The 56,010-nt window shown below is 37.1% G+C and overlaps 8 protein-coding genes across 10 annotated transcripts; 6 read left to right on the plus strand and 2 right to left on the minus strand.

Annotated features, from left to right (window-relative positions):
- The first annotated feature begins 3,057 nt into the window (after positions 1 to 3,057).
- On the plus strand, positions 3,058 to 6,507 carry LOC131667496 (uncharacterized). The gene is made up of 2 exons (XM_058940941.1): positions 3,058 to 3,125; positions 6,137 to 6,507. The coding sequence occupies exons 1-2, from the start codon at positions 3,096 to 3,098 to the stop codon at positions 6,494 to 6,496; spliced, it is 390 nt and encodes a 129-aa protein (XP_058796924.1). The 5' UTR covers positions 3,058 to 3,095; the 3' UTR covers positions 6,497 to 6,507.
- An 11,878-nt stretch (positions 6,508 to 18,385) lies between these two features.
- On the plus strand, positions 18,386 to 19,423 carry LOC131667456 (protein lethal(2)essential for life-like). The gene has a single exon (XM_058940880.1). It carries the CDS (start codon positions 18,557 to 18,559, stop codon positions 19,118 to 19,120), a length of 564 nt encoding a protein of 187 aa, XP_058796863.1. The 5' UTR covers positions 18,386 to 18,556; the 3' UTR covers positions 19,121 to 19,423.
- A 958-nt stretch (positions 19,424 to 20,381) lies between these two features.
- On the minus strand, positions 20,382 to 21,641 carry LOC131667511 (alpha-crystallin A chain-like). Its single transcript, XM_058940961.1, has 2 exons — positions 21,204 to 21,641; positions 20,382 to 20,895 (listed from the first exon to the last, which is right to left on the minus strand). The coding sequence occupies exons 1-2, from the start codon at positions 21,541 to 21,543 to the stop codon at positions 20,618 to 20,620; spliced, it is 618 nt and encodes a 205-aa protein (XP_058796944.1). The 5' UTR covers positions 21,544 to 21,641; the 3' UTR covers positions 20,382 to 20,617.
- Positions 21,642 to 23,662: 2,021 nt separating this feature from the next.
- LOC131667502 (protein lethal(2)essential for life-like) lies at positions 23,663 to 24,841 on the plus strand. The gene has a single exon (XM_058940950.1). The coding sequence runs from the start codon at positions 23,865 to 23,867 to the stop codon at positions 24,495 to 24,497; it is 633 nt and encodes a 210-aa protein (XP_058796933.1). The 5' UTR covers positions 23,663 to 23,864; the 3' UTR covers positions 24,498 to 24,841.
- A 1,152-nt stretch (positions 24,842 to 25,993) lies between these two features.
- On the plus strand, positions 25,994 to 27,482 carry LOC131667503 (protein lethal(2)essential for life-like). The gene is made up of 2 exons (XM_058940951.1): positions 25,994 to 26,532; positions 26,958 to 27,482. Exons 1-2 carry the CDS (start codon positions 26,233 to 26,235, stop codon positions 27,237 to 27,239), a joined length of 582 nt encoding a protein of 193 aa, XP_058796934.1. The 5' UTR covers positions 25,994 to 26,232; the 3' UTR covers positions 27,240 to 27,482.
- A 650-nt stretch (positions 27,483 to 28,132) lies between these two features.
- On the plus strand, positions 28,133 to 29,698 carry LOC131667498 (protein lethal(2)essential for life-like). The gene is made up of 2 exons (XM_058940945.1): positions 28,133 to 28,411; positions 28,720 to 29,698. Exon 2 carries the CDS (start codon positions 28,731 to 28,733, stop codon positions 29,343 to 29,345), a length of 615 nt encoding a protein of 204 aa, XP_058796928.1. The 5' UTR covers positions 28,133 to 28,411; positions 28,720 to 28,730; the 3' UTR covers positions 29,346 to 29,698.
- A 1,903-nt stretch (positions 29,699 to 31,601) lies between these two features.
- On the plus strand, positions 31,602 to 33,265 carry LOC131667499 (protein lethal(2)essential for life-like). Its single transcript, XM_058940946.1, has 3 exons — positions 31,602 to 31,732; positions 32,180 to 32,536; positions 32,809 to 33,265. Exons 2-3 carry the CDS (start codon positions 32,200 to 32,202, stop codon positions 33,063 to 33,065), a joined length of 594 nt encoding a protein of 197 aa, XP_058796929.1. The 5' UTR covers positions 31,602 to 31,732; positions 32,180 to 32,199; the 3' UTR covers positions 33,066 to 33,265.
- Positions 33,266 to 33,464: 199 nt separating this feature from the next.
- Positions 33,465 to 55,588, minus strand: LOC131667497 (thyroid receptor-interacting protein 11-like). Of its 3 annotated transcripts, XM_058940942.1 has the most exons (13): positions 55,295 to 55,588; positions 54,865 to 54,944; positions 52,767 to 52,841; positions 41,518 to 41,697; positions 41,153 to 41,272; positions 40,602 to 40,932; positions 37,410 to 40,538; positions 37,232 to 37,335; positions 37,056 to 37,155; positions 34,490 to 34,571; positions 34,065 to 34,254; positions 33,889 to 33,984; positions 33,465 to 33,817 (listed from the first exon to the last, which is right to left on the minus strand). In XM_058940942.1, exons 1-13 carry the CDS (start codon positions 55,395 to 55,397, stop codon positions 33,665 to 33,667), a joined length of 4,743 nt encoding a protein of 1,580 aa, XP_058796925.1. In that variant the 5' UTR covers positions 55,398 to 55,588; the 3' UTR covers positions 33,465 to 33,664. The 3 variants fall into 3 exon arrangements, with proteins under 3 accessions (XP_058796925.1, XP_058796927.1, XP_058796926.1); XM_058940944.1 differs by lacking the exons at positions 52,767 to 52,841; positions 54,865 to 54,944; positions 55,295 to 55,588 and adding an exon at positions 49,844 to 49,995; XM_058940943.1 differs by lacking the exons at positions 52,767 to 52,841; positions 54,865 to 54,944; positions 55,295 to 55,588 and adding an exon at positions 44,354 to 44,500.
- Positions 55,589 to 56,010: the final 422 nt, after the last annotated feature.

Below are 56,010 nucleotides of genomic sequence, written 5' to 3' on the forward strand. Positions count from 1 at the left end.
ATAACGAATAAGTACGAGAGCTACAAGCTACGAGTATAACTATACCACTAAATGCAAACGTTGCAATCCAGCAGGAAAACGAAGAAAATAAAGGAAGAAAGAGAGAAGGAGAGAGAGGATGGAGGATTGTCTGCCATCGAGAGAAGTGGTAGCTGATCCTCGATAGACTTAAGCAATAAACGGAGGAGCCTCGCGAGTGAGCTCGTAAATATTGCCTAGTGCTGATTGGGAAGTGAATCTTGGGAGCGACAGTCAGGCAAGAAAAAGGGTGTACAGCCGATACACTAATAACGCGATGGCGCTCAACTGATTCCCTCAACAATTTGGAAAACTTTCGACGAAGGTGCGCTCTACTTTTTCAATGTATCCACGCTCTTTTCTCTCTTTGCAATAAAGTATCGCCGCGAGTACCCATTGCGGCTCAATATCTGCGTGCCTCTATTTCTATACGTATATCTAGCTCGGCTGAAATTCCATTATGCCTGCTCCTATTTGCCACTTCGCATTTCAGCGACCCTCTTTGATTCTTCAATTTTTCTACTGAACTTTATCGAATGGCCCCGAGCTACATTGTTTCTTAAAAAACTTTCAGCTTCGATGTAGAATGCTCGTTAATCATTTTCCTCCGTTAACTCTTCTGCTATATTTCTTGTTTCGAAAAAGATGGATATCGAATTGTATAAAACTTCCAACTTTTTATTCATTCGAGGAAAAAATTAGCCTTTTGTACAATAAAAAAATTTAATCTAAGCAAACTATTTTCGGTACAAAATTACTGCTATGTAACAAGAATAATGATCTCTTACTACAAAAGGATAGCGTGCGGACAAATGTGCATGGTTTTATTATACACACAAATTATTGTGCACAGTACTGTAGCTTAAGAATTGACACACACTGATCCGTATTATGCTATTTTGCACAATAATTTATGTGTACAATAAAACCGTGCACAGTTGTCCACACGCCAAAAGGATTGCCCTCGCAACACAAGTTTTTCCTCTTATTACAAAAAAAAACATCGTTCTGCAGCTATATTAAGTGGAATATCAAATCTTCTTGTTACGATACAAAAGGATTGATTTTTCATTGCTTGAAACAGTTTTTTAATAGACCATTGAAAAAATCCTTATTACAACAAGATATCTTTTACTTTAAGAGTATTGAAACTGAAAATAGCCCCCAAACGCAAATTCCCTTGTAACAAGGACAATCTCTTTGCTATCTCCTTATTAGAAGATAATTTTTTCAAAATTATTGTCCCTTTATCAGGGTAAGTGTATCAGTTACAGTAATCGTAAGAGTTTTTTTGACTTTAGCTGATTATAAAAATTATAATAGCCATATTATAAGCAAACGAGTACATAGATCAACTCAAACAATACATATAAGACCTGCCGTAAATGAGCCGTATAAAGTAAATCCTTATTTCATCGGAGTGAATTATTTGTAATACTATAAAAATACTGTCAAAATTCAGCCTGTTGGAACCAATAACCATCATTTGTCTACTAAAAATGTATAAAACATTTTACTGAATCACATTTGCTGGATACCGGTGACTTCAGCGTTTTAAAACAGGACTGCAAGTACGGTGATATTGTGAACTGTTCATGTCTGGACAGGCGTTAAGTACGAATTTAGGCCACGCAGCGTCATGAAAAACTTGGCTAAGCCTTGCTTTTTTATATTTTCGAGAGAACTTTAAACAATTTATGATCGAGAATTTAAATGACATAGTGTCAATTTTTAACACTTGATTGACTTTGAGACCAGATAAAATATAACTTGAACAATAAAAAAAAAAAAAAAAAAAAAAACATGTAAAAACCAACTGATCGATGAAAAGCTGAGGTGATCGATGAAAAATGCAAGTAATATTCGTTCGTCATACGACGTGATTGAGCACAACGTTACGAGAGGACGCGCGTACAATTTTCCATTTTCATTAGCGAATCCTGGAATAAGAGAATGAAAAAAAGCTTATACATGCGATGCAAACGCGAGAGCGCTGCGGGCCTTAACAGGCCAATCGATCGGCAAGCTATGTGCACGCGGCCGCGCGAACGAGAAAATCGCAATAAAAATTTGCCTTCGGCCGTTCCTCACTGGCGGGCTAGCCACGTCATTGTCGATTAATCGACTTTGAAGCATCCTCCTAAAATCACAACGAGCACTCGGAAAAAAGCGGATTCGTCAAACCAAGGCTGAAGGGGAGCGGGGTGACGGCGCATACCCATTCCGTCCCTATCCGCAATGAAAACAGTCCGAAAACTGCGTGTACGCTCGTAAGCCCCGTCGATCTCGTTGTTTTTTTTTTTTTTTTTTTTTTTTTTTGCCCTCGCACTCCCGCGCGCCGCGCCACGGCAAACACGCGCTACGCCTACGCTGCCGCATGGCCCTGCGATCGCTTTGGCTATGAGAATATAGCTGCGATGCGATGGATGTGTGGATCGTGGCAGTGATTTTTCAAACGGGACAACGATCGCTTTCCCTAGCCGGCGACCTTAATGCCGACCTCGTTTTTCCAACTTTGCGGCTGCTTGCTTTTGAAAGCTAGACATTTCTCCCGAACTCGCCAGTTTCACGCCACTATAAATGAGAAATTATGGCGTGGCGCGAATATCGATGATTCAATCAGATCCTGAGTTTAACGCCTGCGAGCAACTTATTGAGAAGCCAAGTCTAAATATGTGTCGGCCTGCGTGCTCCAGCGGTTTTATATTTTTATGCGATTTCTCGGCATTCATAATGCATGACGCCACGAGGCCGCAACTCATCTCGCTCGTTGGGCTTCATATGCTCCGAGATACATCGACGATTATCTATTCCAAACGAACATCTGCTTAGCATAAATCAGCTATTGGATACCAGTTACGCAAATTTTTCTCTCGCCGACCAAAAGTCTCCTTGACAAATGGCCTTTGTTGCTTATCTATTCCGCGTGGCTGCTGTTCCATCTCACGTGCTCGACAAAATAAGCCTTTGATGATCTTTAAAGACTCGCCTCGTTGCACCTGCACGGCTGAGACACACACTTGCTACAAGTTTCTCAATCCGATTGTTTCTGCAACTTCGCTATAAGGCAATTTTTCATGAAAACCTGCCTGTCGTCTGTTTTGAAGGTAAGTTTCAAAGTAAATGTATATAAGCACAGGTGAGCGTGAATCCGAAAGCTTGTTATAAGCAATATCAGGCCACAAAGGTAAAAGTTGATGCGCCGTGAATTCCAATCTTGCGAAGTAAATCAAGACGAGAGAGAGAGAGAGAGAGGGAGTGCGAGGTCGCGAGTCGCAAGTTGTGTGAGTTACAACGCATGTTGGGAAGATTGCGCAGAAGGAAAGAATGGGCGAATGCGAGAGAGAGGGACAAAGTTAAGGGCCGGGACAGGATAGAGAGGGATGGAACGAGAGGAAGCGCGCGCTTATACAAGCTGTTCTAATGAGATAAGTTAGCTCTCGGCGTACTTTACTTTTAATATCCCTCCCATCTTGCTGGCCCTAAACGAGCCAACTTACGCGGTTCGACGTCTCTTCCTGATATTTTATCTTCCCAGAGCATTACCTATCTCAGCCCCCCCCCACACACACACCAATACCCCATCCGCCCATCGATCGCACGCGTTCGCAACACAATCTTTGTCTCCCCCAGTCCGCCTCCCGATTGCTCTCTCGCTTTCTTTAGCTTCTTGCACTTGTACGTAATTCATATTTGTAGCGTCCTCATCGCCATTCCAAACGCGCCGGCTTTCGTATATCACGATGCTTATTCGAAGCAGATTTGATCGATCGACGATACTGATCAAACGTCATCATTGACTCCCTTGCTTCGTAGCTCTCCGCTCTCCAGCAAATCACTGCATCCAATTGATTCTCGCTACTTTTTTACGCTAATCCACTGATTTTTACCCTGCTCGCGGTATACCACGATAGTCACGCGGGGCTAGCCCTTGGAGCAGTCGGCGGAAACAGAGCGGTACTCTGATAATCACCGATGAGCATCGTTTCCCGTGGCGCACGAGCAATTTCAACGTGATTTCAAAGGGTTCGTTCTGGTCATTAAAATTGTTGGATAATAAGTAGGATGGGATTGCGGAAGGCAGGACGGTACACAACGGAGAGTCGCCAAAAGTTGATCTTTCAGCCTTGGGGCCGCCGCCGAGACAGAAGAGGAGCGGCGGCAGCGGCGCAGCTCGGCTAATGCGAATAAATGCGTTAACTGCGAGGATACTGGAGGAAGCGGCAGGCAGCGTCAGATCCGCATCGACTGCTTAGTGCGCAGCTTAATGGCTATGCAGCCTGTATGGGCGAGCCATTAGGCCTCGCTAATAAGCCACATTGTTGTTGGTGGCAATGCGCTGACGTGGCTAACTGACGAAGGATAATCTAACGCGCCGGCGCCTCGCACTGAGTTTGTAAAATGCCTCCCGAAAGCTGCTCCGGACGGCACGCGGCTATTATGTAGTACAAGGCGCCACGCATTTTATCCGTCCGAGCCGCGGGCTTGTCGCTTATTAAATGCTCCCTCGGATCGCTCTGCCCCTTCTCCTGCTTCTTCGGCGCGGGGATACTCTTACTGCGCTTCATTGTTATTGATAACGGACCCAATTATTTGCCGTCATTTCATTCATCTTACACCGTATGATAAAGCCAGCAGTCGTCTCATGTCAGTAACAGTGTGCGACAGCATAACTTCGTTATTAAACGCTCATCTTTGCAAGACATTTTATAAGTAATGGCGTTGTCGTTTCAACGAGGTTGCCCTAATCATCGAGTCTTCTCGAGCTTCATGAGCTTTCGGTCGTTCAATTCCGTTTTCTCGCCTTTGTTTCACTGTTTCTAATAATTTTTCGCCTGTCCGACCAAACTTTCCAACTTCCAAATGCTGATTCAGAAGTTCTAGAACACCCGATAAAGTTTAACTCTTCTCAGCGAATCGCGACATTATTAAAGTAATTGAGAGACGAGAGCTGCCGATAATTACAAATGTTCATTAGCTTAGTAGAATCTACTTTTACAAGAGTTTTGGAAACACCAACACAAGCATTATTGTTTTATTCTTTTTATTTGGTTTTTATATTCTATCGGTTTATGATACAAATAAAAGTTGTGTCAACGGTAATATAATTTTTTCCTTTGAACATTTTTTCGTAAGTGATGCCTTACTTTTTGTTATAACGTCATTACAATAATGAGATAGCAATGTGACGTCGTCACAAGCATTTGCGTCATCACCACCGTATTTACGACTTCCAAAGCACACTGTGTCTATTTCCAAATCGTATTTATTACTAAATTTTGCTTTATTCTGCTACTACTAATATTAAATCAATATCTCTTTGTTTAAAGATATAAATGTTTATTCAATTCAATCGACAAATATATTCCTCTTTTCTTCCTCCTACTTTATTGTCATAAACAGGCATAAACTATTCAAGTTCACAATTGCAGAAGATTTTTGGGTATATTAAATCATTTACGTCTAATAAAAGTATAATTCTTGACGTACATAAGAACATTAAGAATTCTAAAATTTGATGATTTGATGATTGGCTTCTTGTATTATCAGTAGTGTATTATCGTGCTTCGTCAGCCAGTCAGTTGAAATTTTCGTGAGTATAGGTTGTGCAAACAACTACTACTTTAGCACAAGTATCGTATCTACCGAAATCTTCTAAGTGTTACCATCGCCAACGGAATAAAACCAATCAACTCTTATCTCGCTTAGCAGTTTGTATTTTTACGCTAATAACGACAAGTCCAAAGTGAGCAATTCTCTTTTGTAAACGTAAGTTACGTAATTTTATATTTAATCTTATACATACAGTACAACTTTATACATTAACTCTTAATTTGTCTTTGATATAAGCTATAACTTTCATATAAAACTACGGAAATGTAAACGGGACTCGTTGCTAGTAGTAGTTACTATATACTTATTGCGTTCTCCTAAAAGTAGCATATGCATGTTAGAAACTGCCGAATAGCTATAATATGAAAAATTGATAAATAGGCACTTCAACAAATTGCTTTTCTAAATTTCGTATGAAGTATTAATTAGGATGTGGCGATAGTATGCGCAAATAGTATAGATGATCAATTAAATGAAATTTAACAAATTTAACATACATTTACAGCGGGACATGAGATACACTATGATATTGTTGGCCCTGATGCACATGATTTTAATAAGTGTATGCGACGCAGGAAAACAGCGTATCGTTATCATCGGTGGCCCCGTCCCGGGAGATCACCTGTTGCAACGAGAAGTCATCAAACGGGACTGGTGCTGGTTTTGCAGAGCCAGAAGGGTGACTCTCTTAGGTGATGGCTTCTCTAAAATCACCATGATCAAAGTGTCCAACCAAGCGCAACGCAACAACAGAGCTGACGCTTTACTGAAAGGTGGTGGACTTGGTCGGACTTGGGTCACCTTCGCATTCAAGAGTCACATAAATAATCCCATCCACTTTATTGTCGAGACTTACGGAAAGTAATAAATTCATTACACAAGCAACCGTTCAACTTTGACTTAAAAACACTCATTTAAACACTCATTTCAATCATTGTACAAATACAAATTTATTCAATCGAATATAATATAAAATCAAAGTATACATACCTAATTATTTTGTTTAGTTTTTAGTTTTCATAAAAGTCTTAATAATTTTGTCGCTAACTGTTCTTTCGTCGTTATTTTTTCAAACTCTACTGCAATACTTTTACCTTGTTCAAGGCTCAGGGACTTTCTACATAAGGGGATTATTAGACGCGCACCATGGTGAAAAAATATTGTCAAAAGATATTTTTTTGTACTAATAATTCATTCTATTACGGCATCGTTTTTAAATAATCAGGCAATCAATGAAAACGAATGTAATGTCTCAACTTTGCAGTTGAGACGTTATTTGTATTATAAATATTCCCTTGGTACATACAGTATATGTTTAGTGACAGAGCTTACCTGGTAGAATTATTTATATATCCTTCTTGCTGTGCTACTTAGCTCTGTTTGGTTCTTGCGTATTTATTAAACTTAACAAATAATGTTGACACTATCAAAATTTTATACTTTTAATATAGATATTTATTGAAATTAATAAGCTACCATTATCTTATAAGTTTGAAAGTTTGGTAAATACACTTTCTATCTAATTGATTTAACTCCAATTAGCTGTATAGTTATCACGCGTCGCAAATCAACTGCCAAAAAATTTTCCGTCGACATCCTACTGAGATCAACGATCTAGCTACGAAGGTGTTATCATCTGTGATGTAATTTTTAAATAAACAATCGATCGGAACGAGGCCGCAAATGTATTCACAATTTGTGAACGACGAACTCAACAAAAATTTATGGAGGCCAAATATCGAAGAGCTCAGCGAGAAATACATTTTCAGCAGTTAATTCAGGCTTATAAAGTACGATGCTTACTTAATTAATTTGAACAAATATCGTAACTGTATATATAAAATTTAAAGAATGTGAATATTATTTCACAACTTGACTAAATATGCAAAAACCAAAGAGAGCCAAAAGGAAACATAAATACAACTATATAAAGGGAAAATTTACAATACGAATAACGCGTCGGCTACGAAGTTTAGACATTGTAATATATTTTTTATTTTGCTGGTATCCTGCGCAATGACGGATACACCCAAACGGATGAAGGAACTCGAAAAAATTATTGAAAAATTGCGAATGATTGGCATAAATAGCAAAAGTATTTGCATAATTTAGTTTTTGTTTATAAAAAATTCAAAAAGTTAAACACTCTCAAAAAATCACATACAATTTTTCTTTCCAATCAAAATATTATCATAATCATCCGTTAAAGAGGAAAAACATTATTTCTCATTACAGCGATACATACACTGAAAGATTAATCAGTATGACACAGATCTATACTTTTATAGGACAATAGCTTCTCAAGAGGTATTACGTCTTTATAATAAGAACTTCGTTACTAAGACTGAGTTATTTTCTGAAATGACGGTCAATATTAGCTATTTGTTAGAAGTGAATTTTTTAACCCAGATTTACTCAAAATTATTAGTCATTGGTATAATAATCCATCCCTATTAGAACATCTTTTACACTGGTATTCGTGGACATTGCTAGATATTTGAAAAGTAATCCATGCTTATGGGTATAGTCCTTTTCAGAGTGCAATACTTCTTGTGTTTACGTTACCTACTGAGATTCAAGTCTGTGTATCGCCGTAATGAGAAATAATATTTATTTCATTATAACGGATGGTTATAATGATATTTTAATCGGATAGAAAAATTGCGCATGACTTTTGCTAACGATTCACTGCTTCGTCACATTCGTTGCTATAAAAACCATATTAAAACGGTACGCAGATTAACTTTCCATTGATCTAAAAGTGTTCAACTTTTGAACTTTTTTTCAAAGAAAATCTTCATTGCGTCAAATTATTAATGAGTTTTGATATCTTTGCCAACCACGCGCAATTTTTCTACAATAAGTCCAACTTATTTTTCGTCAATTTTCCGCCACATTCTTTCATCCACCTAAATCTAAAACAATTAGTTTTTCACCTTTATTATCTCGGTACACGTCCAATGTCTTCATGTGTATGTAGAAAACATTTTGACACTTTCTTTAACCTAATTCATCACGATAAATTGAGCAGAAGTTAATTCAAGGTTTACTTATATCGGTACTCTATGAAACCCCCACTCCCTCGTTCTTTTCTCTTTCATTGCAAGCATATTTTATCGTTTTATTTGTATTTCACGAATTTGACTATTTTTATAGAAACATAAGCACTTTTTAAAAATTCTTGAAATCTACCAATCATCGACTTGAAAATCATCCGAATTTAAAAATGATCAAAACATGAGGCAGTTTTATTAAGAATTATGAAAGTTGCAATTTGGCAAACCTTGCAAAAATAGGTAGAATGTATATAGAAGATATTAAAAATCTTTTGGATGATGTTAAAGTTAATTACAAATATAAAAAAAATCATATAACTATAATTTGTGTAGAAATTATTAATACATAGAAAAAGTTAGCAGGTAATTTGAGAGAGTGATTATTTAACAGATATCTGGAGGCTATTATTTTTGAATTTAATTTTAGTAACCGATGATTAAAATTCAAAAACTACTTACATGCAAGAACTCGTGCCAATGCTTTATAGCATTATAAAAAAGTATGACTACAAAAGAAGTTCTTAAATATACAATCTCTTCTTAAAATGTGTGTGCAGCAAATTGAAATAATCATTGTTCTTGAACTGAAGAACTGCAAAAATGTTGTTAAAATAAAAAGGCTGCTTTAAGAATAGAGCGTGACAACTTTGAAAACACTGTTGCTATTTAAATTAAAAATATCTTGAATATTTAGCGTAGCATAGGTTGAAAGTTGCTAAATATAAATGAAGCGAAAGATTAAATCGTGGAATGTAATGCTCTGCCAATAGAAGATTAACGCGCTCTTGCAAACTGACAGCAAAAAAAGCACTTTCAGCGCCGGGCATTGTAGTATTTTGTCCGTGTGCGTCGAATATTTGTGGAGCGAGTACGAAAGCGCGAATGTTCAGGCGGGGCTTGCGAATGCTGGCGGTGTTGCGTGTTAAAACGATTACTCGATGTTGAAACCATGCGCACTTGTTTCGCAGGTATATGTATATGTGAGAAAAGAGAATTTTGCCGAGTGCTACAGACACGTATAGATGTATTTATAGAGTGCGAGTGTCTCGCTGCTGCTGTACAGACTCGCTTCGATAAATCGCCTCAACGAGCCTGCATTGCAATGTATTGTCTGGCTCGCGTTCGCGCGTGTTCGCCTAAGCCCATAAAGCTTTTAGACTTTCATAAAAAGCTACTCGATGACTGTTTGACTCGCGCTCTATGTACCAAAATTCCTCGAGTTTTAGCCGACTACCGCAGCAAAGTCGGCTAATGTTTGCTCGAGACTCCAAGGGAATCGTCATCGCATCTATGCGCGCACAGCATTTCGAAGGAGCCGCGCGATCTCTCGGACACTCGTGCTCGCTGATGGATAGTCAAATTTAGACGAGCGCAAGAGCGGATTTGTGGGAGTTCTGACGCGTTAATTACATCGGACCGTCGGAGTAAACAGTGAACGACAAAAGCGAGCCGGCCAGCATCGCGACATCTGTTCGCAATTGTTAACACTGACGCTGCATCCTTTCCCAAGAGGCTGCTTCTCCTCGTCGCCCTCGTGGCTGTTCCTATGTACGCGCGCGCCTGCGTATCTGTGTTTGAACAACTGCGGTCGTAAATTAAGCACTCGGCTCCTGCTAATTTCGTTCTCATTGTGACAACTTGCCGCTTTTTCAGTTTCGCGCCTGGCTTCACGGCTAAGAGTCAAAGTGCGATCAGCTGACGGAATGCCAATGCCAACGAGTCGAGCCAACGTGAACTTTGAAGAGTGCACGCGGACTCCGGACTTGACAGCCAATGAGACGTGGTCGAAACGGAGGCCGTCGAGAGAGCTTTCGCTATAGGTATGAGCGCGTGCGGCGATAATGTTAGGCGGGCAAGCCGCTGAAAAGCTGCACTCGAGCTCAGAGTGACGTGAAATGACGCTGGCGCATTAGCCGAAGAGAGAATTGGCATATTGCACCCCCCCCCCCCTCCCCAACCACCCGCCTCGTTTGATGGCGCGCCGGCGCATCGCACAGCCAGCTGCGCGCCCCCAAATTCACGAATATACTTATATAAAATGAAATTAACGAGCGAACGAGTTGGTGCGCCCGGCTTATGCCATTTAAATGTAGATCCGATCGAGCACTCATTTACACGCGGCTTCGCTCGCGACTTCTTTTTTTTTCCCCGTTTTACCCTCGTGTCTTTCGCCAAACGCGTAAACTCTTGTTATTTCTATTTCTTGCGATTCTTTATCAGCGAGTTGGCCTCCATGCGAGATCGTAGCTGCGCAGCTGTTCTATTGCTATTTTCGCAATTGTCGGCTGCGACGGCGACGACAGTGACGACGGCGGCCACGGTGCCGAGCGAGAAGATGAAGAATCGCCGCGCGCGAGCGTAAGCATTGCAACACGCAGCGCCGGAAATCCGGGGGAGCGCGCGAACAGCCAGCGCCACGTTTCCCAAGCTGCGGCCAATATTTGCCTCCGCGCACGACGTTTTTTGCGCTATTTCCCGTGTACGTGTATGCTGGCCGGCGCTGTGTACTGCTCCCAGTTGACGCTCAAGCGCCAAAGCTCCTATACCCCTTTTCATGCGGCGCGCTTTTTTTCCGGCGCTCGCTCACAGCGATTCGCACACTACACGCTCGTCGATTCCAAAGATAGATTTGCCGAATGAGTCTCGCTGAATTTCGAAAATACGCCTCGCTAACTCGCGTTCTCGATAGGCCTCCCCCCCCCCCTCTCTGTGTATCCAATACTCAACGCTCACTGATCAAATACAAACAGCTCCAACTTTTTGTCGAACGTTCTTTGTTCTAGGTATTTGTTCGCCTGTGCATCTTTGCAACGAGTGCTGTCTGCAAGATCGTAAAATTCACCGATTTAATAAGTGGCGATTAAAAGCTCGAAACGCTTTGTACTTGGCAGCAAAGGAACAGCGAGCGCGTAAAGAATCATGGGTCGAAGAACAATCTACCGGGCTAATTGAATAAACATAAACTAATACGGTTTTACATGCGGCTTCAATGCGAATATAAAGTAACGCATTGGTCGGGGATTCCGGACAACAATCGAAGCTCCCCCGCGCACACAGTCCTCCTACAAAGAGTGGGAGAACGCGCGTGGAGCCGATAATTTGTTTTCTTTCTCATTTAGCGCGTGAAATGAAAAACTTTGCAGCGCCAGCGCCAGCAATTACGCGTGTAACGGTGCTGCAGGAGTGGGTGTGCTTTCAAAAAAGCTCTGCGTAAACAGGTCGATGCTTTCTGGTTTGCGCGCACATCTACGCGCAGAGAGAGAGAGAAAGAGCCCTTTGCTGCCTCGCGTCTGCCACCGCGCGTACGTGCGCGCGCGTCTGTCTGTCTTTCTCTGGTCGGCTGTTGCACCCCATTCTCCCCCCCCCCCCCCCCCACCCCTCGCAGCAAAATAAACGAGTGGCAAAGCGCGCGTGCAGCGGACGAGCATGAGCGCAAAGCGCGAGAGTGCAATCGAATTTTGTAAACTCGCGCGCCAACCGAGGCAGGCCGATTATAGCGAAAAGGATTAGCCATGGACAGCGAATTCGAATTAATTAAGCTGGTTTACCGGGCCGGCCGAGCTGTAGCTCTCTCCCCACGCCAGCGGGCCAAGCCCCGCAATTGCATCCGTTCTCAAATCGAAAGGACGACGACTCGCCCCGGAAATTGTGTTTGCTTTGTTTTGACACGTTTGAGCGACTGAAATCAATGACCATTCGACATCGCAATCGCGCGCACAATCTTGCACCTCGTTAAATACATGCGTCCACGCTGCGCTCCACTATGCCTATATGTACCGGCCCCAATAAATCGCTCAACTGGTCGCTCTCTTACGCGTGCAACATTTGATGCACGTCCGACCGACAGGCCTCTGCGCTCGTTTAATCAGCTTGTTTTTTTCGGCCCCGTCTTCGCTTGATCCTACGAAACACGACGAGCAAACAGTCGCTTTAATTTCAGCCGCTGCACCACTTGATCAATCAATGGAGGCTTGCATCGGCGATCACAGTAGCTCTGCGATCGGCCGCCAATCAATGACTCAATGCAGCCTTTGTCAGCGGCGAAAACAAAACGGAAAGCATGCATTTTCACCCGCAGCGAAAAATCCGCTCGCAGGAGGAAAACAGAAAGAGCCGCGTGCGGAAGCGCGACGCGCAATAAACTCCGGTAGGCTGCACGCGTACGTACAGCGGGGACGCGCAAAATAAACGACTGCGTTATATACCAAGCGGTCTCCCGCAGCCATTGACATGACACCCTAGCTACTTCACCCCTGCGCGCGTGGCCGCGTCTGCACTAACAAGCCATCCGATAATTATTATTATTTCGTTTTTCTCCGACGACGGACCGTATCGTTACGATCGCTACACCTCTGTACGACAACAATCTATTGACGTCGACGTCGATGCACGGCAGCGTTTCAACAACTGCTGCATTACCTTGCCGTTCCGGCGGCCGTGGAATTGTTGATCCTCCGATATTGCAACTCCAAATAAACCATTGAAATAAACGCGGAGTGCAACCGACATTAATGTTATTAAAAAAGTCCATCTCGCCGGCCGACTGTGGCTAAGAAACTTGCGGAATATTCATGCAAATATCGAAATTTGAGACAAGTTGAAGTTGCCAGCTAATTACGAGCTCTGCGGAGCGCAAGCAGCTCGCTTCAAGACGCGGCTGGCAACAAAATGTACAAGGCTTGCGAAAGCAAAGAGAAAAGAGGAGAGTAAGGCCAAGGGCGAGAGGGAGAGAGAGAGAGAGAGAGCGGCATCGCCTCCCCCCAGGGAACGTTCACATGGGTGCGGTTCGTCCGCTCTCTCTCTCTCGACCAATTAGCCGCAACTCTCCCGCGGCACTTTTCCGCGTGCACGAGCTTGCGGCGCCGATGAACGGAAAAAAGCTCTCGCTGCGCGCAGTGCTAGGTATATAGAGCTTTGGACTCGGTGCGCGCTACGTAGAGAGAGGGCAAGGGTGCCGCAGACCGGCGCAAACACTTCTTCGCCGCCGCAACAAATCGGCCAAGACGAGCGCGATGGCCAAACTTCAAGCAACTTTCTTACTTCGTTATTCACTTAATTATCCCTTCTTCTACTGGCAACACGCTAACCAGACCCGATGGAGCTAGCCAGTTTTTATGCTGCCCGCATGATTTCGCTCTGATGCGCTGAGAATACGAGCAACGCTTTTCCAAAGTTATTTTCAATCGGTGCCGATGTTTGCGCGTGGCTCCGAAAAACAAGCGGAAAGATCGTTGAATAGGCCGCTGAGCGGTGAGCCTTTTCGGAGATCTTCAAATTTGCGCGAGTCCCGAACTCTGGTAATTGGTAATTTTTCGGGCGCGCGTGCTGTACATGTGCGATTCGGCGTACAGCGCGCGGCCGAACGCAACAAATTGAAAAACGCAATTCTCGCGGTGCAGTTGGCTCCGTCGAGCGGAAGGCATAAATATGAAAATGCGTCCAAACGCGCGGCGCGCCGCTCGAGCCCGTGTTAAATTATCATTGCACTCCAACCACAAAGGCTCCGTTAAATAAATTCACTTTTTTCCGCTTCCATTGCACGGCCAACATTCGTGCGCGTGAAACAGTAGGCGCGCTCCACGCGAAAATGCGGAAAATGTAAGGGATGGATAGGGAGCAAGAGAAACTCTCCCAGCCCGCGGGAAACAGCTAACGTACCACCCCATGGAAAGTGAGGGATCAACCTACGGAATAATGTGCGCTTTTAAAGGGCCTCGGGCAAATCACGATGTAGTCATCCTCGTAAACATTAGGATGTGACAATGACAAAAATCTTCGTTGCAATATATTACTACTATTTTTCGAATCCCTCAGTGAGCAAGTTTGGTTTTCAAACGCTACAAGCTAATGACACGTTTTATTTTTGTATAAACCTCGTCCAAGTAACCAATGCAATGCCATTCTACAAGTTATTGCATGTTGATTGCCCTGTAGAGTCGCTATAAAAGCGATATAAATGTTTTCCCCCGTCGCCCGACTCTTCTTTTAATACGCCAACGATCGCTTTTATGGTTTCAGTTCATGTCCTACAATGTCTAATTGTAATCTCCAAATTACCATCCAAACGCTATAGTAGCCATTTTTATACTGATACTTTTACGAAGTAACAAGACAAATTTATTTGCTAAGAATATTTATTTTCTTCTCATAAACTGCAGTCAATATTTTTGTTTAAATTGGATTTTCTTGAGCTTTTGCTGCAAATGAGCGAATGCAAATCCAAAGACTTGTGGATATTACGCTTGATAAACGGCTTAAGAGCGGCTAAAATCGGGTAAGCACCCAAAACAACTACTTATACATTTTTTCGTAATTTTACAAGTTCATGTTAAATAATCAACTTTTTTTCCGCTTTCGCATTTGCTTAATGTCCATGTGCGACGTCCGACGGTCCCTTACGTAGAAAGTCTCTGATATATTGGTGTCATTTATGTTTTTAACTTTTATTGTAAGTAATTTGTTTCTTCCTCAATTGTTTACTGTCTTAAAATATTCTAAAATATAACAAACTTTATAGTAGATTAAAAATTTATACATATATATTTCTTCAAATGTATCAATTTAATTAATGTAATTATACATATATTCAATATTAAGTCGTACGTAACAAATATTCTTATCTCGAAATGATTCCTGTTGTCGTTTTCTTATTTAATATTTTTTAACAACTAAACGTTTTTTTTTAATATTTACTACTTTAATTTTGAAAATGTTTGTTTCATCACTTCATCACAATACTATGGGCGCTCTCTGTCGTATATATCGAAAACTGCACAGCTTTCTCAGTCGATAAAAATGTCTCCTTGTTTTACTTCCTCATGCTGCCATCTATCTACTTACTATTATACAACAATATTAGGTATGAATTATAATTATTAAAAGTAATATCGCATCAAAACTTTATTATATTTATAGCAAACTGTTAGAATTATAAACTTCTTTTATACGTATATTATATCATACAAAAATTTAGAATTTAAAAATGTAATAAAATTATAATTATCTTTTATTTCAAGATGTATAATTAATAAAGAAACTAAAAATCTATGTATAATATTTTATGTAATGATAATTAGTAACAATATGTACTCGTTAACTCATGTATTATGAATATACATTGATGAATCTTCATGTATGAAGGAAACTAGAAGCAAAACATTCGATGTTTTTTACATATATTTTAATTATTTATTTTTGATTTGCTTTATTTATATCAAAATGCGAAATGAAAGAACATCTTCAATGAAAGCTTGTCAAAGAAAACGTTGAACACTAATAATATAATCTGTCTTAATTATTATTGTTCTTATTCTATAGAACCACGAAACACCCAAACAAACAATTAATTTTTCCATCTCGAAAGATAATTTGTTGCTCGGTATACGTCCGTTATGTCCGCTGTATGCAACACCCGCTGCTTCAAATTCTTGACTGTATATTAGAAACTTTCTACATATAAGAAACATCGGACATCGGACATTGGACACCAGACGCGGACAAATGCGTGAAAATGAATTAATTATCTAACATTAATTCGCAAAATAAAAACAGATCACGCATAAATTTTTGGTAAAATAATGACAAACAATTTATTTTTCAGTGTTCGTCTAACGTCCGATGTCTGATGGCTCTTACGTGGAAAGTTCTTTAATGTTTCGCTATTTATAGCTTTTAGCTACAGTGCAGTAGAACTCTATCTGATTGTGCTTTCCTGTCACTAGAACATCCAACATTATTATAGGACGAGTATCCCTATTATCGGCAGCATAATTAAGATGTCAATAATTAATTATCGTCAATTTATAAGCTGCACATAGTTTAGAAGCTTTCTACATAAGGAGCCATCGGACATTGGACAACGAATATCGAACTTGCACCGAAATTATCAATAGTTAAAAAACAAACAATTTGTTTGTTTTTTAACATATTGTGATTAATTGACAAACATGTTAATCAAAAGAGAACTTTTATTGTCATGTATAGTGTGATAGATTCTTATATCATCTCAATATATCTGAAATAATCGAATGTATGGAGTGTTTTAAAATTACTATACGAGCAATGATAACAAACATAGATTACTATATTAACATTATTAGCATAATAATATATCATTTGATTATCTTTTTTCATCATAGTATAATGTCTGACGGTCAATGTCCGACGTCCGATATCTCCCTTATGTATAGAAATTCAAAAAGACAATAAATAAAAGTAATGTCAAATAGTGTATTTAATGTGACAAACAGTGATAAAAAATATTTGATTAACTTTTTTCATCATGATATAAACGTCTGATGGCCGATATCCGATGTGTCCTTATGTAGAAATTCCCTCAATGGTCTTACGAAAAATCATATTCAATGTACCAATGCTCAGCACATTTTTATAATATTATCATAAAAATAGATTTGATATTTGTTATGCAACGAAACTAGATGCGCTCGGTAACCTCATTAAATCAGATTAAATTTATTACTTTGCTTATATATTACCGAGATTTATATTCAATCCAATTTAAAAGAATGTGCCGGATTCCAAGTTGGTATCGGCAATAGAAGCACACTATATATTAATTTATTACAAAAATAAAATGTAATATGTTATCATAAGTAATCAAGATCTCGACCATTACAATTTATAAGTCATTATTAATGAAGTGAATCGACGTTTCATATATGAATGGGAATTCTCTAATTTCGCATGTATATTGACATCGCACGAATAATTAACGCAATTAACGCTATGACTAGTAAATATGAAAGGATTTCCTTTCCTTCCAAAACGCGAGCGCTGTGTCTGCAAACGCGCCGCGCCCTCTGCGTCTTTTTCTAGAAGCTTCTGGATATTGAATTTTCGAACCGTACACACGACGACGCACCACATACACACATATATGTATTCAATAAATTTATTTAACGGTAGCGGTACAAAGTTTTTTATGTACTTAAATTATTTTATTAACAATATTTACGTTATAAATTTGTATAGAACGCTATACATACATATAAATGTTCCGCAGAAGATTCTGGATTAATACACCGGCGGCGCGCGCGTATCTTTCTGGAAACTGCTGAACAGATTTAGATATATTAATTGTTGACTAAATCAAATTTTAAATATAAAATATTATTTACACACATTTGTACAACATATTAATACATTATTCATTTAAAATTAATGAACTAAAAAATATTTTTTTAGTTCAACAACTAAACAAAAACAACAACTAAATGTTTTTTGTGTATTGCAATAATCCATCAATTATATCATAAATATCTAAATATATGTCGTTTTATTATGTATTAATAATATTGATACACATTTATAAAATCCACTATAATAACTTCTTTTGTTCAAGCCTTATAATAACAAAATTATAAATTATTAATTTTTATAATAAAATAATACATATGTTATTATAACTATATAGATCTTTTAATTCCATTTGTAAATTATTATTTATGAATTATAATAATGTGAATTAATAAATTTTTGTATTTTCTTACACTTCTAATATGTTTGAAACATATTTCTAGCATAAAAATATCGAAAGTAATAATTAGATTCACTATAGTTTCAAAAAGATTTGATAATACACATTTATTATATATGAACAAAAACAGATTGTTCTGGATACTTCTCTTGATTTTCTCGAAAGTTCAGCGCTCCGCGCATGCTCTTATATATACGGCAGCGCAACGGGTGAGATCCCACAGATATAAACAAACGTTCGAGGTAAAAGCATCTAACAATAAGCTATCTTAACTTCAAAGATATTTCGAAAAACTTCGTAAAGTGTACTGCAAAGAGTGTCTATACATAATCTATAAAATAATTTACAAGGAAATCAGTTAACAAGGTCAAACATGTCATTAATACCATTAATCTTTTCTGACTGGTGGGAAGATCTGGATAGACCACATCATCTACAGGATCAGGACTTTGGTCTGGGATTGCATCCAGAGCAGCTGATGACGCCTCAAAAGCTTAATTTACTTTATCTCCAGCCTCGAAGATCTAACTACATCAGACCTTGGACAGAACTTCTTCGTCAAGGAGACAGAGGTGTTTCTACAGTAGAAGCAGACAAAGATAAGTTCCAAGTCACTCTTGATGTACAGCAATTCAAGCCTGATGAAATTGATGTGAAAGTTGTTGATAAATATGTTGTTATCAACGCCAAACATAAAGAGAAACGTGATGAACATGGCTGGATATCTAGAGAATTTACAAGAAAGTACCTGATTCCAGAGCAATGTGATGTACAGCAAGTAGTATCAAAATTGTCATCGGATGGAATACTCACTATTATGGCACCAAGAAAAGAGACACCTAAATCAAAGAATGAAAAGGTTATTAAAATTGAACTAACTGGCAAACCTGTACTCAAAGAAAAGGAAGAAGAAAAGAAAATGGAAAAAAGCAAATAGTTTAGTTCATTATGTTTTTTTATAGATAATCATTCCACATTGTAGATTTTCACATTCTAATTTTCATTTATTAGAAATATTTTTATTTATGTATTTAAAGTTAAAGTTAGTAAATGTACAAATGTAACAAACGATTAATTTTGATAATATTATATGATAATATTGTAATAATAAATAATATTTATTTATACTATGTAGACTGAGCTTTTCTCAATTACAAAATTACTGCATTAGAATTGCTCATTTGTCATTAGAAAACAAACCAATGATGTACATTCAAATTGAATAATAAATAAAGAAAGTCTTAACTTCATTCTTCTGTGTTGTTATTAATTAAATCCATATTTGCAGATTAATTTTCGTTCTTAAGATAATTTGTGTCCATTTATATAATGTCTATTAAAAAAATTTATAAATTAAAATATTAAGATCTGTATAGACTAAAATTTTTTTTTAAGAATGACAAAAATACCGAACATTAAATTTAAAATAAATTTATGATCATAGTTAATTAAAAACATAAGATTATACAAGCACATTATTTGAAGATTATTAAGTTATTTAACTAATATATCATTTAACAATATAAATGACACTTGTCATATTGTAAAAAATATTGAGTCTAAAGGAACTACTTATTTAAAGACAAATTGTATATGAGTAAAATAGCTTAAGTAAATGTTTCAATAAAATTGAGATAGATTCTTTTATTTTCATAAAAAGCATTACTGCCTTATTAAAAGACGTAGAAAATTTCAATTTGAAAGAAATTTAATAAAAATTGTTATATCCTAGAATATTGATGAGTATTCCCATGCTATAGTCTTGGTTATTTGAAAAATAAGATATTTAAATTCTAATTAGAAATCTGCAAAATAATTAGAATTTATTATAAATATTTTGACTATGGTATCATTTTATTAACTAACCAAGTACCTCAACATCTTTTTGTTTTTTTTTTATTTTCAAGAACATTTTGATTTTCAAAAGATCTACTTGATTATTCAATGAACATAGATTAATGATATAGTTTATTTTCTGTGAACTAAATGAATTATTCTATAGTATATTTACGTAAATTTAACTAATATTTAATTTTTTCACATGCATCAAAAACAATAACAAAACACTATTAAAAGTATTTTTTTTGACAAGTAAAAATTTACAAAGGATAAGTTGAAACAAAATAATACAACTAGTAATAAATAATAATAAAACGAGACAAAATATATATAAAAAAATTTTATTTTTTCAACTTGCAAACACATCGCTAATACTACATTATATATTAATATTTTATATGCTACGTTAATTGAATCATACACTCTCATCAATAAATATCACAATAATAATGACAATGAAAAGTAATTATAATGAGGTACAGAGTTTTCTAAAGTCTGTTTAGTGTAACAAAACAAGTGACAACATTTTATGACTCATCTTGGATAAATAATAATAATAATAAATAAAAGAAAAAGAAAAGAATAGGATGACAATTTATTGACTCTGGGCAACTTTTTGGTTTTCTATTTGTTCTTGTTTGTCATCTTGTTTTTGGTTTTCCAATGCAGGCTTGCTTAATTTTTCAATTTTCAAGACTCTTTCTCGCTTATGCTCAATAGCCTCTGGCTTTCGAGGAGCAGTAATAGTAAGTATTCCATCTGGCGATAACATACTTTCTGCTTTGTCAGGATCACACTGTTCAGGAACCATATACTTTCTTACGAAATGCCTTGAGATTATACCATGGTCATCTTGTTTTTCTTCATGTTTACCTAAAAAAGAACAATAAGAATTCAGATTATTACAAATAATTTCATCACTTATATTTGAATTAGAGATAACAATAAAAAGCTTGTGAACAGAAAATAATGGATCATCTAAAATCTAAAATGAATATATTTATAACATTTAACGATAACATTTAATTTATAGTTCAATATAGATAAAACAAGCCTTATTTTCTCTATTAAACTGAAGTTTCCCAAGAAATTAAACAGAACTTAAGCTCTTGTTTAAGAACATATCTTATAACAATTAATTTTCAGTTTAAAAATTTAAGACTACAATTACAACATCTTACCTTCAACCACAATGAAGTTGTCAATTACTTTTACATTGATTTCCTCTGGTTTGAACTGTTGCACGTCAAGAGCTACGTGAAACTTATCTTTATCGTCTTTGATTACGGAGAAGCCCTTTTCCCACTCCTTTTCCATATCCTGCACTTCTCTCATGAACTCAGCCCAAGGCCGGTAGTAGGGCGATCTCCTGTTATAAAAACCATCAAAGAGTGATGGGCCAAAAAGAGACTGCGGCTGCATGGCCATCCCAAAACGTTGATCAAAAAGCCGATGTGGTCGCTCCATTTGTTCCCACATTTGTGAGACCAGTTTCGGAATAATTCCCATTCTTCTTGACATTTTCGATGAATGAAATAAAACTTTGCGAAATTGTATGAAAATTCACGTAATTCGCTTCAAAACACTGTCGTTCAAGTGCAATTCTCTCGCTGTGACTGAAGGCGCACGATCAACCGGCCGGCTTTTATACACAAGTAAACGCACTCTATACGTTTCGAGTTACTCCGCGATGTTTCCAGAATGATCTTTTTTTGTCTATCCTATATACATATATGTTATCAATTATAAAATATCAATTTAAACTTGTATTTAGTTTTACTTTTTTGTATTTTTTGTTTTTAGTGACCTTTTTTTAAATCAAGTATCTGATGTATATAGCGAGTTGCATAAGCGTACATTGGCTTATACTATTTTTACTTTAATTGCATACGGTATTTTTCTTATTATGAATGATATATTTTAATGACATAAGACAATTGTGTGACAAAGTATATAGTGACCATCAAATCGATAAACCTTTGTGTACAACATATGTTTTTATATAGTTTCCAACAAAAATTCAAATTAAAAATTACGTACTCGAAAGATTAAGTTTCCAGAACAAGTTCAAATAATTTTAATTTAAACAGCATTCCCAAATACAAATATTTTCGATAAAAATTAGGTATGTTTATTTATTAATATACTGCAATTAAAACCATAATATTAAGAAATGCTCTATTAAATATAACTCTGCCTACTATGTGTGTACGAATTAATTCACATTCCATGAAGTTCAAAACTCGAATTATTTTTGACGATTAGCACCGATAACATCAAATAAGTTGAAATAATTCGGATTTGGAACTTCGCGGGTCATGAATTAATGTCCAATGCGTATGTAGTGTTCGCAACTTTAACTAAATTCATAATTATACGTACAATTATATATTTTCTGCAATAAGGAATGCAAAATTTTCTATAATTTTTTTCCAGATTCTTAACAATGGTGGGATTATTTATTATATATAATCGGACAACGGACACGGTACACGTCTGATGACTGCGATATCCAACGTCCGACGTCTTCTTGCGTACAAAATTCTAATATTCCTTATAACCGCAGAATCTATGATCGCATTTTTATAAAAATCAGAGTTATAGACTTTTATTAGAGTACATGCAGTATAAAGATATTATATAATTTATTTTTTAATAATTATATCATAATTTAATAGGAATCAATATTTTAATAAGACTTTTCTAGATGGATCGTTACACAGCTCGACGTATCCACGCACTCAAATTTAATCAGACTCATGACATTTATATAAACATTTAAAAATAAGATGAATTTTTAGTATGAATACCTGTAAGAAATCAATATTTTTAATTCAAAAAAAATATTCTTTGAAAAATAACAATGCCGATTTATGATACGTCTATAATGTATATTTCATATTATAACTAGAAGTAAATTTAACGTAATCAAACCTAAAAAATTTTAGATTTTTACAATATCTCTTTCAATCCTTTGAATCGTAAAACTAACACAAAATGTAAGTGATGCAATTCTACCTAAAAAATATCACGTTATGAATTAACGATTTATTTTTCGGGATGACGAATCACACAATAATTAAATCACCTAAAATATATAAATTCAAAGTATAATATCTCAACAAAGTTGTTTTCCGTGTGAAGTGAAGAGTATGCAATATATATCACTTGATCTTATTTTATAATAATAATAATAATAATAATAATAATAATAATAGTAATAAAGATAATCATCACCGTAATATACAGATCAATATACTGTGATTATATATTTATTTCACTGAAATAACCCAATGTACCATAAATATGAAAAAGCGCACCATTCATTTAATGGAAAACGTTGTCTAAACGTTGAACTCGATAAAAGGGAAAGAGCATGCTACTTATGTACCTACATAAATAGTATTAGAACAAGTTTATTGCTCTGAATTGGAGGAAAGGTGTGAATCTGATGCAAGTTAGCGTTCGAAAGCATACCGGGAGTCGTTTGTCAATAGGTCGGATACGTATGTATGTACGTGGCGCTTCTGGAAAGCTCCCCGTCACTCGTCGCGTATTTTCTCGACTCGATTCAGCCGACACAACTCCCCTCTACAGTCCGCGAATCACGGTTAGTCGTGGTTGTGGGTTACCTCGCCGACAATATATAAACGGCAGCGCGGGAGTAAGACGCCAGTTTCAAGCGCATTTCGAATCATATTACCAAGTAACGCTCTACGTGCCGTTTCTTACTAAGCAACGATTGTCAGCATTTGCTGTACATATAGTAAATATCTAATAACTATATTGACTCGGACGGTCAATTGTAAAAGAGAGTAATAGTGATCGAAAGTACGAGAAATATGGTTTCGCCTCTATTGCCACTATTGTTGTCGGCAGCCTACATGGGAGATGTGCATCCCAGCCGGCCGACAAGCCGACTGCTAGATCAGGACTTTGGTCTTGGCCTGCAACCTGAGCAGCTCGTCTTCTCTCGCTACGGTTACTACATACCTCGCGAGCGTTTGCTCGATATTTACTTTCGTCCATGGGCTGACCTGCTGCGCCCGGAAAACGGCGGTGGTATTTCCAGCATCAGCCTCGACAAAGACCAATTCAAGGTGATCCTCGATGTGCAGCAGTTCAAGCCCGAAGAGATCGAGGTGCAAATCGTCGACAAGTTCATCGTCGTCACGGCTAAGCACGAAGAAAAGAAGGACGAGCATGGCTTGATCTCCAGGCAGTTTGTGCGCAGATACGAAATCCCCGAGAACGTTGATCCCAAAAACATCACTTCCAACATTTCGACTGACGGTGTACTTACCATCGAAGCGCCCGTGAAAGAAATGTCCGAGGGCAAGAACGTCCGCAAAGTCAAAATAGAGTTCACTGGTAAGCCTGCGCTCAAACACACCGAAGATACTACAACCTCTACGACCACCGAATCGACTGCAGGCCAGTCGACAACTCAATCTTCAAGTCCAAAATCGGAGTAAATAACTTTTAACTCCACCATTTGCCTATTCCAAAGCATTTATTAATTCATTTCATACTCTGACTGATGTTATTAAATTTTTTCTTGAATGAATGCCAATTACAATGTATACGTCGAACTTCGTTTGAGTGATGATCAATAAGTTATTTGAGTATAACTCAATACTAATTTTAATATGTTTACGTGAGGATATTTTGGGAGCTTTTCTATATCTTATAAGTAATTGAACTTTTGTGCCACACTGTTTTTCTTAGTAATACAAGAGTGTAACGTTATAGCAAATAACTTATTAAAGATTAGAAATTAGTCACTTCTTTTCAAAAAATTTTGTATTGTAAATTTGTAGTATATTAATAAAACTATTTATATTATAAAATCAACTAAATTATTCATTAACATATAACCTATCTACCATTTACTTTACTTCTGAAATCACACCGAATACTTTTTACAATAAAAAAAAATTATTTTTAACAATTCTTTCCTTTTTCTTCTTTGTCATACCATTTTTTAATGTTTTTATTATCACAATAAGTTCCATGCATAAATTGTTTTTTTTGTTCACAAGTTATATCAGTCTTAATTTTCGCTACTTCATATATTTAATTCTCAACATTAATAATCATTGACGTTACTTTGAAAAATGTAACAGCTACCCGTCATATTTATATAGGTACAACTTTTAATTAATATTTTTTTAATTTTAATTACATAAAACATATCTAAATTTAATTCGTGTATGTGTGATTTATCCCGATCGTCTCTCCTTTTATTTCGTCCTCTTTCTCTTTGATTTTAACATCATCTTATTCTTTCTTTTTTCTTTGTTAAAATGGCCATAGGTCTTCCTAGGTGAGACGCAACATGCCTAAATCAAACGTATAGAAGTTAAGTGATCGAGACCATTGGCAGGGTTCCGATTGAGGTTGGTGCGCAGTTGCAACATAGAGCTTCTGCGCAACGCATACACCAAACTTCAATTCAATTCGACCCCATGAACATCGGAAGGGGTCGGATATATATTTGTATTAAAGTTCAGTGTATGTATGTTGCGTAGTAGGTTTTATATAGATTGTAAACGTCACTTTCAAAGTAATATGACAATTTTGTTGTCATAAATTTCTTGCATTAAAAAAGACGTTAGTGATAAATTACTAATTTAAATGTAATTATTCATAAATTATCATTAGCCTTGTATCTAAATTACTTTAATTTGTTAACACAAGTTTATAATAAATATAGCAAAAGCAAGCTTAAAAACTGTACTGATTTAGACTGTAAGGTTCGTTTCTATACCGATTCTACGCGACTGGACAGAGTGTATTAAAACAAATTTTTTTACTTTTATTTATTTTATAACATTAATTTCAACATACAAATAATTGTGAGTATTATGACGGAATTCATGACAATCACAATGCGTCAAAATAACTACATCAATGCGCATGTCCTCGTACTCCAACAAGGGGATCGAGAGAGTACTTCACATTTCTCAATTGTTCGCATCAGTTTGAGTTTGCCCGTTGCCGGCCGGCATTTTAAACAAAGAACTGCAGGAACAGAAAGTTGAACGCGTACACGGTCATACTCGATCAACTTCGCTTTTGCTAAAGAGCATATTGCAACACCTTCCATTTCTGTGCTGTTATTAAAAAGTCGACATATTTTACGCAAAGAAATAGATATTTTCTCTTCTTATTTAATTCATATAAAGATAAAAGAAGTCTCCGAAAAAAATGTCGCTGTTGCCAATGCTCTTCTCCAACTGGTGGGAAGATCTGGATGAGCCGCATCATGTCCGTGACCAACACTTTGGAATGGGTGTACACCCAGAACATCTAATAACGGACATTTTCGAGCCAAGACCTATGCACCATCACCATCGGGTGACTCGACCTCACTATTATCGTCCTTGGGGGGCTGAGCTACTTCGTCGCAACAACGCTGGAGGAGTGTCCACGGTCAATTCCGTAAAAGACAACTTCCAAGTAGTTCTTGATGTCCAGCAATTCGCTCCTAAAGAAATCAGCGTCAAGGTCAGATTTAGTCAGAATGAAGCCATTTTCGCTTTGTGATTTTCTTTGTTTGAATCCGTGTGCACTCGTCTTGTTTGAAAGATTTATACGATAAAATTTAAATATAGATAAATCCACGGAAGACTAACATACACATACATTTCATTAACAGAGATTGTTTACTCATTTTGTATTGAGTTTTAATTTATTGATAATTTTCATTTTTGTTTGTTGTATTCGCAAAACTTGCAAAAATTCTATACCATAAGGATTACTTAAATTGCTGTCAAACTTAAATCTCAATTATTAAATTAATTACTTTTTTAATTAAATAGCATTGACTATATATGTTCAATGAGATTATATAAAAAATAATCAAAGAAGTTTTGATAAATTAAAGTTATCAAAACTTTTGTATAAATTTAAAAGCATATTTATTTTTACAGGTTGTTGACAACTATGTTGTTGTTGAAGGAAATCATGATGAAAAAAAGGATGAGCATGGCTGGATTTCTAGAAAATTCACTCGTAGATACTTGATTCCAGAGCAGTGTAATTTGGAAAATGTGGAATCCAAACTGTCTTCGGATGGAATTCTGACCATCAGTGTTCCTCGTAAAGAACCACCGAAAGTTGAAGGAGAGCGAGTGATAAGCATTCAACAAACAGGCAAACCAGCAATCCAAGAAAAGTCAGAAGAAAAGAATCCAGTTGAAGAAAAGAAGTAATTGAAAAATAGAACAGTGGTTCTTGCATTTATCCTAAAGCATTTATTCTAAAGCATTTTTCTAAGTTACATATTAAACTTTGATGTTTAAAAATAGTATTTCTTAGCTTTAACAACTATCAATTGTATACACATATAGTTTTGAGCATATAAAATTTAATTGAATTCTTTAAGTCTTACCAACTAAAAGTCAAGTACTGGGTGAAACTCAAATACTTATAAAAATGTAACTTGATTAATAAAGAGTTCCTTTTTTAATTTTGTGATGAATGATTTTTTATACCTAATACCTACATATACAAATAATAAAATGAAACCCAAATATTTCATAACAAATTATATCATAAACTTTCAATTCAAAATATACTTTTTTAATTTAATTAGACAAATCTGAGTATTAAACTCTTCTTATTTCACATATATAAACAAATGTTTTCGATTATTTAATTCAAATTTATGATTAAGTTAAAAAAAGAGATCATTTTTTAATTTACCGAACAATCTGATTGACTATTTAAAAAAAAAAGAAATACTAAATTAGCATAATTAAACTTTATTATATTTAATCGATGAACGATTTATTTCTTTTGTTGCCGATTTCGAAAAGGCGAATCTGAATTTTTTTTAATGTATGCTAAGCAAATCTCCAGAACAGTTAATCCAGTTTGAATATGTAATTGCAAAGAATTTTCAAATCTACTATTTTTTTTAAATTAAACTTGTCTATGCAAGTAATTCGGTAATATTTCTAGAAGCTACGACAGTAGTAACAACTCGAATTTGCTAGCCAATTCTAGAAAATTCTCCATGTTTGCTGCCACCAATGGCGTCAATGTTAAGCGCCTTTCTCCCCCTCCCTTTTAAGAAGTCTATATATACATCCAGCGGCACGTCTGCTCCTTCAGTTTGTTAAAATCAATCGTTGAACAAAACGTATCTTAATTCAACTTGATCTTGTATCTTCTATTTATATCGCGAATAGCTAGGAAGTTCGTGATTATTTCATACTTACTAGACTGTGATTTTTAGCTGCGACAGTTGATGTTCATTTACAGTCTCGCAAAAGATCTCTAATAAATATAATTTGTATAATAAAATCTTTCGATCACGTATTTATTCGCACAGTAACAAAGTAGGAAGAATACAGTTTGGGAAATACAAATTAGATTAAATGTAAGTATCAATTAAAGATAAAGATAATTAAACTATGTACACAAAATTAAATTAAATTATGTATACAGTACCTTTATTGAATATTTCTCATGAAAGTTATAGAAAAATATATTATTCCTTGTTGAAAAAAATATTAATTTATTAAGTCATATATCAATCAATTAAGAACATTTATTTTATAATTTTAACTTAGCATTTTTATTCTAAATTTTTCATCCTGCAACTGTCTTAAAAAAATTTGTATGCAAAATAGTTTATAGTTATATAAGTATTACAATATATTTGAATAGCCATTATATTTTTTATAGAGATAATCGAAATGTCTCTGGTACCACTTCTATTCTCTGACTGGTGGAATGATTTGGATCGTCCTCACAGTTTGTTTGACCAACACTTTGGCTTATCACTAGATCCTAAAAATGTAATTAGCCCATCAAGATCTGAATTAGTGCTGTACAAACCTAACAGATTACGTCTTGGATCACGTTTCCATCCTTACAATCTTTTGAAAAGAAATCGAGGATCTTCTACTTTAACACCTGACAAAGATAAATTTCTAGTTACCTTGGATGTGCAACAGTTCCATCCTGAAGAAATCAGTGTTAAAATAGTAGATGACAATGTAATAGTCGAAGGCAAACATCAAGAGAAAGAAGATGAACATGGATGGATCTCTAGACAATTTACTAGAAAATATCAAATACCTAGCCAATGTAATATTGAACAAGTTGAATCGCACTTATCTTCAGATGGAGTGTTGACTATCACTGCGCCAAAAAAAGAACTTCCCAAGTCCAATTCTAATGAAAAAACCATTAAAATACAGTTAACTGGACAACCTGCTCTTCTTCCATCTAGAGCTTCTACGGCAGAAGAATCTAACTCCATAGAACCTGGTCAGCGTGGCAAAAAACCTGCTGTGAAAGCTGCTTAAATAATACTTAATATATAAGTGTTCATCAATTCCTCTTTTTACTTAAAGTAATTAGTACAAAGCTTTTTCTGTACCTAGAAGATATAAATGTGTGCAGTATCATATTCTTATCAGACTTTATAAGTCTATATTATTTTTTAATTTATTTTGCATTTGTAGATAATCTGTTCAACTATATATATATATTGATTTCATAACTCAAAAGTAAATTGCTAATTGTTAGTCATAATTTTAGTTAACAGAATCTATCTTAATGAATTCAATATCTATTATAATGAAGACTTAACTTATAAGTTTTTTATTACTATAACATTCTATAAGCATTAAATAGATGTAATTTATAAAAGTGAAAAATAAAATTTTGTAAAAAAATTTATTTGTTGTTTGAATTCCTTTCATTTAAATTTTTATGTACTCAAGTTTTTCAAATTCATATCTTATATATTGTTTGATATTAACATTGAATTTTTGAAAAATATTTTTGCATCTTATTGATTTAAATGATTACCTTGGTACAATTAAATAATATAATGATCAATACAAAAAACACATTTTTGTGAGTAACAATTTTGTTTGATTATACGAGAAAATGTAGTAACACTTAAAGTTTGTTTAAAAACTTATCACAACAATAAAAATTATCTATTCAATAAATTATGTATCTATAATAATACTGTCAGTTTGTTCATATTAATTGCAAATTATTGAAATGAATCGGTTAAAACTTAACTACATGACTACATCTGTTATAATACTTCTACTTAAAATGTATACATACAGAAAATATTTCTATACTGCTTATGTTATTGACAGTATTTACAGATTGATTGCAATTATAATAAATTTAAATTGACTCTATAAAACGCTAATAAGCGCGTATAATTTATTATATCTAGACAAATAATTATTTGTATGTAAATATAATATACAATAAAATGTATAATATGTAGAGTAAATATATATAATGGAACAACTAAAATAAAATTCTCGAGACCTAAGCGTCTAATAATTAAAATACATTGGGAGAAACAATCATGTAATATGATTTATCTCTAAAAAAGCAGCGGAATTTTTTTTGATGAAACATCATACTCGGCCGGCCGGTTCGATACAATGCAACGCCATGTAATAACCATAGCTTAAAATGTGTATTATGCATGTATGTACATACAAACAACCTATATATTTTACATACTAGGATAATATGTAAATATAGATGCCACCCTATGACTTGTATACACACGAAACCTATATAAGCCAGTGATTCTTTTCTGTATGTGAACCTTGTCGAAAATTCTCACAGGTTCTCATGCACAGCCCCAGCTGCGATATAGTTCTTGAATAATATAAGGAATAGATGTTTTATTTTTGATAATATACCTTTCGGAGAGCAGTGTCACATTTTTTTAACATATATATACAAAGAAAACAGATTTGATTTCTGTGCTTTAACAATAAAACGAATGTGGATCTATGTTTATTGAAAAAATTATCAAGAACATAAATTTTCAATAAATATAATACAAAGATTTAGATATTGACAATTTTTATTCAATAATAAAAAGAAAATAGCATAAATATGTATAAAACTGGTCAAAAGAATTGTCGTAACTAATTAAAAACAGTATTATTTCAATGCGATGTTAATATTACAATTATAACTCCATTGCACCTAATATTTTATACACACATAATAAAAATATTTCTATCCAAATATATTTTATATATTTATATGTTGATATAATTTTTTTTAAATAGTTATAAGCTTGGGGTGTGGTTAAAGTATCTTATCATCCACAAATAAAAACAAGAGAAAGAATATTCGAAATATTTCGAGTAAATGTAAAGAAAAATAATAAATAAAAAAGTTAATTAAAGTGTATATAATTAAAATTTTCGCACGATACATGTATATGCATAATGAACACTATCAAAAATCAAAAACTGATAATACTAATATCAAGTATTTCTTTGTTTCCAATGTAAACAGGGGCGGACATGATTTTCGGTTGTTACCGTCCCCACATGATCGCGAAATTCGTTGATAAACGTCAAGAAACGTTTTTGATTTTTACAAATATTCGTAATAGCCTGTAATAGCTAATAAAATGATAATATTTTACAATTAAATACATCACGTGATCATTAAAAACTGTAAGTGAAGACTATTGTAAAGGAAATTCGCGAATTCTAAAGATATTTCTAGTAGTATAGACTAACGAAAGCGAAACCGGTAGAGTGTTCTGGAAGCCAGCCGGCGTTCGGGTATAAATACAACCGTCGCGCGGTGCTTAGCAACAGTTGGATTTTAGCAGTCGAAGTGACTACGTCTAAAGCTGTGAGCAACTTTGTCTTCTTTCTTTAAAAAGAATTGGTGTATTTGTGAAGTAAGATTTTTTATTACTGATTTTTTCATTACATAATCATTTTCTAATTCAGTTTTCATTGTTTTCATTACTTAAATACAAAATAAATTTCATTGTGATTTGCGACATATAATTAATTCTGAATTTTAATAACAATTTCCGATAATTCAGTGCAATTTGGATGATAGTACCAACTATTTTTATTTTTAATTTGATTTTCCAAGTAATCCACTTCTACATTTTATATTTTGCATTGTATTTCTTGTTTTACATTGCTTTTTATATATTGTCCAATCAAAAAGTTAATGTTTCAGTTTCTAAATGCTCAATGTTCAATTTTTCAATTTAAAAAAATAAGATTTTCATTTTTATGCATTTTTTATGCTTTTATGCTTATCATTTTTGAAGATATATTCTTGACTTTTATAAACAATAGTGAAATAAACAATTTCTTATTTTCTTTTACAGTTGAGTACATCTGAATAATCATGTCTCTTGTACCACTTTTGTTCTCTGACTGGTGGAATGACCTGGAGCGCCCACATCGTCTTGTTGACCAGAACTTTGGTCATGGATTAACTCATGATCAACTTATTCCATCTCACTTTTTGGAGTCCTATGCTCATCCTTCATTACATCCCTTGTGTAGACGCAATCCAATGACCTATTACAGACCATGGGGTGAACTCATGCGTCAAATGGAAGGTGGTGGCACTTCTACAGTCAAAGCTGACAAAGATAAGTTTCAAGTGGTTCTTGATGTCCAACAATTCAAACCAGAAGAAATCAATGTGAAAGTTGTCGACAAGTATGTTATTGTTGAAGGTATGATACATTTTTATTTAATAGGAATTTTCTAGTCATTTTTTATAGTTTTAATAATTTTCTCGCATAAGAATCTAGAAATCTAATTACTTTGGTACAATAATGTTAATAATTATATAAAATATTAGGAATATTATTGGTTAGCTCTGTTATAAATTAGTATTTTAGCTTGAATTGAACTCTGTTAATAATAGAATAAAATTACATTTCACTGAAATTCTGTGATTTATTTGGGTATGTTGAAATATTCTAAATAACTTTATAATTTACAGGTAAGCATGAAGAAAAGCAGGATGAACATGGATCCATCTCTCGTCATTTTGTTCGTAAATATCTGATACCAGAACAATGCAACCTCGATCAAGTTACCTCTAGTCTTTCATCTGATGGTGTTCTTAGCATTACTGCTCCTCGTAAAGAACAGTCTAAAACTACAAATGAAAAGGTTGTGAAGATTGAACATACTGGTAAACCTGCTATTAAGGAGTCTGTTGAGAAGAAGGTTGAGAAGAAAGATGATAAGAAATAAAAAAAAAACATTTCTAAATATTTTAAGTTAAGTTTGAGTCATTACTTAAGTATTTTTAATTTAAACTCATTTTCTCACCAATGTTCCTTTTTATTTCATTCACTTCTGCTAAATCGTTTATCAAGACTGTACACTAATGTTAATTAAAACCTTGTATTAGTCTTTGTAATAAAAAAAAATAAAATTTCGTTGAACGAAAATCTCGCCTTCACAGTTGTTCAATTTCATCATACTAAAATAATCGATTACTTCAAAATTCAATTTAATAATACATATACTGATAGCACAGATAATAACATAAAGTTGGTAAATTTGAACTTGTAATATTTCATATCAACATGTACATAAATATTAATAATATTTTAAAATGGTAATGAATAATACATATAAAACTTTTTACTATTCTTATAAAAGTTATATTTCCATTTCTTGATATATTTACGATTATTATATTACAATTTTTGACTCTAGAATGTCTATATACAAATATTAATTACAGTATAATTTATAACCAACATTTTCAACTTTTTTAGCAAATAAAATTAAGTAAAAATTTCAACACAAAAAATCATGGCTTCAAATGGCTTTGCTATTTAATATCAGCTATCTTTAAGAACTTCCTTCAAGATTGATCCTGTATTTCTTGCAGGCACAAAATCTGGGAATGTTGGAAGTGTAACGTTTGACAGTAAAAGTGCTGATTGAGTAGAAGAAGAAGAATGTTGTCTACTGTGGCCAGGCCTACTGATAGGCTAAAAAAATTGTCAATAAGTAAATACCTGTATTTTTTAAATTTAATACTTTTTATTAGAATAAAACTTACAGAATTTGAAATTGGCAAAGGTGGTAGTTGTGGTTTTGGCTGAGATTCACTTTCCAAAAATTTAATGAATGCTGATGATAAAGATGTTTCTTGTTCCTAAAAATTAAATATAACAAATTTAAATAGCGCTAACGATGTAAGCTTGCATAAATAGTAATAAAATTTTTGTCTATGACCTTGGTAGGAGTAGGACTGCTATTAATCATTGAGGAAAACCAACTGTTCTTAGCAGAAGAAGTATTCAAACCAGTTTTCTCACGTTCCATTTCATTAAAATCGAGAACATTGGCAAATACGCGTAAAACCGCTGTTTTGTCATTTGGTGGAGATGAAATATAACCAACTAATAGATTTTTAATGAGAAACCTGAAAAAGAAAATGTTTATGCTGCAGTATGAAAATCCAAAAACGTTTTCAAATCGTAAAATCTAATTCATTTTTAATTATTTTATTTTCAATCAGACCATTCATTAGCATTGACTAATTAACAATTAAAACCAAAATCTCAATTAGTAAATAATAATTTCTCAATTATAATAACTAAATTTGAATTACGAATTAGTTATTATTATTTGTTTATTAGTTATAAAAAATTGTTCACCTGTCAACTTTGCCCTCTCCACTTTTCTGTGATTCTTGAATTCTCTGATCAGCAGTTTCTACTAGCTTTGTTAACCGAATGACTGTAAATAAAAATAATAAAATTTGTGTTTGATCAGATAGAAAAATTACTGAATACAGACAAATATATCACAATCATTAATTAAATAAAATGTAATATCAAATCTAAATAACAAAAATTACAAAATAATTCAAGTTTTTACAATTACTGTCAAATTACAATGCTATCAATAACTTTAGAAAATATCTATCTCTTATTTATTTTCACCAGTAAACACAACATCTAATCTAAAAAATATAATAAACTTTTTCTTTTATAGCTTTAGTTGAAATTTATGTAGATATTTTCTTAGTTTTTACATAAAAATACATTTTTTATAAAATAAGTAATAATTGTCACACAAGTACATACTATTAAACAATAACAATAAATTATTTCTTCTAAAGATGCTTAGCAGTATACATAATTGCATTTTGGCACTGTGGATTTGATTTGTCATTTGTTACAAACAGGCTTGCAGATTTTTAAAAGATGAACGTAAGTATAACACAAGTACTGGTCGCTAAAATCAAGACACCAGTACCTGATGTAATACTCACACTCTCCTTTTGCTTATGCATTTAATATTTGGTAATTTGGCTCATGCTGCATTCCTTGCTGTTTTTAGATTCATGCCATCCAAAAAAAATCAAAGCCTATAACTAACTTTTAATAAAATATCCATTTTACTTTGACATGCTTTTGAGTATTATCATGATATCAATTATTAATTTTTAATTTAATCGCAAAGCAAGTAAGTTGAAGTTCAATACTTCTTATTTTTGGAAAACCGTTTTTTTTTTTTTTTTTTTTTTTTTTTTCGAAGAAAATTGAAGCTGTAGATTACATACTGGTTATGAAAAGATTTTCATTTCTCGTCGAATTGTGGTAGTGAGTGGGAAACCCCACGTGGTAATATGAGCCGAAAATTTGCACGCTCACCAGTTACCGCATGAGATTATCTACTCAGACACTACCAAATAATCCTGGGGCTTTTGCTCATTGTACAAATCAGATTAATACGAGACGTCGGCGGCAAAAAGTGATATGTTTTTTAAATATATTGCTTTCTTTTAAGACCTCATTATTTTTCAGTTTGAAAAACTATTGTTAAAAGAATTATTAACGAGATTGTCTATTCAGAAATGAACTAAATTATTCAGTACTTTAGTCTTCTACTATAGAAACTTAATTGTTTCTTTTCGACACTACGCGCGAGGACTTGATTCTACACACGCTCAAACAATCGAGCATGTTTAAAATCTCGTCTGACATGTCGTATCGAAAAATAAAGTTAGATACATTTGCGAGAAAGTGATGTCACCTTCATGTGGTCTCTTGAACTTAGCTTCGCACGGGCGCAAACGTCCACATCAAGCTCGAGTTACTTTCTCGCACTAGTAGCCAAATGTACTATTTAATATTGTTTACTAATATTAGTTTTTCAAATTGAAAAAATAATCGACATACATTGTATTAGGTCATTGTTACATAGAGGGTAAATAAATCCATAGTATTTAAAGTAAACCAAAAAAAAGGCATTTATGTACTCTTGTATTTTTCTATGAGTTAAAAATCTAAAAGTTGGAGGAAAACCAACACCGACGAAATAGCAGAATGGGTGATTATGCGTTTTAATTTTGGCTTTTTTTCATTATTTAGTGAAGTGCAATAGGCAGGCGACAAACCAGTTCGTAACCGGATACCAGCAAGAATCCTGGGCTGTATAAAGAGAATCCCAGAATTACCAGCTGATATTTGACTACGTGACTGGACTATGGTGTGTGTATTGTGTCTGTGCTTCCGCATAATTTTTAGCTATTCATTGGTTTATATGAAATCATTTTAAATTCATGTTTCACATCTCACACTATAAATTAGTCACAGAGAACAACCGTGAATTTCACGTGCAGTTGTGCATTTATATAATTGTTTATTTGTTCTTATTAATATTATTTATTGAACTCAACAACAGAAAATAAACTTGATAGAAGTAAAATAAAATTAATTCGGAAAGAAGATGAAAGACGAAAACATAAATAAAATAAATAATAATAAGAAGATGAAAGACGAAAACATAAATAATAAAAGAAAGAGTTCTGGTAGTTAAATTAGAAGTCAATATTTAGCAAAGAAAAGCTCCAAATTATTAGTATGAATTGAATTACACATTGCATCCTATTTTTAAATTTTATTACAATAACAATCTCATTTGAATATTTTCCAAGCTACTATATAAAGCCTAACATATAAAAGACATGTCTTGTCTTTGGATCGTAGATTTGATACGATTCAGGATCAATTAGTTAAAAAAAAAATAAATCGACGTTCCAAAATTTTAACACTATCCTTGTTAGTATATAAAATTTCTATATATTTGCGAATTAATAACAGTGAGCATTATTATTAATTAGAACTGCACAGTACAAAACATGCAAAAAGATTGAATGAAAGAAAGAAGTGATAAGTGGTATAATTGAGACACGTTCAAAACATTCAACCATACCTTCTTGATTAAGTTGCTCGATTCGCTCTGATTTCTTATTAAGTTGTTCCGTTAATCTTGTTGCTGCTTTCAAACAATCTTGGGCTTCTGATAATTGGCCCTGAAATTATATTAGACTATTAAATTAATAAAAAGCGATGAAACAGCGATTGAGATGATTTCGTATTTATACAGACTTGCAAATAAAGAATCTGCTTTGTAAGTTCATCGTGTCTTCTTGACGATTCGAATAACTGGATTTGTAGTTTTTCTGTTGCAGCTTGAATATCTTTTTCTTTATCTGTTGAGAAAATTCATTCAATAAGTAAACATCCAATAAATATTAAATAAAGACAGAATTAAACAACGAAATACCTCTTTGGAATTGTTCTAACACTAATTGTAAATTGGTAAGAGAAGCCGAATAAGATAATACTTTATCTTCCGTAGCAGATATTTTATTTTGTAATTCATCTCTTTGTTGCACAATCAAAGCGAGTTGCTGTTGGAGGGTTTCAACTTGTTGATTTGCTCTAACACTTACTGAAGTGTACATTGTCGAGCTATTTTTCAACTTTTCCTCGGCTTGCATTAGCTTTATTTCTAGAGTTTTAAGAATTTCTTCAGATTGAAGAGCTTCTTCAGTATGACTTGCTTCTTTTTCAACGAGATGATTTCTCAATCGTTCTATATCTTTTTGTAAAGATGTTTCTCTAGTTTGTAAGTCTGCTAATTGTTCTTGCAAGTACTTAATATTGGATTGGTCTTGTAATATGACTGCTTCCAATGTTTTATTCTTTTCTTCCAATACCATGACCTGCTTACTTAGAAGAGTATGTTCAGCTATACCGCAACGTTCTCCATGATTATTTGTCTCTTCGATATTCTGGATTCTTTGTTTAACGACTTGCAGCTCATTTTGGGTCCATAATAGTTGTGATTCTTTTGCGTCATAAGCAGCTGAATTAGCATCTCTTTCGGCAATTAATTTTTGCGTTTTAATAGTCTGCTCATTAAGTAATTGAGTTAATCTTTGAATTTCAGAATGATATTGGAGACTTTCATTGTGTTTATCTTGAACAAGCTTAATAAGTTCATCTCGTTCACATTTCAATGTATCATAACATGAATTCATTTTTATGATCTCGTTGTCTTTAGAACTTATCAGCTGCGACAAGTTTTCTACTGTTTCTCGAGCCATGAGTGCAGATTCTTTATCTTTTGCTATGATTGCTTTTAAATTTTGTATTTCTTTTGATTGTTCAGCCAATTCACTAATTAAACATGTACGATCTTGGTTGAATGCTTCTGTTCCTGTTGGCGAAGTTTGCTCAATCAGTAAATTTTCGGTATTAACTTCAACATTACATTTTGGTACTAATAATTTTTCGAATTCTGCTTTTAATTTTTTATTTTCACTCTCAAATGTTTTCAATGTATCCATCTCATTTTGGTACCGAGAAATCAATTCTTTTTGAGTATTTATTTCTATTTCTTTCTGCCTTTCAACTAAGTCCAATTGCTGTTTAAGTTCCTCAATTTCTTTATTCGATTTATCGTATTCCTGTTGGAGAATATCCATTTGTATTAATTTGCCTTCTAGTATTCGATTTTCATCTTCTAAAGTCGCAATATAATTTTCATTACACTTCGATTGTGTACCCATAGCTTCAACTGCTTGTTCAACCTTCATAATTTCCAATTGTTTTTCTTCAATTTCTTTTCTCAATTTTTGATTTTCCATGTTAATATTTTCAGTTCTTTGAAGTTCATTCTGTAATTGTTTATTTTGATTTTCACATATCAGCAGTTTCTTTTCCAATTCTTGCAATTGTTTCAAAACGCTGTCTAACTCATTCCGGCTATTATTTATACTCTTTTGCAACAACATTTCATCTAACTCTTTCTTCAACATCAATTTTTCATTTTGAACGTTTTTTAGATTTTGTAATTGATCATTCAACTCATTGTTTATATCTGTTAATGCTGATATCTTTTGCTCTGCTTCATTTAGATTTTTATTAGCAAGCAGAAGCTCTTCTTTGCTACTTTCCAAATCTTGTTGTAATAACGACATTTCTGTATTAAGAAGTTCAATTTTATCCAAGCTTTCATTTTGAGTTTCAGTAAATTGATCTAAGAGTTTGTTGTTTTCTCTGATCAATCGTTCACTATGCAGACTCATTTTCTCATTCTCTGTTTTAATAATTTCTAATTGTTCGATAGTTTGATCTAGTTCGTTTCTCATATTTTTGATATCGTATTCCAAATCATTGTTTTCTTCTCTTGCCTTTTTCAACTCTTCATGTAATTCTCCAAGAGTCGTGCCATCATTCCTGTTAAGATCTGATTCCCGCAGTAGTTTTAGATCAGCTTCAAGCTGTTCCTTTTCTCTTGAGAGGATCTCATTGTCAGCATCCGCCTCATTTTTAGCTTCTTGTGCAATGGACAAAACATTTTCTAAACGTTTATTGTTAGACAAGGCAATCTTAAGTTCGCGTCTGACATTTTCCAAGTCGAGCTTGAGTTCCTCAATAAGTTCGATATTCTCGTCCAAACCTTTACATCTTTCTAAGGATACTCTGAGCTCGCTTTCTAGTACATCTATTCGCCTTCTTAAAGCCGTGTTCTCGTCCAAAGTTATTTGTAATAAGTCACTGGCGTCTTTCGACTCATTATTCTTTAATTTGCTTTCAAGTAAAGCTTCGATTTTGTCTAAATCGACGTGCGATCCTGATTCTTTTATAGCAGCTCTGATAGCTTTCAACTCGGACGTCATTTCCAAGTTGGACTTTCGCAAAGTTTGTATTTCTTCTTGAAGTGATTCGGTTTCTGTTTCAAGACTGGCTACGCGCTCTTCACTCGCTTCTGGTATTGAAGGCAAATTGGACTTGAGGTGCTGAATCTGAAGAAGTAATGATTCCATATTTGCTTGCATGTCTTCGTAATCTACTTGGAGCGACTCGCGCATGTCTTGACTTTCTTTCAACTCGCGACTTTGCTCTGCAAGTTTGCGCTCTAAAGCGTCTTTTTTCCATTGAAGGTCTACATATTTTTGAGCCAAGTTGATGAAAATTGGTTCGTCTCGTTCATTATCGGAAGGCTCAAGTATGACATTTTTCAAGATATCTTTTACTTTGATTATTTCATCTTGCACACCAATGTAGTCTTCAAAATTCAAGTCCGTCTCGATCTCCTTATCTTCTTTTAGCAAAATTGTATCAATTTGTTCGCGTTCTTGAAGAAAATTAGCCTCGGTCTCTTTATCTTCTTTTATCAAAATAATTTCAGTTTCTTTGTCTACTTTTTGATGAACCAATGTTTGGACCGAACAATCTACAGAATCTTTTTCTAGTGCATTTGAAAACTTGAATTGTGACATCTCTTGTTTGAGATTTTCAATAGTAGACAAAGCTTGGTTGTAGTCTACGTAAAGTTGCTCGTATGCTTTTTGGAGAGATTGGTGTTTCTTTTGTAAGTCTTCTTTCAGCGTCAAAATGCGATCTGAAAAGTAAAGCGTTAAACTCGAAATCATTCAAAGTTCAATTTTACCAGATTATCACTTACCAATGGATTCAGCATTCTGTACGTCCAACTCTTCCATACTTGCTGTGAGGCTCCGATTTTCCTCCTCGAGCTCTGCAATTCTTCGATGCAGCTCGATCTGCCGATCATTTTCGCTGGCCTTCTTGCCTTTAGCGTCAAATCTTCCTGCATCCGATTTTTCCTTTTCCTCTTCGCAAAATTGCTGATTTTCATTTTCCAAAGCTAAGAGTGCTGATCTAATTAGATCGTACTGTTCGGATGATGCGAGTTTCGATATAGCCGTTCGAAAATCGCTGACCAAAGTCAACTCGTCTTGTTGCAGACGCTTGGTATTTCTTTCGACTTCACGGCTCTGTAATTCATATTAAAGTTATGATTACACTAACAGATTTCTTTGATTGAAATAAATGCAATTCTATTTTAACAAAGCGTGCTTCGAATCAAACAGAAATAGCCATTAGATCGCTAACGAATATTCGTAAAAAAATAAATAAATAAATAATCAAACAAACATAAGAGAGAAAAGGACGAAGTAAAGACAATCATGCGCGATGCAGAATGCGAGTACATACCTTTTCTCCCATTTGGATAATGCGATTCATCACATCCTGTTTCGCACGTAAGAGTTCTGCCTTCTGCAAAAGTCCTTCGTCTTTGAGATGTAAGTCATCCTTCACATTTGACGAGTTCAGCTGTAAACAAGTCATTTCGAGCATTAGAAATCTAACTATGCAGCAGAAATATCAAAACAAGGCGCAATGACATTTTTTATTTCTTCTGCGAGCTCATAGCGAATGTATTATTATAAAATTGCAATCAGACCAGTGATGTGTTCGTGAATGTACAATTGACGCTAGGGTGCTTTTAAACTGTTTTCGATGGATTATCCTATGAAAAACAAAAAAATATCCACGCCGAGAGTAGACAATGATGTTACCATGAGCGTTTGTACGCGATTGAGTTCTGCTTCCAAATCGCGGATCTTCACGGTGGCTTGGTCCAGTTGGTTCTGTAGCAGTTTAGTCTGGGCCTGTGCTTTAGTTTCGCGACTCCTGGAAGCCGGCGGCGGGTCCCAAAAGAAAGCACCGGCGTCCTCATCTTGTGAGCCGTTGTTCTTCTGCAAAAACAAGCACGATTGACACATCAGTTCGAGAAAGAGAGAGAGAGAGAGAGAGAGAGAGAGAGAGAGAGAGAGAGAGAGAGAGAGAGAGAGAGAGAGAGAGAGAGTTACGAGGCGTGAAGGAGACGCATAGAACAGAGAGAGAGAGAGAGAGAGAGAGAGTGCAAAAAGCTCGGTCGATCGTATGTACGTACGTAGAATAGGCAAAAAACGTCTGGCAGCAAAAAGAGGGAGAGGCATGTTGACGAGTTGCGCGGATGACGAAAAAAGAGGGAAAAAGGTAAAACCGTCAAGGCTGCACAATTGCATAAACGTTATTCTTAGTTTTAAGGACTCGGCCGCTTGCATGCACAGCGTGCCGGCAATTGGAGGTTATAAACTTGGAAAAGCGACAACGCAGCAGGATGCGAGCGCCCAGCGCTGGCAGGCCTATAATTAGCATGAGTCGTCGAGAGTATTGTTATGAGGCCTCTCTGCCTTTACATAAGAATCTGCCGCGTAGCATCGTGGACAATGCACCCGTGCAGCTCGCGCGAGCCACGACATCGCGCATCTCCATGCGTACGGGCGCAACGCCATGCACGCAGGATCTAACCATTGGTTGCCCAATACCGATCAATGTCAAGTTGGCCGTACATCTAATCGATACACTTGCACGGCGTGCCAGAGGTCTGCGTTCTATCGGCCCCAATGAAATACTCGAAATGCTAAGCAGTGCATCGTTTGGCGAAAGACACGAATAAATGACAATATGAAAGTTGGAATGGGTGCTGTGCAGGCCAGCCAGAGGAAGCGGAGAACGCGATAGGTAGTTTTGGGTGAGCTATAACGATAAGGATCTGTCGCTATTGCATGCACGCACAAAAGGCCCGCCGTGCTCGACGGACGACGAGAGGCAGAAAGACCATCGATCGGTTATCGGATCGCCTGAAACCATCGGACTGACTGCTTAAATTGCCCGTTCGCCTCTTTCCTCTCATTGTCATTCACGCGGGCTACGTAAACGCGCGACTATTCGATTCCGAGTGTTGACAAAAGAAGCGACAGGGGCTGGAAAACGACGCGAGGCAGGGAGAGAGTCCGGTCCAAAGGAACGAAACGATGCCAATGAATATGCAAGGAGGGAGGCCTGCGCGCGCGCGCGCGATGGGTCAGGTCGCCGGGCATAATACGTCGTTTGACTTGCATGTGTCAAGCTGGATGGCGAACGCGCGGCGTCGACCAAGGACAAGCCCCGGGCCCGTGTTTCTGCGCACGCAGCTGGTGCTCGCCGGCGAGGCCGATCGCGAGCGCTATCTCTCAGCATCCATCGGCATATCTCGCATCGATACGCGCGCATTATGCATCCTGCTTTCGGCCGAGTTGCGCGACGAACCAGACCGAATTGGAAGATCGCTGGCGCGCAGCTGCAGCGCGTCGATTAGCCTTCACAGGTAAAACGCGGCTCCGGCCGATAACGAGCGTGAGAACGGAAGCTTTTTATCGAAACCAGTTAGAAAAAGGAGACGGCCGCGAGTTAAGATTAGCGCCTCGTTATGCGTGCGCGCGATAAGCGCGACGCGAGCGCCCTGCATTTCTTTCGATCGTCATTTGCCATTTCCGAAGCGAGCGTAACGCTGCGATACGCGCGCCAAACGAGTCTTCCTCCTTTTCGCCATTGTAGCGCTCTCGCGCCGCGCCATGTTCGCGCGGGCGCACGGCGCACGCACGCCTCTCGGTACTTCGTGTCGACGCAGACGTTGCGTCTGCAATGAAACGGACCCGTCCGAATGCTCTCCGATTCCATGTGCGACGGCGTTTTTTTGTTCGAAGACGAACCAAACAGCGACGGACGCGATCAATTTATAGAAAGATAATTACAAACCCAAGCTTTTTCTTCATTCCTGTCGGATAAAAATACATCTAATGACATTCTATCGTCTGCATAACGTTTCCATTTATGATAATTCGATTCATTGTTCAATGAAAAAACTTAAACATCATCGACATTTTTCTATGATTGGCTCAACGTTCTCTGGAAAGACCGCGATTGTTCCACCGATTTTTCACAGATTTATACGTGTCATGCATAATCTCACTGGTATATATGCAGCTTACTTATGAAGGAAAGGCCAAAATGAAGCTTACATTGAAAACAACGAAACAACGCACAGAACAAAGACAACGAAAGAAGGATATTTCTCTGTGTAGTTCTGTTTTACTGTTGGTTGAGCAGTAAACGATATTGAATGAAACGATAAGGGAGGCACGAAGAATTACAACCGTGATGGTAGAGAGACACGAAAGAATAGTAGATGGTAAAAGCAGGCGAGGTTTTCGACGTTTGGCCTTTTGTCACACATCTTGGGTGCGTAGCTTGCGAAAGAGCCTTTGAATAATAACCGAAGAGCGAGTGAACGAGCCGAGTGGGTTATTGGCACGAGGCACATAAAAGCCACAGCAGCAGCACGACCGAGTCGAATCGTCGCTGCCGCCGGTAGGAAAAAAATGAGAAAGAAACGCACGAGCAAAAAGGTGTTGCGCATTAATTGTCGGCGTATCAATGCCGAGCCACGAACGCGCGGACAGCGGTCAAAGGAGGTCGCGATAAGGAACTGCTCCAACGCGAGCGACGCCCAGGCCGTACGCCGCCAGGTGTGTATACCCATCATACCCGCACGTAGCAGCGAAGCCCATTGTTCTTTCGGAGCGCTGTGCAAGTAATATCGGCGATATGCGAGCGCAACGTCACTCGCGCACACATGTGTTCCGGGCACTCGCACTTCTCTTTTTTTTTTTTTTTCTTTCTGTTGGTTCCTTCTAGGCGTGCGACACACATTCGCCTGCGCGCGCAGCCTGCACACGCGCACCGTGCGCCAGATAAGCGCATTATGCGTAAACACGTGTGCGTACTCGTCGCACACCGCCCGCGTTCGCTTTCAAATTCACTTTTCTTCGTTCTACCTAGTTGATGCCGCGGCGCTCGCGCTTCGTTTTCTTTTCCTCCAGTTTTCCATAACCACGGGCGAGCCTCCAATTTCGCTCTTAAAATTAGCGACTCTGGCTCGCGCCTCTTTACTTTTTTCGGTTTCAATTGATTTCTTTGTTCTGCGCTGCGGCGGCAGCGGCATGAAACGATTCCATGACATAATTTTTGCACTCGCGAGCGCTCTTTGCAACTTGTCGCGGCCGGTTGGTCAATACTTTACGAAAGTTGAGTTATTCGCCGCTCAGCAGTTCTCATTCACCTGCGCGCTAAATGCCGTAGACTACTTTTTCTTTTATTTTTTCTTTTTTTTCCATTAATTGCTTCCAATATTTTTCTGTGCTGCATATAGCAAAAACGCGCGTCCATCGTGGCAGCGCTATCCGAGATACTGTACACGCTTTCTATGAATTAATGAAACTGTTATAAATTTATTTCGTTCTAAAATGAACGGAATGCAGTAAGACAAAATGTCAAGTTGCGCTACAAAAGCAACTGGCAATATTCGATAACTCACCAAATTGCCACGATCATCTTGATTCTCTGCATTGCGTAACAAGATCATAATTCTAATCCGACGCAAGGTTTCACACGCAGTGTTCAAATCTCGTAACGAGAAAACGGAAAGATTTGCGACGGATGGGCTATCATCGCGTATATATAGCGTATAGAAATCATCACCGTTTGTTCACATGTGCCGGTTTACCCAACGTTCCTCATTTTTTTTCGTCACTTCCTGGCTTATAGGTATGCCTATGTCGTGACATTTCGCAAAATTGCGTCGTTATAACGTAGTAGTCAGTCATACATATCTACGACCGACGGCTTTTACTTGTACTTCAGTGGAGGCACAGATTTACTTGTACGTAGACGTGAAGAAACTATGCACACACGTTATGCAAAAAAAAATTATCCAAGATATGTTGAACGAAATCCCATCTATTCTGAATGAAATTGTGATATGTAAGGTCGTCAGAACAATTTATTGCTAATATAATAAAGCATAACCTGGAAATCTGCATGACCCATTTTGATACAAGTAATTGTCATGCCGTGAGGTAACTCTGCCAATTTGAAAACGTAATCCCATTTGGAAAAAAATAATGTTTCATTATTACTTAAGTACATATCGATGGATTTAATCAGTGGCTGTTGACTACTTTACGAATGTACAGGCCAGTCTAATCTACTGTTAGACAAACGTTGAGATTGCACTACTACTCGGAGAGAGCTAATAAGAATAATAATGGCAGAATGGATCCTATATAGAATGTAAGTTAGGTATCGCATAGAAAAGACAGCTTATCTTTGTATTTTATTCGAACGCGCAGAGAAAAGAAAAAAGGCTTGCCTGAAAATGTTATCTAAATAAACACATCCGAAGAAGCAAATAGGCCATCGTTTTTCACTTGTCCGGTCTGCTTGGAACGACTTAGACTTGTTCAAAGGTATTTAAAGTTTACCGAAGCTCGGAGAGAAAGCTCGTACGTACGTGACCGGCGGCCGAAACAAAAGGCAATCTCGTTACCCGAGGAATCATCGGAAACCGAGATCTGGACAGAAGTGGAATGGCCGGGAAGAAAGTTACTTCAAAGCTTTGGGAAAACGGTTGGTCGAGTTGGCAGCGACGCGATCTTCGGCGCTCGGTTATGAAACGAGCCAACTATATCGCGGTGCATGCCCATGTCCTTTCATACGCGTCACGTATCACTCGAATCCTCCTGCGTGGAGTGAAAGCAGCGGCGCGCGCTCGGAACGAACTTGGCAGCCTTAACGAATTATTTGGAAGGCTCGCGGGGAGCAACAAGTGCCTCTGCGCTGATGGGCGTGCTGCAGCAGCCGAGCTCTCGAGTTGCGCACACACGGGTACGGGGCGGCTGCTATTGCGGCCCCGAACTCGGAGATACGCTACAATAATTGACGACATCGTCTTTCCGTCTGATTGTCCGTGCACACACACAAGCGCGCGCGAGCGCGTCACACGAGCGTTTCGCAGACCGCCGAGAGCTCCAAGCGTATACATATGCACGCAATCTGACATCCGAGCACAGCGCACAGTTGCGAGTGACATAACGACGATGACAAGCCGTAGTAGCACCATTGCGTGCGATCTCGGCCCTACGGAATACAGAGCTTCGCGCGCCGTTCGCGAGCTAGTCCAAGTGCAAAATCAAAGCCAGACCGAGCGGCTTGGACGTCGTTTTTTTAAGGACGCGTTGTTTTGCCGGCAGCGATTGCGCTTAATGCTTCGTGTTTTCAATGTTTTCCATGCTTTCGATGTTTTGAACATTTTCAAAACATGTCGCGCCTCGACGATTAAATTATAAAAAAAGGCGATCGCGCGAACTGCATTACCGGACACGGCTCAAACGCGACGATAGCCTGAGCGTCGCGGAAAACGAACTATGGCTTTTTCGACTGAATTTGCGCATACATTGACCTCTGGCGCCCAGGTTTACTTTGCATTTTACTTCGGTCGAACGCCGCTCAAGCTATTTCACTCTTCGGCGCTCTTGTCACGTGAAATAGTTGAGCGTTACAGTCAGTCAGTCCAGTCTTAATTATAACGTTGCAAAGGTCGAACAATTTTTTCAGTAGACGCTCAATTTCCGCTAAATAAACGACTCTACTACGGCACCAATTAAATATCCAATGCGATTTTTCTCCTCATCGCGCCGAGCAAAAAATCTAATCGTTTGACTTTATAAGATTCCATTGGACGACGAGCGTCTGTTATTTATTTCACGTGAACGTTGACGTTACTGAAAGAGCGGCTGGGAAAAATGTCCGCGACCAATAGAGTACGTCGGGCTCGATTGCTCGCTGCTGCAAGGAAGGTTGCATTTGAAATTCACTTCGAAAAGAGCTTCAAGTTTTCAATATCAGACGTAAAAAAGAACCTGACTACCGACTTGAAAAAGTCCCACACTTTAGCGTCTGGCTACGATAGTAAGTATAAGTAAGTATATGTTATGTATCAAATGTAATACCAAGAATTCAACAGTCAGCGCGTTCCACAAGATAAAGTGCAGCAGCAGGACGTGGTGTCGACGTTTTATTCCGAGATTTCTTTTCGAGCGAGCAGCATTCTCTTACAGCCTCGAGTGCCTCGAGTCCTGTCAACCGGCTAATATAATCATTGTTGATGCGCGCTTCAAGTTCTCGTGAAAGAAAAAATAAAAGAACCAAAGTAGCCGTCCTACAAAAGTTCCTCGAGAAGGCATTGCATATTCAGAGCTTACTCTCAGAGCGGATCGGAGGGGCAAAGCAATCGTCGATGCAGAGTTTATATGAAAACGCGTCGAATCGTGACACATCGCGAATGCCTCGCGAAGAAAGCCGTAATCACTCCTCGACGCGATCTGCAACTGTAATTTTATCGTCTCACAACTACGTCGCCCACTCGCCTCTGTGCACAGAGACGAAAAAGCCCGCGTACGCGTACGTTTGACCCGTTGCCGCTCGACCACTGACGCGGACGAGGACACCGTCGCGCAAGCGAGTCCTACATGGGCAGGAAATGCATTTTGCCAGATACACGCGTTGCCAAACGAGCGCAACCACCGTGATTGGCATTTAATAACCGACGCTCGGCTCAAAATGCTCGCCGAATTTCCGATACGCGATTGCGCGCTCGAACAATCGAACCGGCGGGACAGGCTGCGCGCACGTCGACGTGTCGCGCGCACCGAACGGAGCGTCCAAACTCGAGCAGGGGCGTCGATCGATGCTCGATCGGCGTGCGAGTGCAAACACGCCGAGGCGTTAAAATGGCAACGCGGCTGCGTCGACGCCGGCGCGATCGAGTTTCTCCGCTTTATTTGCCTATTACATCACGCTCGATGATATGTCTACGATCGCATAGAGCTAACTTGAGCGACCGAAAGACACACGGGCACTCGTTGCCTGCGACGTGACATAACTTCTTTTTGCGGAATCGCTGGAAAAAGATGACGAATGTTTTGGGAGGGTTGACGGCCACTTGGTCAGCCTGACACGGCGCAACTTTTTTCCTGCTCTCGCATCGTCGAACTTTACAAGTCAAATTTTTCGCGAGCTTATAATAAAGGCTGTTCTATAGTTGCGTCGCACGCGCCATCATTTGCATTCAGCATTGAAACGCACAGCGCGTTTCGCTTGGCCCCAGCCGTTAGTTCGCAAGCTACGATTAGTCTTTGTTTTTTAATTTTGTTTTCGTGAAAATTGCATTCCAAATTGATTTTCCATTTTGCAATTTGGCGACGGCGGCGGCAGCGTAACGACGCGCGCACGTTCGACTCGACTGTCGACGATACGGCGAGCGCACTCGAGCAGTGGGCTCTCGTATTATGCAGCGTATTATACGACAGAAGATAAGACCTCGGTACCGACTCTCGCACGCGTGTGAGTGTGTTTTATCGTGGCTGCAGAGTGACGTGCCGCTCGACTGCTCGCCTCTACAAGGAAACCACGATATCGCTTATTGCTCGGCCGATACGCGCTGCTCCTTTTTCACCGCGACACGGATATTTCCGATTTGCCGGATCCGCGAGCGCGAGCTTGCGCCGGAAAGACAAGATGGCTTCGCCGAAAGTGCGCGCGCGTTATCGCGGAATGGAATCGCGAGATAGTACGCGATATCGGCCGAACGGAGAGTGTGCGTGCGCGCAAATAACGGCGATAACCGCAAGTTGGCCGACACCGATGTGCAAAGATTGCGTCTCTTGGAACGCGTGCGCGCGCGCGCGCGCCAAACCAGAGTCAACGAAAATCGGCAGCGCGTCCGTTCGCGCGCGAGTTGCTGCTGCAAGAAGGACAACTCCTCTCGTCGCGTAGTGCCTCGTTGTGTAAACTGGCGTTGCAACACTATCGGCACTATGGTAATCGACTGGACTCGTCGTCGCTCGCTCGGATCGCTCTTTCTTCTACCTTCCAAATCCAAATCCGCCTATACATCCTTTTGTTTTGGCGGTCGCGTCGCGAATCGAGAGTCCAATGGAACATAAGCGTAGAATAAATAATCAATGAATCGGAGCAAGCGCAATATTATTCGGATGGCGAATCGATTGCGCGAGAGAGTCCAGTCCTTAGAGGCCACGCAAAATTGAAATTCGATAAAAAGAGATCCGGCGCCGGCTGCTCGGACAATAGTCTTCAAGTTGACGAGCCAAAGAGGAAAATGAGAAGAGAGGATCTTACTTGGTCGGCGAAGCGTGGGCACGAGAGGGCACGTGTCCGTGGTGACGGCTTAGCCCTGGACCTGACTCGCTCGGTCGGCGATCGGAACGCGTTGCCTCGTGGAAAAGCGTGGGTTCGCGCGCGAGCGCTCAGCGACGACTGCGCTGCCGGCGGCTAACCTCCAGCGTAGCGCTGCTGCAGGTAGGCATATGAACGCCGCGACCGATGACGCGATTATCGCCACAGAGAGCTAGCTGGCTTCGGCTCGCGCTCCTCTTTTTCACCCCTCCACTTTGACCTGCGCTTAGCCGCGACTCTAACGCAAGCAGCGAGCGACAGTTCTCACGAACGTCGACGCACACGCATCTCTTCCTTTTTAGCTCTTTCCTTCCTTATCTCTCTCTCTCGCTTTTTTTCACGCTTGTGTATATCATCGACACCCCGCGGGCTTCTCCTACACTACGTCCTTATCGACAGTCACCGTTCCGTACGCGACTGCTATATTTTATTTATATTTTACTTTGCTCATTTGTTTGATACTTCACGTGTTGCCTTGGTATTCTTATCACTTAACTATTCACCTTTTGCACCTCATCAGAGCAGAACATTCATGCCGTCATTTTTACCTGCTGTATAGAGCCCAGCCAGACCTGCTCTTTCCTTTTTTTGGATACATTCCATTTTCTCTTCTAGTTCAATTATTTTCTTCAATTAGTTATAATGTAGCATATGAGCTCTAGACCGAGTTCTGCGGGTGGGCAGGTGAAGGAAACATTTACTTTAAAAGAAGCATCCTGTCGCAGTCACGCACGGGCTAAATGCTAATTCGCTATTTCCCCTCAAAGAAATATTTAGCCTGCACGACCGACATTTTGTTCTTCTTTTTACAAGTAAAGAATTACTAAGAATGCCGAAAAGTTTAGTGAGCCCGCTAGTTGCACACAAAACACATTTATCGATTAAACAGCTTATCAGAAAAAAAAATGGAAACATCTGCAATAATTTCGACGATCGACAACATTCGAGCGTTCAAGCGTTCAAGCAACCAAATTCGAAGACAATCAATTGCCAAACGTTGTCCTTTCAAGCTTCCAGTTCAAATGGATATTTTAAGAAAGCATGAGTTTGAGTTAAGTCTATTCGATGTTCATGATAACGACGAAGGTAATGGCGTCATACATATTACGTGAACCTTGAACAGTGATAAATTAACAACTTTTGAGTGATTGCACACTATAATGACCGTCCACTTATAAAAATAGTGCACAACAAAAAGAAAAACGGCGCATTTTAGCTGAACGGTAATTAGTTTATTTGGAACGCTACTGAAACTCTTTATTTTTCAAGTAGTTAAATGTGTGGTTGATATTGTGACAAACCGTAACGTCCTTCTTATAACAAAGTAAATTGTCACGTTACAATCTCCTTTGAGGCTATCCAGGCAAAATGAAAAAAAAAACCGTTATGTCGCGTATTGCTGCAGATAATATAACGGATTTGACCAGGTCATATCTGAGCTTGATACTTGCGCTGTTATCAGCTTTCGCGTAGTCACGGGCACTATCAGGGTAAAGCTTGAGAGAGCTAGCAATTGGTCTATCAAACAAGGTTCTGTGCACCTGCTCGCTGAGCTGTTGAAAAATTCGAAGCGTTTTTCGGCATTGTTCCATAGAAAAGTGGTGAAACGCCTCATTTTTCAGGTTGTTCGAGAAAACGGGACAACTCTTCAAAGCTGACCTCGATTAATGAGCCGGACGAGCGATAAATCAACCCTATGTAAATGACTATTGATCGGTGCCTCTTATAAAAGATCAAGGCGCATTGACTCGCGCATAAAGTTTAACTCGGAGTAGCTCGGGAAAATAAATAAAACATGCCTAGTCGGGGAAAGAAATTCGGGAATTTCAGCGTGGCTAATTCATCCATTAATAATGCATGCGCCACGTGCGAACGAATACACAGAGAGACGTAGGTAAGTTGGCGGGCGTCGCCCTTACTGAGTTGACTTGGCGCAAGGATCGTGTGTCGTGGAAGATATGTCGGCCCATCGCGTGTCTCTGCTCTTGTCTTTTTCCAAGAGAGGCTCGTATCGAGAAAGCGGGCTGCTTGCCTCTGCCGAATATACACGCATCGCGGTCGCCGAGCGCTTCACTCAACCAAGGGCCGATCCTTTGTTTGCTGCGGGCCCCGAGATACGAGCGCCCGAGTGCCTCAGACCCAACGTCTCGCTTTTTCATCCTCCTCTTCGCCAGAGCCTTCTTTTACATTTTTTCCTTTTAACTACGACTTCCATTTTCACCTTCTTTCCCAAAGTTTCTCTTTCGCCTCTGTTTCGACTCATTTCCTCCATTTCTAGTTCTATTCACCAAATTTCTATGCAATGCTTTTCGGCTTTTACTCGACCAACGTCTATAGCTTATTTTTATGGATCATGTTTTTATACGTTGCCAATACTCGGTATCACAGAGTGCCGAAGAAAACGTGAACTAACGTATCCGATCCGTGTATTATTATTATTATTATTATTATTATTATTATTATTATTATTGTTTGTGAAAACTTGTTCGATCGAATGCAGATAAAAAAAACATCGCTCTTCGTGAACTCTTCAACGTGTATGAGCCAAAAAAGAGACCCCGCCGAAATTGTGAAATTGAAATTAAACAGAAGGTACGAGCTTCAACGCGGAGGTCTTTTCGACGCGTTCGCGAAGAGATATCAGCTACTACCCGCATAAAAAGTAAGTTAGATGTTAGTCTGCTCACGCGCTAAGCCAATACTTAATTGTGATAACGGTGCATTGTCAGCAATGAATTGCCCATTACTGATCAAGTTTACTTGAAAAGCGTCATATTATAATGCTACGAAAATTTATAAGCTTTCTACGAAATATCATCGGCATCAGCCTAACGTAATGAAATTTGTATTTCATATATATACTCACGGCATGGCTGGTATTCGCGCGAAACTCCACTACTGCCTTCTGCAGCTCGGTGTTTTGCTTTCTTAATATTGATATCTAGAATCAATGACAAGTCATTAACATCGACGAAATGACAACAATATTATCGATAAAAGTAATCAATTTAAAATAAAAATTTTATAGTACTGCATATGTGTGTGCACACACGCACACACACACTCTCAGATATCATTTTCAAGATTTAGAAAAGGCCACTGCACTCTGCAATAATAAAACTACTAGGTGTGTTTTCGAATTGAAAAAATGCGATTTGGGGCAAAAGTTAAAGGAACTCGGGCGATACCATTTTTTGACTTGTCTCTTGCTCTGTTCCTCTGCGGGAGGAAGTCCGGTGCCACGATGTGTTATACAAAAAAATATAGGACCGCGGAGATGCCATAGCGAGCGAGAAAGAGACGCGCTCAGGCTATTTGCCAGTCTTATCGGAGTTTGCTCTCCGATAAGCATATACCACGTAAAGTCTACCCCGACTTCAAGCTGGAGAACGCCCGAGACCCTCTACCTTTTAAAAGCCTGCTGCTGCTGCTGCTGCTGTCACTACCGCCGCCACCACCGCCGCCGCTGTGGGCTTTTGTTGGTTTAAGGCTGCGATTTTAATCTAAAAATTTTTTTTTTGCTGACGAATAATAAAACTTCTTTAAATCATACTGCCATACTTGTTCTCATACAGACCAATCAATTCATCAGTTGATACGTTACGTTACATTATGACCAGGCGCTGTCATATACTATATTTTCCCAGAACCTTGTCTTATTTTTATTTTTGTGAACAAAACTACTTTTCGTGATTGTCTGATAATCACAATCAAAATATCAATCGAAAGAACTTTTAGCCACTAAACATTGTAAGACGATATTACTTGCTTTGAAACTTTAAAAACTTAGTTTTAATGTTTCTTATGACCTTTTTCGTATAATAGTTCATTTCATATTTAAGTGACAAATTATAATGCTTTATTGGTTACTCCAATTTTAACATTACAAAAAAATTAACTTTTATAAAATTAGTCATGCTGAAAAGACGTTACATCTGTTGAGTCATGAGTTGGGAATTTAATACCATCAAATAAAAGGTGTTAATGGTTTTAATAATGAAAAAAAGAAAATAAATGGAAGACCAATTTTTTATCCATGTCATAACAAATAAATGTATCGAGAATAAACAAGTCGATATTGCTATTAAGGTACTGCGCAGCCACAGGAAGCTAATTGATATTGTTATCTATTGAAAAGCGGAACAACCACTTTCAAAAAACTAGTCTTGTCTCACCATCCCCTCGTACTACGCTTGCGCATCCAAGCATGCGATAGCACGAAAAAGGTGCACGATAACAGAGCTAGCTCGTCCGTGTTACGCAAATTCAAATTATCAATAATTTTCGTTTATGCGTGTTTTTAAGATCATATTTTTCAAATTAACTATATTAACAAAAACAAAAAATAGTTAAATATTTCTCGAAAAAAAACTTAAATGGAAAGTTCCCATTGCTTACATTCACATTACATTCGCCATTACAATACAACATTTTTTTCACTGTGGCGCTTTGAATCTAACTTCTACAACTTTTCTTAGATCAAAAGTCTTATTGTCGTGATATTTTAATTTATCAAAGAAAGCACTAACATAGAGATAAATAAGATTTAGTTTGCCATGTTATAATTTGAAATCTGAAATTCTTCTACGTAATTACTATTTTCAAACTTATATAACTATTTTATTTTGTGAATTATTATTCTTGTTGTTTAAACCAACATTAACAGCATTAGTCAAAAGCATACATATAAAACAGAAGAGATATTTAATAAATTCATATAAAAGCTTCTTGTTTGCAATGCACTTAGCAATGGTTATTAAAGCAAATGAACATCTGTTAAAACATTGTGATTATCAAGGAAAAAAATCGTTATCTTCAACTTGATAAGTAAACAGAGTGTGGAGGGCCTATCATAAATGTAGAAGGGTAGATATAGTTTCATATTAATGAAAATTTATTTTTACATTGTTAACATTAACAATTGAATTTTTAAAAATGTTTCAATAAATTTTATAACAACTTACTTCAGCTTCTTTAGAATTTAGTATTTCTTGTAATTGGTTACACCTTTCGTTAGCTTCCTCGAGATCTTTTGAACGTTCATCTAAAAGCACAAAATGTAAAATCAAATTTCTAATCAAACATTGTGCATTAAACATAGTTCTTTTGGTTTACGTTTTGTTTGGTTTCATATGTAAACTATACATTTGTATAAATACAGTTATCAATTTCGAGAATTTGTTTAAATTAATTTATTGAAATTGAAATGTAGAAAATAAATATAATTTAATTATAGAAAAGAAAATTAATTCGTGTTCCCGCGATTTGATATTTGATTATTGTATACTTCGACTGATAAAACAGATCAATGTTTTGACAGTGGTCAGTAACCTGACAATCCTGCACACGTGATTGAACTAGTTTGTCGTTAGTTTTTGCTTAATAATTAATTACCGATTTCAGCTACGATGCCATCGGATAATACTTCTTTTGTGAAATTTGTAATTTGCCCCTTCAAATTTGAGAGGCTCGACAGTCCTTCACCGAGCCACGCCATTTCACACGTCAACACTATCCGGGTGACAGATTGTACTTATTTTTTAAGTGACTCTAGACGATTAATACAATTCAAATCTAGAAACAACTTGTCGCTCATTTTCAACCACCAGAACCGCGGCTACAATGTACACAAAATAGCACGTAGGAAGATAATCTGCAAACACACAGCAGCACTGTGAACAGTGTGAACTGAAAGTCTCCCAAGGAAAACAGCTATGGGATCTAGGGGATTCATCAGCTGACAATTGTCACTAGAATAATCCTAGAATTAAATACGTATACGTCATATAAACGTAATCGGTTGCAAACATTCTACTACTAATCTAATAAAATGTATATCTAAATTAAGCTCGTAAAAATGAAATTTGTAGTTTTATTGGTCAAATTAATGGTAAACTACGATAAGATACTTTTGTTACTAATTGTTGGCATAGTAGATTAGACTTTATTATGACGATCACAGATTTCTGTTTTATCATTCGTAAGTATATTTTGTATATCATCGTCACGATATAGAATATTTACAGACAAAAAAGAATTATTTATAATTTAATAAATTAAGGAACAAATAATAGATCTGTAGACGTAAAAAAAACTGTTTGAAAATGTTG

Source organism: Phymastichus coffea, unplaced genomic scaffold, assembly GCF_024137745.1.
Source record: "Phymastichus coffea isolate CEN01 unplaced genomic scaffold, Cenicafe_Pcof_1.1 PCOF00066, whole genome shotgun sequence".
NCBI classification, from domain to species: Eukaryota; Metazoa; Arthropoda; class Insecta; order Hymenoptera; family Eulophidae; genus Phymastichus; species Phymastichus coffea.

Coding starts and splice junctions, on each gene's coding strand:
- LOC131667496 (XM_058940941.1), top strand. CDS start 3,096: ATGAAAACCTGCCTGTCGTCTGTTTTGAAG. Junction 3,126..6,136: donor GCCTGTCGTCTGTTTTGAAG/GTAAGTTTCAAA, acceptor ATACATTTACAG/CGGGACATGAGATACACTAT.
- LOC131667456 (XM_058940880.1), top strand. CDS start 18,557: ATGTCATTAATACCATTAATCTTTTCTGACTGGTGGGAAGATCTGGAT.
- LOC131667511 (XM_058940961.1), bottom strand. CDS start 21,543: ATGTCAAGAAGAATGGGAATTATTCCGAAACTGGTCTCACAAATGTGG. Junction 20,896..21,203: donor CAACTTCATTGTGGTTGAAG/GTAAGATGTTGT, acceptor GTTCTTTTTTAG/GTAAACATGAAGAAAAACAA.
- LOC131667502 (XM_058940950.1), top strand. CDS start 23,865: ATGGTTTCGCCTCTATTGCCACTATTGTTGTCGGCAGCCTACATGGGA.
- LOC131667503 (XM_058940951.1), top strand. CDS start 26,233: ATGTCGCTGTTGCCAATGCTCTTCTCCAACTGGTGGGAAGATCTGGAT. Junction 26,533..26,957: donor CTAAAGAAATCAGCGTCAAG/GTCAGATTTAGT, acceptor TTATTTTTACAG/GTTGTTGACAACTATGTTGT.
- LOC131667498 (XM_058940945.1), top strand. CDS start 28,731: ATGTCTCTGGTACCACTTCTATTCTCTGACTGGTGGAATGATTTGGAT.
- LOC131667499 (XM_058940946.1), top strand. CDS start 32,200: ATGTCTCTTGTACCACTTTTGTTCTCTGACTGGTGGAATGACCTGGAG. Junction 32,537..32,808: donor CAAGTATGTTATTGTTGAAG/GTATGATACATT, acceptor TATAATTTACAG/GTAAGCATGAAGAAAAGCAG.
- LOC131667497 (XM_058940942.1), bottom strand. CDS start 55,397: ATGGCGTGGCTCGGTGAAGGACTGTCGAGCCTCTCAAATTTGAAGGGG. Junction 37,336..37,409: donor GTTAGAACAATTCCAAAGAG/GTATTTCGTTGT, acceptor TTTTCTCAACAG/ATAAAGAAAAAGATATTCAA. Junction 33,818..33,888: donor CTTTGCCAATTTCAAATTCT/GTAAGTTTTATT, acceptor CAATTTTTTTAG/CCTATCAGTAGGCCTGGCCA.